The 72,089-nt window shown below is 33.7% G+C and overlaps 3 protein-coding genes across 11 annotated transcripts in view; 1 reads left to right on the forward strand and 2 right to left on the reverse strand.

The window, feature by feature from the left end:
* Positions 1–10,335: 10,335 nt before the first annotated feature.
* LOC126701038 (uncharacterized) lies at positions 10,336–12,046 on the reverse strand. The gene is made up of 4 exons (XM_050399184.1): positions 11,764–12,046; positions 11,598–11,683; positions 10,953–11,342; positions 10,336–10,821 (listed from the first exon to the last, which is right to left on the reverse strand). Exons 1-4 carry the CDS (start codon positions 12,044–12,046, stop codon positions 10,336–10,338), a joined length of 1,245 nt encoding a protein of 414 aa, XP_050255141.1.
* A 6,864-nt stretch (positions 12,047–18,910) lies between these two features.
* LOC126698338 (disease resistance protein RUN1-like) lies at positions 18,911–57,330 on the forward strand. Of its 6 annotated transcripts, none has more exons than XM_050395494.1 (6): positions 18,911–19,004; positions 51,445–51,827; positions 51,932–52,273; positions 52,359–53,438; positions 53,519–54,351; positions 55,084–56,168. In XM_050395494.1, exons 2-5 carry the CDS (start codon positions 51,624–51,626, stop codon positions 54,287–54,289), a joined length of 2,397 nt encoding a protein of 798 aa, XP_050251451.1. In that variant the 5' UTR covers positions 18,911–19,004; positions 51,445–51,623; the 3' UTR covers positions 54,290–54,351; positions 55,084–56,168. The 6 variants fall into 6 exon arrangements, with proteins under 6 accessions (XP_050251451.1, XP_050251445.1, XP_050251449.1 ...); XM_050395488.1 differs by lacking the exon at positions 18,911–19,004 and adding an exon at positions 56,927–57,330 and having other exon boundaries at positions 48,697–51,827; positions 55,084–55,954; XM_050395492.1 differs by lacking the exon at positions 18,911–19,004 and having other exon boundaries at positions 48,697–51,827; positions 55,084–55,954; positions 56,036–56,168.
* A 10,877-nt stretch (positions 57,331–68,207) lies between these two features.
* Positions 68,208–72,089, reverse strand: part of LOC126698339 (F-box/kelch-repeat protein At3g06240-like) — a 20,961-nt gene continuing 17,079 nt past the window's right edge. Inside the window, exons 2-5 of one of the 4 annotated variants that reach the window (XM_050395497.1) lie at positions 70,920–71,036; positions 69,063–69,218; positions 68,863–68,985; positions 68,208–68,794 (exon numbers count right to left, since the gene is read on the reverse strand). In XM_050395497.1, coding sequence (XP_050251454.1) covers positions 68,411–68,794; positions 68,863–68,985; positions 69,063–69,218; positions 70,920–71,036 — 780 coding nt within the window. In that variant the 3' untranslated portion in view covers positions 68,208–68,410. Of the gene's footprint in view, positions 68,795–68,862; positions 68,986–69,062; positions 69,219–70,919; positions 72,084–72,089 lie in introns of those variants that run through there. The other 3 variants (XM_050395499.1, XM_050395495.1, XM_050395496.1) reach the window with 3 other exon arrangements.

Below are 72,089 nucleotides of genomic sequence, written 5' to 3' on the forward strand. Positions count from 1 at the left end.
TGGAGAGGTTTTACATCGAGGGCTTCGGTTTCCCCTTCGATAACACATCGTGTGTTGTCCTTGTGTTTGCATCTCTCTTCCCTTTATCTTTGCCTTTTATTTTCTGCTGTGGATGTGATTTTAATTGGCATAGATTATTTACCAATTCTGTATTAAGCTTTTGTTCATGTCCCGCACATTAATTGTTTGATATAAAGCTTGAATTGATTATTTGTAAATTGGGGGTCTAAACGTTCAAGGGTGCTTTTACACTATTTGAACTTTCAAGTTAGGAATATAGCAACCAAGTCACGTAGACAATACATCATCTAGAAAGTAATAGAACAAGGGAGAAGGTCCAATTTACTTTGTGATACACTATACTATCCACAACATAATCTTGCTGGGAAAGAATTTCATAAAAATTTCATTTCTGTTTTTACTAGCTTTCAAACAGTAGTTCTAATACACATATATTAATTTATAATACCCAAAATTAGACTTTCTTAATTACCATAATTTATTCAATTGCATTATAAAATAACATGTTACATAAATATCGTTCTATTAATTATAGAAAATAAGTTACTCAAGAAATAAGAGCTGAAAAAAAGAAAAAAGAAAAAAAAAGAACATAAACACATATAAATCGTGAAGTTTGTTCAGGAGATATTACACTACAATCATCCGAGAATGCCAGTAGAGTCAAGGACACTTATTGTTCTATTTCTTAAAAAAAAAAAAAAATCTAAAAATATATATTTTGAATTTTATGAATTTTTTTAATGAATTAATTAAAAAAAAACTACATTGTTGTTGGGCACTAATTAACAGCAAAAAACATAACTTTTCTAGTGAAGATATCATTAGTAAATTTTGAATCTTGTAAAGTTAAGAATTAATGTATCATTTAAATTTTGTTTTTGACTATTTTTTATTTATTTATTTTATATTTAGTATTTTTTTTGTTCATTTATTTATTTTTTGCATGTGAAAAAAGACAGGTTGACCTGTAACCCATCAAGCCAACCTGTTTATTACATGTTTAAAATAACTCATTTTTAACATAAATCCTATTAGTCCACCCTAAACCCAACCCACCATGACTTGTTTTCTAGGTCTAAACACAAACTTAGTAATTCACATTCTGCAAGTGACTTGAGGATTTTACATAGCTTTGGTTTTTACAATCTCTACCCGTAATGTCTTCATTTGAATACTTGCCTCCTTTTTACGGTCTACGTTTCCTGTAGAATTGCCTTAATAAGCAGGTAAAAATGTCTAGGGATAATGGTTAGGAAAAAAAAGTAGAATTATGCAGTTTTTTTTTTTTTTTTTTTAATGAAATAAAATTGGGAAAATAGCAATCCAAGAAACACACAATAGAGGAATCTGTATATATAATAATAGGTAAAGTAGAGAGAAAATCCAATTAATTAAATTTCAAATTGGAATTCAATTAAAGTATAATTTTGCGCCCTGTGTCTCATCTAATCTAAATTTTAGAATTTTGTGCCAAGTGAGTTAATTTAGTGTAAAAATTTAATTTCAATTAGAGTTTAATTTTGTGCCACGTGTCTCATTTAATTTAAATTTTAAAATTTTTGTGCCAAATTAGTTAATTTAGTATAGAAAACGAGGGGTCCAATAGAATAAACCATAAAAAACATAATCATATAACTAAAAAAAAATACAAATATATAAGTCATCTACATATGTATAGGTAAAGCTTAGGGAAAATTAAATTAGAATTTGAAATTATAATCCAGTTTTGCGCCATGTGTCTAAATTTATGTGGGAATAATAGGTGAAACTGAGAAAAACTCAAATTAGAATTCCAATTTTGCGCCATGTGTTCTAAATTATTTATTCTTAAAAAATTTTATTTATTAATTTTAAAATCAAGTGTGGGATCACATCATAAATATTTATCAAAGTGAGTTATTAAGTATAAAAACCAAAAAATCTAGAATAAATAAATCGTAAAAAAAAGAGTGCTTCACAATAAATTTTTTTTTAAATGGACAATTTACATTTTTTACCTAATAATATCCTTATAATTTTTTTTAAAGAGTTAACGAAATTTAAATATGAATATCAATAGTGATAGGGAAGCAGAAATTAGTCCAACTCCAGTTCGTCCAAAGGTATCGTCCAGAGCCAATAGAGCAAGTTGGACCAAGAATCACCCCAGAAGAAGGAAAAATGTTCATGAACAATAATACTATTCTTGATCAGTGAGTCTCCCATGGACGATAAACTCGTCCATGAAGGTCGTCCATGGACGATCATCAGATGTCCATGGACGACCAAATCGTCATACACTAGACGGACGAATACGCAACACTTGGAAAACTTTCGACTCTCTGTAGCGGTTACTAAACCCGTAACTATTGCCATGAATCCATTAAATAAGTTAACTTCCGTTAGCGGTTACAATTTTAGTAGCCGTTGAGGAAGTTAACTCTGAACTCGTTGGCTTCCACGAATCTTGGGGAGGTTATTGGACAAATAACCGTCCCTAGGATCTCTATATAAAGGACCGGTCTGAACCCGAGAGAGGTAAGAACATTCTGAGACTTGACTCCCAAAAACTTGGAACTTCATTCCTGTGAGACTAACTTTGCCATCAGAGGGGGTTTGGCCGGTCTTCTCCGGTCCCCTTTTTTGACAGCGTTTGCTTTTTGTAGGCTTTCCACCGCTTTAGTAGCTCACCGAAACCAGAGCATCCACCTTACTAATTCGGAGCGATATTAGTTGGCGTCGTCTGTGGGAAGAGATTGTTTTGCAACTTTCTTTTCCGCGACAAAAGGTTAGGATGGTCAAGACCAGATCGAGGGCTACTAGCCCAGGCCGTCAGGGAAGCAGAGGCGCTTCAAGCGATCCCCAACGCAATCGCCAATCTGCACCAGTTATGTAGACATCGTCTGTTCAGCATGTGTAATCTATGGCGGCTGCAATGGCGAAGTTGACTCGCCAAAACCAAGAGTTAAGAATGGAGATCAATCAGAGAAGACAGACATGTGAGGAATGTGAAGGAGGAGGACAAACACAAGGTCATGGTGATAGAGAAAATACTGAGATTGGAAGTCAGTTAAGAGGCACCATTTCACGGACAGTACCACACTTGAAAGAAGAGATGGACCAAATGAAGAAAGTCATGGAGGAAATGAAAGAGAACATGAGGAGGACAAATCCTATCGAAGATTTGGTCCACAGAACTAACTCTCCCTTTACGGCTTCCATCAACGGTCATCCTCTACCATCAAAATTCAAACTGCCTTCCCTGGATTCGTATGATGGAACACGTGACCCTTTTGACCACATTGCTACTTTCAAGACATCGATGCACCTTCAAGGGGTCCCTGATGAAATCATGTGTAGAGCCTTCCCTACCACCCTTAAAGGCCCGGCACGAGTTTGGTTCAACAAAATGCCCCCAAGTTCTGTAGGTTCTTTCGAAGAGTTGAGCAAGTTGTTTGTTAACAATTTCATTGGGGGACAGAGACACAAGCGTTCTTCGTCCAACTTGTTGACCATAGAGCAAGGGGAGAATGAAAGCTTGCGGTCATTCATCACTCGCTTTAACAGAGAAGCCCTTAGTGTGGACGAGGTAGACGATAAGCTTCTATTGGCGGCCTTCCATAACGGGATTAATTCTGATCTATTTATCCACAAGCTATATGAGAAGGAGCCTTAAACCATGGCTGAGCTCGTCCATTCGGCTCAGAGCTTCATGAATGCAGAAGATGCAATCATAGCCAAAAAGAGGAAAAGAGCTGAAAGGATGGAAGCGCACTCAGCATGCCACTCAGAACAGGGCCCTCGTCCAAAGAAGGGACAGACGGAAGATAAGAAGAAACGAGATAATAGGAAGACGGGTCCTTTGGGAGGAAGCTAGAACTACACGCCCTTGAACGCTCCACTTGATCAGGTGCTCATGCAAATCAAAGACGACCCTTCTCTAAAATGGCCAGCGAAGATGAAGGGAGATCCCAATAAGCGCAATAAGAGTAAATATTGTCGCTTCCATAGGGACCATGGGCATGACACGAATGAATGTTATGACCTGAAGCAGCAAATTGAGAATCTTATTAGACAGGGAAAGCTGAGGCACTTCGTTGGAAGGGATCATAAAGATGAGAAGTTGAAAGGAAAAATGGAGGAATCGTCCCGACCCCCACTAGGAGAATTATGGATTATCATTGGAGGAAACTCAACGGGGCAATCTTCCAAGTCGAAGAAGACGTATCTCAAAGTGGTACAAAACGTCTAACTCTCTGGACAATCACCAAGGACGAGATTGATGGATGAGCCGGCCATTTCCTTCACCGACGAAGATGCTGAGAGGATCCATCATCCGCATAACGATGCAATTGTCATTGTAAGGTTGAATTTAATCAACCATGTGTTGGCTTTATTCCGTGAAAAACTTGCTTGTAATACAGCACTTAGAAACCCTGTATTTAGGTGTGAATCATATAAAGGTAGTGTGTGAGAGAGTGTGAAGAAATGCTCAAGACAGTGCAGTGAAGCAGAGACTCGCGGCTGGGACTCGCGGGAGGCTCGCGGCTTGCAAGCCGCCAAAAGTTGCACATACGCAGAGCATGTAGGGGAGCAGAAAAGTCATGCCAGCTGGATCACTACAAGACAAAAATCCAGACTGGCCACTCAATTAGCTCGCGACTTGAACTCACAACTCAGTCAAGTTGCGAGGTCAAGTCGCCAGCCAGCCCTGTTTTTGAAAAAACTGACTCTTCGCATTCCATTCTCACACTAGTATAAATACCCCTCATTTCCACAAAATATGGGAGGCTATTTAGAAAGAAAAACCCTAAGAGAGGTTTCTTCAAAACACCCACCTAATTAGAGAGAGCTACTCATTCTTAGAGAGAAATCTTTGTAGTCTCTTCTCATTCCCTCTCTCATTGTCAGACCTATTGAGAGGAGATTTCTATCCAAACACTACCCACACCCATTTAGAGTGTTGAGTGTTTTTGGAGATTTGGGAAGCATTGGAAGATGCCAAGGATGGCGGATGCTATGGTCAAGTAGCGGAATCCGGTAAGCTAGAAAAGAAAAAGGTTCGGCGCAACCTCGTTGGAGCAAGAAGCTTGGAGGGCTTAGGTACATCGGGTAGATTAGGCTTGGAGGGTCTATTGCTGTTCATGTATCCCAACTACATTTTCTAGTAGATTGTTTACCGCTTGGAGGGCGGCGGAGAGGTTTTACGCCGAGAACTTCGGTTTCCTCTTCGATAACACATCGCGTGTTGTCTTTGTGTTTGCATCTTCCTTCCCTTTTATCTTTGCCTTTTATTATCTGTTGTGGGTTGTGATTTTAATTTGGCTTAGATAGTTTTTCCAATTCCATATTATAGTTTATGTTAATTTTCCGCACACTAGTTGTTTGACATAATGCTTGAATTGGTTAAGTTGTAATTTGGGGGTCTAAACGTTCAAGGGTGTTTTTACACTATTTGAACTTTCAGTCATTACTCTGCTTATTGTAGATTATACAACCAGGAGAGTGTTAGTTGACAATGGAAGCTCAGTAGATATATTGTACTACCCTGCCTTCCAACAGATGAGGCTTGGGCGGGATCAACTTCATCCAGTATGTTCACCACTGATAGGGTTCGGAGGAATGAAGGTGCAGCCCATAGGCACCATTACATTACCAGTAGTGGTAGGGTTATACCCGCAGCAGATAACTAGAGAAGTTAATTTCCTCGTGGTGGACTGTTCGTCTTCATACCATGCCATTATTGGAAGACCAACTCTGAACAGTTGGAAGACGATAACATCTACCTACCATTTGTCAATTAAATTCCCTACAGAGTACGGGATAGGGCAAGCACAAGGAGACCAGTTGGCAACTAGAGAATGCTACTTAGCCATGATGGCTTTGGACGAACAGGTGCAAACAATGAGTATCGAGGAAAGAAGGGTTGTTGCAGAGCCCACAGAAGTATTGGAAGATGTTCTTTTGCAAGAAGAGGATCCCGAGAAATTCACCAGAATTGGAACAGGTATGAAGGAGAAGGCAAGAAAAGACCTCATCCAGTTCCTGAGAAAGAGTATCGATGTTTTTGCATGGAGTTATGACGATATGCTAGGAATCGATCCAAGTGTAATCACTCATCGGTTGAATATGTACCCCTTTTCTAAGCCTGTTCGTCAGAAGAAGAGGGTGTTCGCTCCTGAGCGGGATAAGGCAATCAAGGAAGAGGTTCAAAAACTGACCACGACACAGTTTATTAAGGAAGTCTATTATCCGGATTGGTTAGCCAATGTGGTGATGGTGAAGAAAGCAAATGGCAAGTGGAGAATATGCGTAGATTTCACTGACTTAAACAAGGCTTGTCCCAAGGATAGTTATCCTTTGCCACGCATTGATCAATTGGTGGACTCTACGGCTGGCCATCAGTTGCTAAGCTTCATGGACGCTTTCTCAGGATATAATCAGATAAAGATGGATGAAGTTGATCAGGAAAAGACCTCTTTCATTACCAGCCAAGGCTTGTTTTGCTACAAAGTGATTTCCTTTGGTTTGAAGAACGCAGGAGCAACTTATCAAAGGTTGGTAAATCACATGTTTCGTCCACAGATAGGACGGAATGTAGAGGTCTATGTCGACGACATGCTTATGAAGAGCATAGACGAGGGAAGCCATTTGGACGATCTACAGGAAACCTTTGAAACACTTAGGCGATATAAGATGAAATTGAACCTAAGTAAGTGTGCATTTGGAGTATCGTCGGGAAAGTTTCTGGGGTTCATGATTTTGCAAAGTGGAATCAAGGCGAATCCAGACAAGATCCAAGCCATATTGGACATGGAACCACCGAAGAATATCAAGGAAGTCCAATCCCTCACTAGACGAGTTGCTGCTTTGAACAGATTTGTTTCAAAAGTCACAGACAAATGTTTACCTTTCTTCAAAGTCCTCAGGAAGGCATTTGAATGGACAGACGAATGTCAAAAGGCCTTCCAAGACCTGAAGGACTATCTCACTACAACTCCATTATTAAGTCCGTCCGTGCAAGGAGAAGAACTGTACCTATACTTAGCGGTGTCCCCACATGCCGTAAGTTCAGCTCTAATCAGAGAGGAAGGGAAAGTACAAAAACTTGTGTACTACACTAGCCGAGCACTCAGAGGAGCAGAAGGAAGGTACCCACTTATAGAGAAATTGGCTTTTGCACTGATAACAGCCTCTAGGAAGTTAAGACATTACTTCCAAGTTCATGTCATCAATGTCATGACGGATCATCCGCTCAAGAAGACAATGAACAAGCAGGAAGCCGCAGGACGGCTGATTCAATGGGCGGTGGAACTTAGTGAATTCGACATTCGGTACCAACCGAGAAACGCAATAAAGGCTCAAGCCCTGACAGATTTCATTGCAGATTTCACTCCGAGTTATGAGGATCTTGGGGAAGGAGAGTACAATAAAAATGGGTCATCCATGTAGATGGATCGTCTACATTATATGCTGGAGGAATAGGAGTTGTTTTGCAGTTGCCAGAAGGAGATAAGTTAAAGTACAAAGCTCGTTTGCAATACCAGACTACTAATAATGAAGTGGAGTATGAAGCCCTTTTAAAGGGGTTGGAGTTGGCTAAGTCTGTAGAAGCAGACTCAATACTTGTCTTGGGAGACTCTCAGTTGATCATAGGCCAAGTAAATGGGACATGTGAAGCCAAGGAAGACAGAATGAAGAAATATCTGAAGAAGGTAGTGCGCCTTGTAAAGAAATTCAAAAAAGCTGATTTCATTCAAATCCCAAGGGAAGAGAATGTAGACGCAGATATTCTGGCAAAGGAAGCATTTGCGAATGAAGCAATGGACGAGTTGGATGCAGTACAATACATGACAAGTATAGACCTTCCAGAGATGCTACAGATAGAGGGTGATGAAAATTGGATGACCCCAATAGTGTCATACTTGAAGGACGGAAGGCTTCCAAAAGAGCAGGACGAAGCTAGGAAGCTCAGGATCAAATCAGCCAGATACATACTTATGGACGAAGTGTTATACAAAAGAGGTTTTTCCCAGCCTCTCCTAAGGTGTTTGGCTCCGGACGAGGCAAACTACATGTTGAGAGAGGTTCATGAAGGAGCATGTGGTAACCATTCGGGAGCCAGATCACTCGTCCATAAAGTCATCCGTAGCGGATTCTATTGGCCAACCATCCAAGCTGTTAAAGTATGTGATCAATGTCAGTGCTTCAGCAACATTCCTAGACAGCCAACAAAGTATCTCACGCCAATGATGGCCCCTTGGCCTTTCGCGCAATGGGGATTGGACATTTTGGGGCCTTTTCCAACTAGAACTCGGCAAATGAAGTTTCTGGTGGTAGGAATAGATTACTTCACAAAATGGGTGGAAGCCGAACCCTTAGCAAAAATTACACAACAGAATGTCAAGAACTTCGTCTGGAAGAACATTGTATGCAAATTCGGGGTACCTAGGGTACTAGTATCTGACAATGGACAACAATTTGACAACACACCTTTTAGGGAATTTTGTGAACAGCTTGGAATAAAGAACCATTACTCCTCACCCTCCCACCCACAGGCCAATGGCCAGGCAAAAGTAGCAAACCGATCCTTGTTGAAGATCATCAAGACTCGGCTCGAAGGGGCAAAGGGAGTATGGCCGGATGAGTTACTAGGTGTTTTATGGGCTTACAGAACGACAGTGAGAACTTCAACAGGGGAAACTCCTTTTAAACTAGCCTATGGAAGTGAAGCAGTTATACCGGTAGAAGTACACATGATGAGCCATAGGGTGAGGAAGTATCAAGCTGAAGAAAACGAAGAACAGCTTTGTCTTAACCTTGACCTTATGGACGAAGTCAGGATGGATGCAGAACAGAGAACAACGAGGTACAAAAATCTAATGGCAAGATAATATGATGCCATGGTGAAGCCTAGGTGCTTCAACATCGGGGATCTCGTCCTGAAGATGGTTACCTTGGCGACAAGAAACCCGGCCTACGGGAAACTAGGGCCAAATTGGGAAGGACCTTATAGGGTTATCAATTGCAAGAGGCAAGGATCCTACTATTTGGAAGCTCTGGATGGACGGAGGCTAGAACACCTTTGGAATGTTGAGCACCTAAGGAAATACCATCAATAAGTGCTGACTCTTGATGAAAGTGGCCTTGGACGAGATACCTGGACGAGCAGAAGTGTGTTTACTACTATTATGTGTTTTAAGTATTTTAAATAATCCCCTAGAAAGTACATTAGTGTTTTCACTTTTGTGCTATTCATGGACGAGTTGGTTTGTATTTTTAATTCCCTAAGGCACTAGCTCACGAGCATGTGCCATGCGTGTGGACAAATGTTTAGATAAGTTTGGATTTTCAAATATATATATATATATATATATGATGTATTTTCAAGTATATTGTATGGGAATCCTTTATTTTTGTATATTTATTCAGAATGATCCACAAAAAAGCAAATAAGCATGGACGATTGAAATCCTTGGACGCAAGGATGTATCGTCCATAAGCTTTCCTCAAATGGAAAAATGAAACAAGGTACATCCGTCCACAGCTTAAGACGAGATGAAACCTGAGTTAAAATAAAACAAGGTACATCCGTCCAAAGCTTAAGACGAGATGAGACCTGAGTTAAAATAAAACAAGGAGCATCCGTCCAAAGCTTAAGACGAGATGAAACCTGAGTTAAAGTTAAAATAGAAGGTATATCAGTCTAAAGCTCAAGACAAGATGAAATCCTAGAAATGGCCATCCAAAACATGGACGAACAAAGACTGCAAAAACCGGCGTAACAATCCATTGCATGGACGAGAAATTGCTGGGAAGTCTTATCAAGGATGGAAATATGGTCGTCCCTAAATTCGAATGATGAATAAAAGCTAATAAAAAAAGGAGTCATTCATAGACGAACTGTACATAAGCTAAAAGGATTCAATTTGCTCTATTTTGGTGATGTAATAAAAAATTCACCCCTATACTCTAGACGAGGCAAACTGAATTCCTGGGTGGACGAACCACATAGCCACAAATGATATGAATAATGAAAAGAAAATTTCATACATAAAGCTGGAAATGTATGTATTCAAACACAATGGAAGGTGAAAATAGAAAATGTTCATTTGTTCATGAAATTTAAAGAAGGGTGGACGACCCACGTCCAAAAACCCCTTAAGTTGTGAAAATAAAACTAATTGTATATAAGACTCATCCATAATCTTGGACGAGACAATTGTACTTGTATGAACTTGAATAAAAGAAGTAAAGAACAAAACCCAAAACAACGGGCACTTCCAGGAAAAGGTAAATAAAAGTAAAGTAAATTTTCTAAGGAAAATGCAATCACTTGGTAGTCTTAGGGCCGTCCTGGGCCACTTCGGTGTTAGCATCGTCCATTATGTTGACGTCCTCAGAACTCGTCTGCAACAAGGAACTTTCAGTAGCGAGGGGAAGCTTAAAAGAATTGAAGTCCAAGTTAGGATATGCCTCCTTAGCATCAGCACAAAAGTCCTCATAGCCAGCTGTGTAGTGGCAGTCTGGACGATTCTTGTACTCGTCAGACTTCTTAAAGGCTGCTATGGTTTCTTCACGTACTTTTTCTAAAGACGAGGCAAACTCAGAGACTTGTCCTTCGAGATGGATGATACGGGTATCCTTCTCCAAGTTATCAGCTTTAAGCTCTTCCACCTCGTTCTTCAGTTTCGTCTCACTTCCTTGTAGACGATTAAAATCCTCGGTCAACCTAAGGACCTCCCCCTTTTTTAGCAGAACTTCATTGTTCAGCTCCTTAGCTTTGTCCTTAGCTGTCTTAGCCTCTGTAGCAAGCTCCTTAGCTTGGCAGGTTGCTATATAAAATTTTGACATAGCTTGCATATGGACGAAAGGGAGTTAGACATCCTATTCAAATTAAAATTTTTAAATTTTTTTTTTTTACACACAAGGACGAGGGAAAGACTCACCTTAAAAAGGTCATGGATGCCAAAACGTTCAAACTCCTTCACTGACATGTTGTAGCACTCATTAACTTCACGATCAGTGACGATCCCTTTGAACGTCCTCCATGCATAACCCTCGTCCAGAACCAGATTGGAAGGACGATTAGAGGGCTCCGACGAGCTAGGCTTGCGAGAAGCTTTGGGTGGAGGGGGAGGATCGGTCTGGATGGGATGGATTGTTTGGACGGGCTCCACATCCACCAGAGGTTCGTCCAAGTTCACTGTCGGAGGTGCAAACTTGGGGACCTTGGGAAGGGAAGTCTTACCAGGCTTTTGCTGCTTAGGGCCTCGACGACTTGGAAGGTCGTCCAGGTCCACGGCACTGGATATTGACTTAGACTTCCTCTTCCCAGCCTAGACGGAAGTCACTTGGACAGTTGGGGGTGCAGCAACATCCTCGTTCCTGCTAGTTACTGTTTTTTCTTTGTTTTCCCTTATTGTAGTTATCCCTGTGACGAGAAAAATTAATTAAAAAAAAAGAAAAAAGAAAGAAAAAGAAATGAAATAAAGTGGACGACACTTACTTCGACTGGTAGTCTCCTCGTGACTGAGGTTCTCTGCAGTAGGCATTGGGCCAAGTCCCCAAGCTGCTAGATGATTGAGAGTTACCAAATCGTGGAAGGTTCTCCCAGGGAAGGTATGAACCACGTCTATCTGGTCCAAATAAAATTTGTCCAAGCGTGGACGAACAACAGCTGCATCACCAAGAGAGTTAGACGATTGAAAGATAAGAAAAATGTAAGGAGAAAAGAAATAAAATGGAAAGAAAACATACCCTCAGGACGAAGACGACCTAGAGGGCTGGTAAAAGGTGAGAAGGGGGGACTACCCACATCAGCTGGGTCCCCAGTCCAATTTCCAGAAATAACAAAAAATTCTTTTTTCCAAAGCCGGTCAGATGAGTTGCAACCCTTAATTAAACTGTAATAAGAGCCCCTGGACGAGAACTGGTAAAAACCAGTAGATTTCTTTATCTCCAAGGGCTTATAACAGTAAAGGAACTTGTCCACCGTAATTGGACAGTTCCCTTCCAGTGCCTCACGCCATAGCACTTGCATGGCGACTATCGTCCTCTAACCATTGGGGTTGAGCTGGTTAGGTCCAATACCCAACCTTTGGAAGAGGTCTCTACAGAAGGAATTTAGAGGAAACCTAAGACCAGTTAAAAGGTAAGAAGTGTATACCCCTAAACTAGAGGAAGGAGAACAACACCATTCTCCAACCTTGGGTAGACGAGGGTTAAGCTCTTTAGGAATTTGGTATCTATCTACAAGAGTTTTTAACTTGGAAGCGTCTAAGGTGGATGCTACCTCTGGGGCACAACTATAAATTACGTCTTCCTCATCCTCTTCCTCGTCTTGAGGAGGGATGGATGGCTGTTTGGACGAGCTAGCCCCAGATCTAGAAGCCATCCTACGTTGTAGTTCCTGAAATTCCTCTAAAGGAATGCTAGGAACCCCAGATGAGTAATGCTCGTCTGAGGAATCGCTACAGGACGAGCTATCTACACCACTCTCCTCACTACCCTCACTCCCAGAAGAACCATCCTGGTACTCGTCTATCTCCCTCTCTAAACTACTAGACAAAGACATGGTTGAAATGTAGAAAGATTTAAGATGAAAACCTAAAAAGAAAGAGGAAATACCTGATAAAACTAGGAGGAGAGTTAGACGAGGCTCTTGGACGAGATGGCAGAAGAGAAAATGAGAGGAAAGTAAGGGGCATGAATGAGAATGCGCTATTTATAGGCCCCAGCAACAGGGTCACTGAAATGACGTTCGCCACTCAAAAATTGACATGTGGCGATTCCTTTAGGAGATGGGTTTGACACGACTGGCCAACTAACAGCTTCGCGACACGTGGCTCACAAAAAAGTGAAATTTTATGAAAATCACAACAATATCCTGGACGACCCTTTGAACAAAGGGGCAACTGATAGGGAAGCAGAAAATTAGTCCAACTCTAGTTCGTCCAAAGGTATCGTCCAGAGCCAATAGTGCAAGTTGGACCAAGAATCACCCCAGCAGAAAAAATGTTCATGAACAATAATACTACTCTTGATCAGTGAAGTCTCCCATGGACGATAAACTCGTCCATGAAGGTCGTCCATGGACTATCATCAGATATCCATGGATGACCAAACCGTCATACACCAGACGGACGAATACACAACACTTGGAAAACTTTCGACTCTCTGTAGCGGTTACTAAACCCATAACTATCGCCATGAATCCATCAAATAAGTTAACTTCCGTTAGCGGTTACAATTTTAGTAGCCGTTGAGGAAGTTAACTCCGGACTCGTTGGCTTCCATGAATCTTGGGGAGGTTATTGGACAAATAACCATCCCTAGGATCTCTATATAAAGGACCGGTCTGAACCCAAGAGTGGTAAGAACATTCTGAGATTTGACTCCCAAAAACTTGGAACTTCATTCCTGTGAGACTAACTTTGCCATCAGAGGGGGTTTGGCCGGTCTTCTCCGGTCCCCTTTTTTGACAGCGTTTGCTTTTTGTAGGCCTTCCACCGTTTCAGTAGCCCACCGAATCCAGAGCATCCACCTTATTGATTCGGAGTGATATCAAATAGTATTTGAATTATATTATACACCTTATTATATATCTTTAAGTATATCCATGCATATGCATGGGTTACAAGCTAGTATATATATTAATAGACAAAACTAAGAGAAAATCCAATTAAATTCTAAATTGGAATCTAATTTTGTACCACGTGTCTTATCTAAATTTTAAATTTGTATGTCAAGTGAATTATTAGGTCCAAAAATCAAGGAGTCTAAATTCAATTAGATTCTAAATTGAATTTTATTGGAGTTCAATTTTGTGCCATATATCCCATCTAATTTTTTAATTTTTCTAGCAAGTAAATTATTGGGTACAAAAACCGAAGAGTCTAGATCCAATTAGATTCTAAATTATATATATATATATATATATATTTATATATAAATATATATGAGATGAGTTCAAGTTACACCTAGTATAACTCTACAAGAGTTATACTATTTTTAGACCGTAGATTTCTAATTGATCTAGTGGTTATAAAAATAGCATTAAATACTAATTGATTTACACCTTATTCACTTAATTAATAACAATTTTGTTTCTCTCTCCTTATTTATTATTTGAAACCTTTTACATACATTCCTTTTTTTCCCCAAATGACTTATCAAATCTACTTGCAATACGCTCTCTTTCTTTGTTTTCCTTTTTCTTTCTAAGTCTTTGTTCCTCCTCTTTATTCTCTTGCACCACTTTCAAATCAGAGCTATTATCTCCCCACCCTACTTCTTCTTTATTTTATTTTATTTTTATCTCTCTGTAGTTTCATTTGGAGCTTTTTTTTTCCCGCTAGATAATATTTGACGCCCATAACTCTTGAAACCCAAAGAAGAAAAAAATGGAAGAGAAAATTTGAAAACAATCTTTGAATCAGAAAAGTAATAGAAAATTAATCATAGTTGTGTTGTTGTTCTTGAGTTTCATTTTGTGAAGTAGATTAGTTTTAATGGGCAAATAGATCTAACGGCTAAAGAGATTACTGGTTCAAAGAGTCTTGGTGCCCCTCCAAAGCCATTGTTTGTGGTAGTTCTTAACTTTGTGAGACTAACTGTTCTTATTCAAGAAGAAAAAAAGAGATTAAAATTACAATCAAATTCATATCCTTTTCCCACCATCAATCCTCTTTCTTCGTAACTCAACATGCTTCCCTTTTCTACTTAATCAACCTCTTGCTCTTTTTTATTTCCTAACTCAAAACTGTATCACTTTATTCATCCTTTTTTTTACAAGTTAATATAAATATTAGTGTTATTCAAATAAAAAATATAACCATCGGGGGGTTTCTAATGTCCATTTCATTTAGGCTTCAATTTAAATCATTTGTTTTTAGAAACAATTTAAATCAGTTCTTAAAGAAAAGAAAGTACAGAATCCATTAGGCAAAATTGTTAACTGCCTTCTTGATGACTTTAAGAATGACTTGATGAAATTGTTATCCCCAGAAGGATCTCCATCAAAAGGAAAATCATCATCACCGAATTGATTTTAAATTAATGACATGGCAGTGATTGTCTGATGTTAATTGTAGCTCCTGGTGTTAATATTTTTGCTTGAACATTTTATATGAATGGACAAAGAAAGTGATAGATGAAAAATGAATTACAGTGAAATAAAGAGAGAGAAAAAAAGAGACAATAAGTATTTAATACGGAGAGAGATAATAAAGATGTTATTAATTAGGTAAGTATTTAATAATGATATGAAAAAATTGTGTTTTCTTTTTTATTGTTAGATCTTTTGGAAATCTACTGCTTAAAAAATGTGTAACTTGAATCTCTCTCTCTCTCTCTCTCTCTCTCTCTCTCTCTCTCTCTATATATATATATATATATATATATATAATTGTGATTGTTTTTAAATGTACCCGTGCATATGTACGGGGTTACACACTAGTCTATATATATATATATATATATATATTAATAGGTAAAACCGAGAGAAAATCCAATTAAATTTCAAATTGGAGTTCAATTAGAATCTAATTTTGCACTATGTGTCTCATCTAATCTAAGCTTTTAAATTTTTGTGCTAGGTGAGTTAATTTAATGTAAAAAACGAGGAGTCTAATATAAATAAACCTAGGTAATATATATATATATATATATATTAAACCAAAGCTTAAAGAAAATTTGATTAGAATTAAAATTAGATTTTGTCTTTGTTAGCTTTTCATACAAATTAAATTATTTTTATTTTTTTTATACTGTTTCTATTTACAAATTTTGTATGTAAAAATTTTGAACATAATAAACTGTAATTGAGCTAAACGAGCTCATACACCTATTCTCATTCAATTTAGGAGATACTATTGAATTAATTTATTCTTTTATTTTGTGTTGTATTTAGTAGAATTTCACAAACAGTTGTAGTGAATTGATATTGTATATATAGTGTCCAATAGTGACTTTCAAAATTATATATAAATAAAACAACATTGTAATGAAAAACTTGACATAACCAATATCATTAAATTGCAAGGGAAAATTATTTTAATATCTCCAAATGTCCTGGTTGAACTAATGTCTTATATATTTAATAACCTAAACTAACACCGATAGTACCATTATAATTTATCATTCCTATGCGTAAGCATGAGTAACATGCTAGTCTATATATATATATATATATATATATATAATAGGTAAAGCTGAGAGAAAATCAAATTAGATTTCAAATTAGAATTCAATTAGAGTGTAATTTTGCTCCATGTGTCCCATCTAATCTAAATTTTTAAATTTTTGTACCAAGTGAATTAATTTAATGTAAAAATTGGATTTCAATTAGAGTTTAATTTTGTGACATGTGTCTCATCTAATCTAAGTTTTTTAATTTTTGCACCAATGAATTAATTTAGTATAAAAAACGAGGAGTTCAATATAACCATAAATAACATAATTTTTTAATGATTTTATATTTATGAGCATTTTTTTTTGTAGAACTAAAAACAATTCAAGTTTATAAGTCATATATATATATATATATATATATTATTCCATCCGTTCTACTTTGTTTGTCCTGTTTGAAAAGTCAAACATTTTAGAGGAACATCATTTATTATCTTGTTTACATTTTAAAAATGTATAAGTTTTCAAAACTACCCTTATATAAAGTATCAAAAAATTGAATTAGTAAATTAATAGGGGTATAATAGGAACATTAGTAAAGTAATGACTTTTATTTTTAGAAACAGGACAATATTTTGGGACATTCCAAAATGGAATAGAGGACAAACAAAGTGGGACAGAGGGAGTAATATGTAAAACTAAGAGAAAATCTAATTAGATTTTAAATTGGAATTCAATTAAAGTCTAATTTTGTGCCACGTGTCCTATCTAATCAAAATTTTTAAAATTTTTGTGCCAAATAAGTTAATTTAGAGTAGAAAATGAGGAGTCCAATATAAATAAATCATAAAAAAAAAATCATATATCTAACACTATATATAAAATTAGAGGAAGAAAGAGTTTGAATGATTTTATCTTTATGAGCTTTTTTTTTTTTTAATAACTAAAAACAATTCAAATTTATAAGTCCTCTCTCTCTCTCTCTCTCTCTCTCTCTCTCTCTCTCTCTCTCTCTCTCTATATATATATATATATATAAAGTTTAGAGAAAATCTAATTAGATTTTACAATTTATGTCTAATTTTGTGCCATATGTCCTAAATTATTTATTTTTAGAGAGAGTTTTATTTCTTAATTTGGAATCAAATGTGAGACCATATCATAAATATCCATTCAAGTGAGTTATTGTGTACAAAAACCAAAGAGTCTAGAATTAATGCATATAAAAATATTTAAAAAATATACAATTTACATTTTCTACCTAATGACATTTTTACATGACTTTTTAAAGAGTTAAAAAAAAAAAATATAAGAATGACTATGAATAATATTTAAATTATATATATAAGAATTATATTATGCATCTTAATGTGTTTCTTTTAAGTATATTCATGTATATGCATAGGGTTACAAACTAATATATATTAATAGGTAAACCTTAGAGAAAGTTCAATTAGAACTTGAAATTAGAATCTAATTTTATGCCATGTGTCGAAATTTATGTGGGAATCACACCATAATTATCCACTTAAGTTATTTAATTTTTGTACCAAATGAGTTAATGAATGCAAAATATTAAGAATCTAATATTAATGAACTATAAAATTTAAATTAAAAAAATTATATATAGTAAATAAAAAATGAACATAAGTAGTATTAAATTTAGGTAAGAATTTTAATATGTGGCTAATTATGTTTACTTTTTTTAAAAAAAAAATATTGACTAATTATTTATATTTTTATGATAAAAATTTTGTTTAATTTTAAATATATCTATACGTGTTACATGCTATTTTTTTTTTAATAATTTGACTAATTATTTATATTTTTATAATAAAAATTATGTTTAATTTTAAATGTATCCATGTATTTGCCTGGATTACATTCTAGTAAATATAATCGGACACTCTCACTCATTAAACTCTTGTAGTGATAAAGAAACACATGGCTCTCAATTATAGACCATATAATGTGACAAAAAAAATCAAACCTCAGTTACAGTGCCATATTATCCACTTTTAAAATTCACTTTTTCTTACTGAACAAAGCTAATAATATTTACAAGCTGAATGCTTTGTTTTCCCCTCTCAATATGGCTAGCTTAGCCCTCATCTTTTAATATAATATAATATAACTTTTTTTTTTTGGGTGTGTTTATGGCTATTTTCTTTGTAGACTAGAATCAGTAGTTATCGAAGAAATCATTAAAAGGATATTTAGTGAGTTGAATTGTAAATCCTCAAGTGTTTATAAGGATCTTGTTGTAATGGACTCTTGTGTGGAGGAAATGTTGGATTCATACTTGGCAGAAGAGTTGGATGATATTTGTTTTGTTGGGATTTGTGGGATGGATGAAATGGGCAAAACAACTCTTGCATAAGAAATTTATAAAAGAGTTTCTGATAACTATGAAGCTATTAGCTTTTTTGCTAATGTTAGAGAAGAAAGTAAAAATCAAGGTCTAGTTTCTTTACAAAAAAAAACTTCTTTCCAAGATCCTCATGGAAAGTGAAATAAATATATGGGATATTCGTGAGGGAATCAATCTTTTGAGGAATACACTATGTAATTAAAAGGTTTTTATTGTTCTTGATGATGTGGATGTAGAAGAACAATTAGGAGCATTAGCAGGGAAGCATGATTGGCTTGGTCCAAGGAGTAGAATCATTGTAACAAGCAGAGATAGCCATTTATTGAAAAGATGTGGCGTGAATGATGTATATAGAGCTAAGGGGTTGGATTATGATGATGCTTTGCAGCTTTTTAGTTGAGAGCTTTCAATAAACCTTACCCAGAAGAAAATTATGTGAATTTTTCTAAGGGTTTTGTGAATTATGCTCAAGGCCTTCCTTTAGCTCTTAAAGTTTTAGGTTCTATGTCGTTTGCTAAAAGAATAGAAGAATAGAAAAGTGCCCTAGATAAACTCAAAGAAGAACCTAATAAATTTTTTTTGGATATACTTGAAATTAGTTTTGATGGGCTAACATATATGCAAAAATAATGGTTTTTAGATATTGCATGTTTTTTCAAAGGAGAAAACAAAGATTGCATAGGAGATAATCCTGACTACAATATTGGCGTTCATATGGAGAAATCTCTCATAACCATTAGTGACCATGGAACATTGTGGATGCATGATTTGCTACAAGAAAGGGGCCAGGAAATTATTCGTCGTGAATCTCCTAAAAAGCCCAATAGAAGGAGTAGGTTGTGGTTTGATGAGTTACGATTTTTAGAATAGCATGCATATCATTTAAAATCCATGCCAACTAATGTCCAACCAAACAAACTTGTTGAATTGAGAATGTGTTTTAGTGGCATTAGACAACTATGTAAAGGAATTATGGTAAGATTTTCACTTATACAAAATGTGTAATTTATTCATTTCATTTAGGCTTGACTTTCTCTAATTATTTATTGCTTTATAACATATTTTAAATAAGTTAAAATTTATTGACCTTAGTGCTTCTCAAAACTTGATTGAGACCCCAAACTTTAGTGGAGCCCCAAATTTGAAGAAGTTGATTCTTCGAGGTTGTACAAGACTATCTAATATTCATACATCTCTTGGAAATCTCAAACAACTTATTCGATTGGATTTAAATGGTTGCAAATCCCTCGGAAGCCTTCCTATCAAGATTGGCTTGGAAGCTCTTGAAATATTTGATCTTGGTGGTTGTTCAAGACTGGAGAAATTTCCGAAGATTGTGGGAAATGTGTCACGTTTGTCAAAACTTTATTTGAACGAGACTCCTATAAAATATCTACCATTAGTAGCGGAGCATGTAACTGGCCTTATTGAATTGGATCTAAGAGATTGCAAAAATCTTTCAAGTCTTCCAAATGCCTGTTTGATGTCTCTAAAAATTCTCACTTTATTTGCCTGCTCAAAAATTGATGAATTGCAAGAGAATTTGAGAAATCTCAAAGACTTGGAGGAACTAGACATGAGTGGAACTGCTATAAAACGGATACCTACATCTATCAAACTCTCAAAAAATCCCAAAATACTGTCTCTTCATGGATGTGAAGGGTTATCACCTAAATCATCGAATAAGCTCATCAACTTTCAACAAAGAAGAAGTCCATATCCCATGGTGATGTTAGAGCATTCTTTATCAGGTTTATGCTCTTTGACCAAACTGGATCTATGTTTTTGCAATCTTCAATCAATCCCAAATGACATTAGTTGTTTGTCGTCTTTATCATATTTAAATCTAGATGGAAAATTTTATTTGCCTTTCCTAAAAGTATGATTCAACTATCTAATCTAAAAGGTCTTGGGTTGAGTTTTTGCACTAGTCTTTAATCATTGCCAAAGCTTCCATTAAATATGAATTTTATTGGTGCAAGATGTTGTACCTCACTGAAAACATTATCAATAAGACCAGAAGACGAATTTGAGCCGGAACTTGATCTTATCAATTGCGTCAAATTGATTGAGAATCAAGACTATAGTGAAGTGTTATCTGGAATGCTAAGACGTTATATTATTAATTACTAGCTCTCTCTCTCTCTCTCTCTCTCTCTCTCTCTCTCTTGCATGTGATAGAGGTTCTAAGCATTATGATTTTTATGTTTCAGAGGCACGATAAGCAAGAACAACATTATGGTCTTGTGATTCCTGGAAGCAAAATTCCGAAATGGCTTAGCCACGAAAATGTGGGGATGTCAGTGAATCTGCAAGTGCCTTTAGATTTATTACGTAACAAATTCATGGGAATTGTTGTGTGTTGTTTTTGTACTCCGCTAGCATCATCCATTTGACCAACTTCATATTTATGAGTTCGGAGTTTCAAGATATACACATGAGCTTTTTTGTTCCTTGAACGCCAACAGATGTGAATTGGGAAGAAAGAGGCTTTTATTATCTGAGAAATTTGGTAAGATTGAATCGTATAAACTTTTGCTGTATTATTTACCCTATACGGACTTCATCTCCTCTGCGAACTGAAAAGAAAAATTGAATGGAGTCGATGCTAATGGACTCAGCCAGATTGAGGTTAAATTTGAAATCAAGCTAGGTCCAGGCTTGGAGGTTACAAAATGTGGGGCCAAATTGGTATTCGAACAAGACATTGAAGACCTCAAGCAAACTAAGGCTTGGTCTAGCAACTGCAGCATCACTCCTTATAAGGATGATTTAGATACCAAAATCAAGCAAAGTCGTGATGAGGCTAGACCTAGTGGAGAAGCTACGGGCTCTAATGACATAGACGCACCACACCCAAAGTGGATACAACTCCCTAATCTGATTCAAAGTCTTATGCTGTGTTTGGGAAACTGGCTTGGGAATTTATCTACACCAGGTCAAGTAACCTGATTCTGAGGAGAAGGAAGTGAAAGAGGAATTCCAGTGAAAGTGGTAGCTGTGATGAATCTGCAAGGCTGATAAACCTGTTTTTTTTTCGTGATTTTTGTGTAAGTTACCATCTATCTCTATCTCTCTCGCAGAATTTTTGTTGCTCTATTTATGGTATTTAGTATTTACTGGTACAAGTTTCCATAGGAGAATACAATAGACGCATCCCACTTATTAGGGCCCTTTTTTTCTTTCATTACATTAACCCTTTTGAAATTTGAAATGGAGCCAATGATTTTTTCAGTTGTATCATTGATGATCTCTGAGGCTTTGATGAATTTTTTTTAGTTTGTTGATTAGAATGCTGTGAAAATTTCGTCCTTTTCGTTATTGATGAATTTTGTTCAGTTCGTTGATTAGATGCATCCCACTTATTTTTATTATTGATCATCTTCTATCAATTGAATATCTTTAATTGTGTTATTGCTGATCAGAACTATTAAGGTACTCAGTACAAACCTCTAATGTACTCAGCATACAGAAACAATTCTTGACAATTCGAAATTAATTAGAAACTTCTCATCATCTTATTTGTCATTTAGAAACCAATATCAGATAAAGAGGCCATGCAACACCTCGGACGGCAGAGACATTGTCCTACTGCCAGTAGCATGGGTTTTGGTGCCACTACCACCACCCACTACACTGTCTTTTCTTATATTCTCATGTGGATTTTCCTTTCCTTTTCTAGAAACTTCATCCTTTTTTTTCTGTTACATTTGTTTTTCTTGTGTGTGACTATTTCTCTGTTTGTCTGCAAGAAAACTAGAGGAAAATTAACGTAGAAAGGGTACAAAGCTTTTGAATTCTATCTTGTTTTGATGTTTTAGTTTTAGGGAGTTGTAATGCTGAATACGGACTAAAATAGTGGTGCCAGACTTTGTTCTTGAGTTCTCCACTTTCTGGGTTCCCTTTGAAACATATATATTTTGTTATCTCATCCTATATTTTTCATAGAAATTGGACAAGTGACAAAAATGTTGGGGTTTATGCTTTCTTATGGTTTTATTTTCATAACATATAAGCACTTGTCAAGCAAACCAGTCGTGTTTGGCTTTGCTGGAAATTCTTTCCTTAACATAAAATGCATTTTTTTTACCAAGAAAATAGGAGTAGCTTATTGTGGATTATGTTGTCTTTGTATATATGTTTTCTGAAGGTACTAGTTGGTGCTATGACATAAAGCTTTGGAGGAGAATATAACTGTGTATTTGGGACAAGTTGTCAGAAGACCCACATTGCTGTACTGCTTGTTCACAAGCTGGGTCACTTGATTAGGAATCCCTAGAATAGCACGTTTCTCTTGGGATCTAATATACAAAGTAATAAAGGAAGATCAAGGATAATACTAAAGGCAAACATAGATAACTTGGAGGCACAAAATTGTTATCCTTAGACAATATTTACCCCCACACTCTTGTTGCTAAAGGGTTATCGCAAATTTGTCCACAGTAGACAACCAAACTGTTGGGTTCTATAGATAGCAATCCTGGAGAATAACCACAAGATTTCTTGTGTTTCTCTTCATAAGCCTCTATTTATACCCATAGGGTTATATTTCATCAAAAGATATGTATGGAGAGTTAAAATGTTTTATAAAACCATTCACAAAGCTTGAAACTTCTTCAAACTTTCTGAATAGTGACTTAAAAATTCTGCGGAAAATTCAATTTTTTAAGTTTCAATCAATCGAGAGTTCCTTTCAATCGATCAAACAAGAATCAAATAGTGATCGAATCATCCAAAGACTTCAGGATTATTCTCTCCATCATTTCAACTGATCGAGCAAAAGCTTCAACCAATCGAAAATACTGAATTTTGAATTTCACTTAGAAAATTCCAGAACTTGAATTTTCACTTTATGAAACAATATTCTCCAAACTCAAACATCATTATTACAACTATCCATATATATACATATATATACAACAGTTTCTTTTTTGCCCCTATGGTGGCTTTGGTTCAACAGGTAAACTACTATTCATGTTAATTATTGATGTTCGGCTTTGGGTTGTATTTAAGTTGGAGAAATTTTTTGTAGTTAAGCTGGTACATTGCACAATAATGAAGTGGTTTTTAGTGCTTATTTATGCAATTTCTTATCGTGATTTCAAGAAGGGGCTATTGGATTTTGTGTGCTTCAAGTTCACTTGGAAGGGAGTTTGGCATTTAATAAATAGAATCATGATTATACTACAAACTCATTATTTCTTGAAATAAATTAACAGAGTCAAAATAAGGCTTGACTACCAGATAGTACATAAGCGTCAATTTCGATTACTGAGGATTCAAATGCTAGCAATTGGCAAACCTTGATAGTGCAAGTGTGGGCTTAACTCTTCTAACAACATGGAAATATGTAGAGTTTTAGCAAACAGTAAGGCATTGCGTGGCCTCTTTATCTGGTAACTAGTATGTAACCTATGCTTATGCATAGGAATGATAAATTGAAGTGGTACTAGTGAAGTTAGCTTAAGTTATTAAACATATAGGACATTAGTTCGATCAGGATATGTAGAGGTACCAAAATTGTTTTTCCTTGCAATTTCCATGATATTAGTTATGCGAAACTTCTCGTTACATTGCTATTATGTATATAATTTTGAAAATCACAATTGAATACTACATATCTAGTATCAATTTACAATCATTGTACAGAAAATTCTACTAAATACAACACAAAATAAAAAGAATAGATTGGTCCAATAGTATCTCCTAAATTGAATGGGAATAGGTACACGAGATTATTCAGCTCAATTACAATTTTTTAGGTTCAAGATCTTCGCATACAAAAAATCTAAATAAAAACTGTATAGAAAATAAGCTCATTAGTTTAGAGAAAAAATAACAACAAAAATCTAAACTATTTAATTTTTATGTAAAGCTACAAAAGCAAAATCCAATTTTGATTCTAAATGAATTTTCTCTAAACTTTAGTTTATATATATATATATATATATATATATATTACCTAGTTGGTAATGGACCGTACATGGTCATGGTATATTACATAAATAACTTATAAATTTGAATTATTTTTAGTTACACAAAAAAAATGGCTCATAAATATAAAATCATTCAAGAACTTTTTTCCTCTAATCTATATATATAATAATAGGTGAAGTTAAGAGAAACTTAAATTAGAATTCCAAATTAGAATTTCTATTTTGTGCCATGTGTCCTAAATTATTTATTCTTAAAGAGTTTTATTTCTTAATTTTAGAATCAAATGTGGGACCATATCATAAATATTCATCTAAATGAGTTATTAAGTATAAAAACTAAAGAGTTTAGAATAAATAAATCGTAAAAAAAAAGTGCTTCACAATAATTTAAAAAAAAAATGTACAATTTACATTTTGTAGCTAATAATATCCTTACAGAATTTTTTAAAGAGTTAACAAAATATAAAAATGACTATTAATAGTATTTAAATTATATATATAAAAATTATATTATGCATCTTATTGTATATCTTTAACTGCATCCATGCATATGCATGCGGTTACAAGCTAGTTTTATATATAGAGTTAGATATATAATTAGGTTATTTATTTATTTATTTATGTTAGACTCCTTGTTTTCTACACTAAATTAACTCATTTGACACAATTTAAAAAAAAAAAAAAAAAAAAAAAAAAAAAAAAAAAAAAAACCTTAGATTAGATGGGACGCATGGCACAAAATTAAATTCTAATTGAAATCTAATTTTTATACTGAATTAACTCACTTGATACAAAAATTTTAAAAATTAGATTAGATGGGACATGTGGCGCAAAATTAGACTCTAATTGAATTTTAATTTGTAATCTAATTGGATTTTCTCTTAGTTTTGGCTATTAATATATATTAGTCGCTAACCCGTGCAATGCATGGGAAAATTATTGACTATGAAAAAAACTAACAATGAATGAAGAATTTAAATTATCACTTATGCAATGTTGTTGATAGTTCTAAACAGCCTTAAAAATCTGAGACAAACCCATGGAATGGATTTGAAATTTGTTCACAAAGAAAGAAAGCCTTACATGAAAAAATATATTAGATTAGTATAAATAAAAAAAATTAACTAAGATAGTCCAATTTAAAAGGTTTCAAAATAATAATAGTCCAATTCTTTTTTTTTTTTTTTTGCAAACTATAATAGTCCAATTCAAAAAATATATAAATATGTTAAATTAGTGTACAAATAGAAAAATTAATTAAAATAGACCAATTTAATATAGAGACATATATTTCTTTATATATTATTGGTCAAAATTCATATAATTTTTTTAAGATGTTTTAACTAATATATCAATACCAGACCCAAATCTTTACCCAATAATAATAATAACAACTACATTTTCTAGAATATTACAATTATAATATGAACTTAAAAATAATGAAAAAAAAAATGAAAAAGAAGAAGAATAGGTTGACAAAAAGAAGAAGAGAGAAACATGACATACATAATGGTAGAATGGAGGATCTCAAAATTGAAATAAAATGTGGTTTGGTGTTCAGACCTGATAAAGAAAAAGGTTCAACATTTTGAGTTGATCTAATAGACCAAAAGTCAAGCTTAAACCCAAACCCAACTAAAAGTTAAGCTTAAGTCCAAATCCAAAACAAAATTTTTCCTGCCAATTTCATCCTATATTCCATCCCCTGTACTTGCCAATTGTCACATCAACTTCTTATCAAAGCCAAACAATCTTTATTTTATTTACATTTTCTTCTCTCTCTCCAAACTCCCACTGCACATTCATTTGCTCTTTATTTTTACTTCTTCCTTTTGTTTGTTTCCCTTTTCCTTCTACAGCACCGTAACTCTTCTCAAGCCCGCGTTTCCTGTTGCAGATCCAGGTTCATAGTTTCCTTTTTAGCAATTTTTTCTTTTATTTTTTTCTCCCATCTCCCTTCTTCCCCAAGATTTCACTCTCAAGGTATGAAAAATTTTCAGTATTCACATTTCGGCCCAGTCGGAACGGAACTATATTCAGAACATTGGTCCACGCCGTGTCGGAGAAGTGAAAAAAAGAAAGAAAGAAAAGACACCGCTCGGACACATCGACCTCTGTTCTGAGGAATCATTCTTCTTCCTTTACTTCTTCAGGACATCGACCTCTGTTCTGAGGAAGAAGATGTCTGTTGGTTTGTGGGTATGGTGGGTATGGTGGGTTTTGATTGAGGAATCTGTAGGTATGGTGTCTTTAGATGCTTTGCTGTTGGTTTACCGTGGTTTAATCGTTGGGGGAGCTGGTAGGGAGGAGCATAGAGGAGCGTTGGGTTTGGGGAGCTGGTAGAAGGAGATAAGGCAGGGCGTGAATTTTTGAGAAAGAGAAGGCAGAGCAATGAGAGCATCGGGGTCGAGTTTTAGAATAGTTTTATTATTTTTATTATTTTTTATTTTTTTAATATGGTGCTGATGTGGAAAATTGTGGGAGCTTCAAAGGTTTCCGTTTTATATGTATATATAGATTAGTGTGTAATCCCATGCATATGCAATTAGGCATGGATACACTTAAAGATATACAATAAGATACATAATATAATTCCTATATATATAATTGAAATACTATTGATAGTCATTTTTATATTTTGTTAATTCTTTAAAAAAAATTGTAAGGATATTATTAAGTATAAAATGTAAATTTTCCATTTTTTTTTAAATTATTGTGAAGCACTTTTTATTTTTTTATTTTTTTACGATTCATTTATTTTAGACTCTTTGGTTTTTGTACTTAATAACTCATTTAGATGAATATTTATGATGTGGTCCCATTTTTTATTCTAAAATTAAGAAATAAAAATCTTTGAGAATAAATAATTTAGGATATATGGCGTAAAATTAGAACTCTAATTTAGAATTCAAATTTAAATTTCTCTCAGCTTCACCTATTATCATATATATAGACTAGTTTGTAACCCTATGCATATGCATGGATATACTTAAAAGATACACATTAAAATGCATAATATAATTCTTACATATATAATTTAATTATTATTGATAGTCATTCTTATTTAACTCTTTAAAAAGTCTTGTAAGAATATTATTAGGTAAAAAATGTAAATTGTCTATTTTTTAAATATTCTTTTGTTCATTAATTCTAAACTCTTTGGTATTAAATTGATAAGAACAGAACTACCTTTGGAAACACTATAGATCGGTTGGAAGCAAAACAAGGAGAGCTGACTGCATTGAAGGAGGCAGGTTATGGTATGAATGTGGAGAGAATACAAGAAGTGAAGAGGGAGATAAATGAACACCTACACCATGAGGAAGTATTTCAGAGGCAAAGATAGAGATCTATATGGCTGCCGGCAGGAGATAAAAATACAAAATTCTTCCACCTAAGAGCGAGCCAAAGACAGAAGAAGAATAATATTGGAGGATTGTATGATAGGGAAGGGGAATGACACACATATGAGGAAAAGATAGCCACCATAGCTAAGGAGTACTACAAAGAACTTTTCACTGCTTCCAATTCACTAGACATGGAAGAGGTGATTAATTCAGTGGACAAGGTAGTGACGGAGGACATGGTCCAAGATTTGCTTCGCCTTTACATAGCGGACGAAGTAAAAACAACACTCTTCCAAATGCACCCATCCAAAGCATCGAGTCCCGATGGTATGTTACATATCTTTTTTCAAAAATTCTAGAATATTGTAGGGCATGATGTAACTACTGCTATATTATCTGTTTTACACTTAGGAAGATATCTAAGAAAAATGAACTATACACATATTGTATTCATCCAAAAAAAAAAAAAAGCCAGAATACATTACAGAATTCCGTCCCATTAGCTTGGGTTATGTTTTGTATCATGGATTATATCTAAGGTGTTGGCCAATCGCCTTAAACCAATACTACCCAATGTAATTTTTGACTCACAATGTGCTTTTGTGCCTGGTAGAATCATTACAGATAATACTACAGTTGCTTTTGAAATGCTCCACCGTATGAAAAATAGGGCCAAAGGAACAAAGGGACACATGGCGGTGAAACTTGACATCAGTAAGGCATATGACAGAATGGAGTGAGAGTTCCTCCAAAGGATGATGAAAAAGATTGGCCTACCTGACCAATGGGCTAACCTTGCTACGGAGACTGTGCGCACTGCATCATACTCAACCCTCATAAATGGTGAACCAAGAGGCCTCATCATACCAACTCGTGGAATCAAGCAAGGGGACCCCTTGTCTCCTTATCTATTCCTGATATGCGCAGAAGGGATCTCCTTTCTTATATGCCGAGCCGTTGATCTCTCTTGAAAGGAGTGATGTCATGCAATGGAGGGGTAAGGGTTTCACACTTACTGTTTGCCAATGACAACCTATTATTTTGTGAGGCAACAACCGAGGAATGCCAAAACCTGATGCATATACTAGCAATGTATGAGAGAGCATTGGGTCAAGCTATCAATAGGCAAAAAACAACACTTTTTTTTAACCCAAACACAAAGCAACCGGTGAAGCTATCTATTCAGAACATGCTAGGTGCTCAAATCATGACAAGTTGTGAGAAGTATCTTGGATTACCAATGGTGGGAGGCAAGTCCAAGGTGAGCACTTTTAGGGAAGTATGGGAGCAAGTAACAAAAAAAGTGATGGGATGGAAGGAAAAAAATATCTCCAAGGCAAGGAGGGAGGTTCTAATCAATACGGTAGCACAAGCTATCCCAACATACTCCATGAGCATGTTTAAAATCCCAAAAAGGGTTTGTGATGATATTAATTTAGCTCTAGCAAAATATTGGTGGGGCCAAACTTGAGATGAGAAAAAAATTCACTGGATCAAATGGAGTAAATTATGCAATCCGAAAGGTAGAGGTGGGATGGGGTTTAGAGATATTCACACCTTCAATCTTGCTGTGCTAGCCAAACAAGCATGGCAGTTGATCCAAGGAAGCCACTCACTATTCTTCAGAGTATACAAAGCTCGTTATTTTCTTACATGCTCATTCATGGAAGCTGGTTTGGGCTCCAACCCATCTTTTGTATGGCGCAGTTTGCTAGAAGCCAGGGAGTTGATTAGAGCAGCTATAGTTTGGAAGGTGGATGATGGGAGAAGCATAAATCTGGATGACCACAGATGGCTACCCCACCCCCCTAAATTCCAAGCAAATGAAAACATGAACTTGAGAGTGAGTGACCTCTTTGACCCAAGCACAAAGCAGTGGCACACTCAGATCCTCCACACGACCTTCATGCACTCTACTGTGGAGGATATTCAATGGATCAACCTCAGGGACATACACACACAAAGGATAAGCTCATCTGGAAGGAGAACAAAAAAGGCATATTCTCGGTTAAAACAGCTTACCAAATCGCGGTCTGTCAGCAACAACAGGAACAAGGGGAGCATTCATTAACTTGGAGTGATAGGAAATTCTAGAACCGTATATGGCAGCTGTACATACCTCCCAAGGTCCAGAACTTTGATTGGAGGGCATGCTCTGATATACTCCCTACCCGCGTAAACCTCTGCCGAAGAAAGGTGCCAGTGGACCCAGCTTGTGGAATATGCCAGCAACATGAGGAGGTGGTGGCCCATGTACTTTGGAGCTGTCTTATGGCGGGGAATGTGTGGGCGCTAGTGCCAGGCAAACTGCAGAAACGTAGCTCAGGGGTGGAGGATCTTTATGTGTTGGTGCGAGAATTAATGGCTGTGCTCTCGACCAAAGAACTGGAGGCTTGGGCTATGGTATCACTGTCCATTTGGAATGCAAGAAACAGGTGGCCCTTTGACAGAAAACAAACTCAACCTTGCGACATCTTGAGAGGAGCGATGAACCTGTTACAAGATTACCAGAGACTTTACCAATGACTAGACTGAACTGAAAAATATAGCCAAAAAAAAAGTGCTGAAGTCCGAGATTCGTATTGTAAGGCTAAAGTGCTTTTCTCTAAAGGCTGCACATGACTATGTTTTGTATTTGTTTGGACGGGTGACTTGCAGCTACATGCAAAGGCCCACGTACCTCCCACTAGCATGTCCCGGTGGATGTTTTGTAACAACTATACAAATAGCTTTTGAATAAAAATTCTATCTTTTATCTTAAAAAAATAAATAAAAATTCTAGACTCTTTGATTTTTGTATACAATAATTCACTTGAATGGATATTTATGATATGATCCTACATTTAATTCTAAAATTAAGAAATAAAATTTTCTCTAAAAATAAATAATTTAGGACACATGGTGCAAAATTGGACTTTAATTGTAGAATCTAATTGGATTTTCTCTAAACTTTACCTTTTAATATATATATATATATATATATATATGACTTATAAATTTGAATTGTTTTTAGTTATACAAAAAAAAAAAAAAAAGGCTCATAAATATAAAATCATTCAAACTCTCTCTTCCTCTAATTTTATATATAGTGCTAGATATATGATTATGTTTTTTATGATTTATTTATATTGGATTCCTCATTTTCTACACTAAATTAACTAATTTGGCATAGAAATTAAATTTTTTTGATTAGATGGGACACATACACACACACACACATAGATGACTTATAAACTTGAATTGTTTTTAGTTCTATAAGAAAAGGCTTATAAATATAAAATCATTCAAAAATTATGTTTTTTATGGTTTACTTATATTGGACTCATCTTTTTTTACATTAAATTAACTCATTTGGCACAAAAATTAAAAAAAAAAACTTAGATTAAATGGGACACATATCACAAAAATAAACTCTAATTGAAATCTAATTTTTATATTGAATTAACGCACTTGGCACAAAAATTTAAAAACTTATATTAGATGGGACACGTGATGCAAAATTAGTCTCTAATTGAATTCCAATTTGAAATCTAATTAGATTTTCTCTTAGTTTTACCTATTATTATATATATAGACTGGTGTTTAACCCGCGCAATGTGCGGGGTCATTTTACATATTAATGAACTTTCGATCTAACATAAACTTAGTTATCATAATTCTACTACATATATTCAAACTTTAATAATGTAGTATATTTAAGCATATAGTGTCCAATATTGCCTAAAAGTTTTAAAAATTAGTTTCTTCAAATCACTTCTTGTGTGTACTTGTTATGAGAGACTAAAAAAAAAAAAATATGACTTTAAGCAATTAAAACTTACATGACAATTTCAGATAGCAAATCTACTATTTTGTTTATTCTTGTAAGATTTAATTGTGTATAGTATTGATGCCATAGCTAGATGATGTAGAGGGTAATCTGAGAATGCTTTAGTCAAATGAGTTCCATAGCAGCAAATTGTTAGCATCATAACTGATTTAGTTCATAAATACAATAATAGAATACAAACAGAATAAATTGCTAACATCATAACTCAACTAAATGGTATAATCATATAATAAATCAATTGATGAACTTAATAAAAATATGAGGCAATAAAATCCATTGAGGAAAAAAAGTACTCACATTTAATATAAGCATATGCACCATAGAACTATGTTAACCACAATATCAAATTACAATAGTTACAAGACAACTTAAGAGATGAATGCAACAAAAAGTAAAGTACACCAAATCAAGTTTAAAGCATAATTTTAACAATTATAGCAGAAATATTAGCTACAAATCAAGATGGTAATCAAGAATACATATGTACATCTCAAAGTGGCTAGGATCAAAACATGTGCATATCTCTAATTTAAGCTTCTATTAAGATTATCTATAAGAATTGGTAACACCGTGAAATATAATATACAGTGTCTTCCAAACTTAAGACTATAACCATTCCCATCTCTTAAGAAAAAGAAAAAAAAAAGACCTAATTGTATTTCTTTTTATCTATTTTAAAAACATCATTGACAAATACCCAAAACCAATTAATCCAAACCAAGTCTAATAGAACTTGGGTAATTACTATATATTTGATTTAACCAATGTTTGTATTAGAATAGGTATCTTAAAACATGTAAATTTGATAATTATAAGTAAGTTGTCTACAAAGTACAATAAAAGTGTTAAAATTCTAAGTTGTCTAAATTATATGTTATACTTTGATTACAACATCCTTAGTTTAACTGAACTAAAAACAGTCAAAACTCAAAAATTCTACAAATTTAAAGTATATGCACCTTAAAAAATTAGATAGCAAGCAATCAACACCAATCCAATCAAATATGGTGATGGAAAGTTCTGTTTAAGCATTTCTTTAAACACGTTCAAGAGAGTTGAGAAATTAAAGGGAAAAAAAGTTTCTAAGAAATGAGAAACCAACTAATATAATAAAAAAGAAAATTGTACTAGAGAAAAGAAAAGAAGTTACACAACAATGTGCAAAAATACTAAATAGACTTCTTCATGTTATTATCTTAAACATTAACAAAGAAATTTTTATCTTCACTTATCCTATGCTTATCCACTTAAAGTTTTTTTTTTTTTTTTTTCTCCCCTTCTAGTAGCAAATCTAAGTCAATAAATTGCTCCAAATGAGATTTAGGAAGCATGAAGAATTCCACCAAAAAAAAAAAAAGGAGAGCCATTAAGGCATATTGCAAGAGGAGAGTTTAAATTGGTAAGCATTATGTTGTAATGCAACTCATATCCCAACAACCCACTCAACCAAACTTTAAATCAAATAAAAAAGAAAATATTTGATTATAGAATTTTGAACTAGAAAGTTGAGGAAAATAAAAGTAAAGAAGTTGGACAGGGGCTACACTGCATATTTAAATTTATAAAAAGAAAATAAAAATGAGACCAACTAACTTAGGAACAAAAAAATAGAATCAAGCTGGTTACACACATACTAAAGTTTATAACAATAAAACAACTGTCAAAAGTACACTACTGATGATGTCGAAAAATCAACAGTAAATCACATGGTCCTCACATGCTTGAAACAGCATCTGCACAACAAAAAGAGAAGACCTTACAAAGAGCACAGGTGTGGTGCCGGCCAAGTACCATCCGAAGGTCAAGTTAGAATTTCTCACAACTCTAGAGTGTTAGAGCTGGGTAAATTATGCATATCTTGGTTAGTGAGGGTTTTGGGGCTTTTATAGTAGTAGAAGGTTGACATCTCTGCCTTGGTTTGAAAGTCTTTTCTTTATAGGAGTCCTCATAAGCGTATTTTACGGAATCTTTTCCTTGTAGGAGACTAACACTTGCCATGAGGCACAAGATGTTTCTTTATACATGCGTACGTGGAGGTCAAGCCAGGATTATACCAGAGCCGTCAATCTTATGTATCCCCTTCAACTTAGTGTCGTCAGCTTTCCGTCTTCACCAACTAACCTCGTCAGCTTAAAGCCGTAGACTCCCTGCTGTTTGACAGTGGGCACAAAACAAACTGTCGGGTTTGATTGGAACGTCACCCTGCATCCATCCCATAAATGAGTATATTTGCAATTTTATCCTTATCAACTATGATTGGAATCCCTAAATATATTATAAAAAGAAATAGTTGAAGAAGCAGATTAAAGAACCAAACAGATATGAAGAATGCAATTGCAAGAAAATGCTCCCTTCACATAAACCATGCATTTCACTTAAAGGAATTGTCTCATAAATGTGCTCATTAGCTAACTCTTCATGAAAACAAAAAAATAACCTTGAGCAAATATTCATAATCCCACAATTTCACTCCCTGTTACAAATATCTTAACAGGTAAGAGGGGGAAAAAAACCCAAAAATTATAATGAAATTATTAAGTTTAAAAGATAACCAACCATTAAAATTTAGGTAGGATTTCAGCTTGTAAGAAGGTCTATGTCAATAATGTATCGATTTGTTGTAACTTGTAAGCATTCCCTAGCAGGTTATTCTTGCATTTCATTATAGTATTTGGAAATCATTAGCTCATAAAATAGTGGCATTTGGAATTCTAGAAATTGTATTACAAAAAGTTGCCAAGGTCAGGGCATGCAGCAGCCAAGACTATGTGACCCCTTCTTTTGATTCAAATTGTTGTATTGCTAAAGCACATCCCTAAGAATTCCATTACTCATCTATAGAAAATCATCCCACTAGTCTAAATAGTGAAACCTCACAAACACAAATAAGTCAAATTGATTAGAAAGCATAAAGAACAAAAATTTGAGGAGAATTCCAACCTTCTATAAGGCTGCTAGAAATAGGGTAAAAAAAGAATTAAAGCAGTTCCTAATTTCTAACACTTTATGCTTGAGACCACAAACTAAATATACAAAACTAGCTTGAAATTGAAATTAGCAATTATAGAACCCTCACTATTACAAACTAAAATCTCTCAAAAACCAACAAAATGTCGTCACTAAGCTAGTCTGAATAGTAAAACCTCACAAACACAAATAAGTCAAATTGATTACAAAACATAGTAACAAAAACTTGAGGGAAAAAAAATTAAAGCAATTCCTAATTTCTAACAATTTTACTAATTAATCTATAAAAATAAATGATACAACATAAATTAAGCCAAAAGGTGCAAAACGATGAAAATATATATCAATAGAGACATATATCAATAGAGAAATAATAATAAAATTAAATATTAAGAAGAAAAACAACAAAGGTGATTGTATTGTCCAAACATACAAATTTTAAATCATCCATGTTACAAATATGACTATTGAAATCAACGTTTTTGTTTTTTTGTTTTTCCTTTTGGGAATGATTCAATAAAACATAGATTTGCACAAAGCATAAATCAATTCAAATTTTAGGAGCAAACCAAGAAAAAGCACAAACCTAACAAAAATCTGCCAAACAAAAGCAAAATTTAACCAATACAACAATCAAAGAAAACAGAACTCAATAAATTGAGCAAAATAAATGGAAAATTAGGTTTACAGGTAGCCAAACCTTAAATTTTGATTGAGAGATTCTTTTTGTGGAAGACCCAATGGGCAGAGAATTAGTAATCTGCAATTGGAGAAAAAGATGGAAGAGAAAAAGGGAATTAGTTGAGAAGATGGAATATGGTTGTATAAACTACTAAACCCATATATTTTTCAATAGGGATAAAAGAAGCACCCTAGAAAATTACATTCAGCAAAGGGAAAAACAATCTGCGAATAGTTTTATACAATTTGAAATGGTAATTAAATAGGGGGGAAAAAAAACATGCCTACCTTTTGAATTGTCTGTTGTTGCAGAGAAGAAACAAAAGTTAGCATGAGTCTAAACTTTTGATTGGGAATACAGCATTTGGATTTTTGGTTTTTTTTTTTTTTAATTTCTTTTTTTGGCGAAACTACAATATTGGTCCCTCAAGTTTACCTTGTGTGTACAATTGGTCCCTCAAGTTTTCAAAATGAGTAATATAAGTCCTTTTACTAATTGCCATTAACAGTGTTACTTATATGGCTAACAGAATAATGACTTGGCATTTTATTTTAATGATGTGGCATATTTATAATTAAAAAATTATAAAACTAAAATTATGCGTGAGAAACGTTATTTACCAAATTAAAAAAATATTTTCTACCAATTGTAAACACCTAGCCACAGCTTAAAAAAAAAAAAAAAAAACACCCAGCCACGAGATAGAGAAGGGGAGAGAGGGAACAACAAGCCCTAGCCACCACAACGCTACCATACTGCAACACTATTATGTCACCCTTTCCAAAACTGCAATGCTACCATACACCCAATGATTTAAATCATGTCTAGTGGAGAGAAGGCCTATCTTGAGATCCGGATTAAGCAAGTGTCTAGTTAGGTAGACATTCTGATGAAGTGGGAAAGTCACATAGTGATCTTTATAGAACAATTATATAGAAATTTCTCTATCTACAACAACATGGGAAACAAGAAAAGCGAGAAAACCATTTGATCCTAGCAAGCTTTGAGGACATTTGTGGTTTTAGAGGCTGCAATTTCGTAGCGGCTGCTTCTGGGGTTACTGGAGATCCAATTCCAATATCCTGGGGCTATTTACGCACTATCACCTACATAACTGGAAAAAACTAATCTATCATTGCGGTTGCTAGGGTTCTTGTCCTTCCCTCTCTCCCCTTCTTTGTCTCGTGGCTGGGTGTGTTTTTTTTTTTTTTTTTTTTTTAAGCCGTAGCTGGGTGTTTACAATTGGTAGAAAATATATATATATATATATATTTAATTTGGTAAATAATGTTTCTCACATGTAATTTTAGTTTGTAATTTTTTAATAAAAAATATGCCACATCTTTAAAACAAAATGCCAAGTCGTTGTTCCATTAGCCACATAAGTAACATCGTTAATGGTAGTTAGTAAAAGGACTTATATTGCTCATTTTGAAAACTTAAGAAACCAATTGCGCATGCTTCAAACTTGAGGGATCAATTGCGCACACAGGATAAACTTGGGACCAATATTGTAGTTTTGTCTTTTATTTATTTATTATTATTATAAGTGGGTTTGTGTTTTTAAGTGGATAAAAAGACTCTCCAATGCAACGTACTATTTTTTTAAAGTTATACCTGGTTGTTTTTAAAGTGGCCTTTTTTCCTAATGTGGCAACACCTCTTTAATTACAAAAATTATACTTTAATTTCCAAAACATTATATCATTACAATTCTAAAATAGCCAATATGATCAACTTAGCATAAAAATTATATCATAAAAAATCAAGAGACATATACAAATGTTACAGTGAATAATAGAATCAATTTAGAAAGTAAGATAAATATATGTGGTACAAATAAATAAATGTAAGGTTTGTCAAGCAAGATGAGGTTTGGCAAAACAAAAGAAGTTTATCTTCATCTTGTGATAATGACGAAGACACAATAGCTATTGATGAGGGTAATCTCTATCTTCACCTTGTGATCATGATGAAGATGCAACAACCAACCACCTATTATGATATAGCACATCAAGGGAAAGAATCAATAAATCAACCAAAGAATTAAACATACTAAGGACACAAACAAAAGAATCCTCACTAAAGTGTTTGACTTCCTTAAAAAATGTGGCTCAAGCCACAACAAACCTTGAAATATAATTTGATAGGAATAAAAACCCAGACACTATGACACTTTACAACAAAGATTGAATAATTTAAAAATGAAAAATAAATTGAATATAAATTAAGTTAAATCAATGTCAAGACCATGTAAGAAAACATTTTTTTCACATTAAATTCAGTAAAGAAAATTGAGTATAGCACATACATAGCAAACTAAATTAGTGAAAAAACCTTCAATTGATCAAAGTTCAATCAAACATAAACTCTACCAATATATATAAAATAAAAATCATACATAGTAACTTCACTTTTTTCATTAGCATCAAGACAGAACAATTTACTATTAAATTCCCACGTTACTATCATAGTATCATCATAAGACAATCAGACCAAATCATGAATAAGACCTAGTGTGCTGAAGGAATTGAGTTTTATAAAGAAACAATCAACATACTAATTGTCGGGCCATTAAAAAAATTATGAAAAAAATTTGGTTACAAAACTATGAAGATTGCCTGCGCCAATTATAGATCAACAAATTTGGCCTTAGTATAATATAAATTAAGTGCCAACACATATTTCAATGGGTTATTCATTTTCAATGAGTCTTATGTAATTTAGGTTTTACACAGGTAATCTATGTTTAAAGTTGATGACCATCATAGATAGGTTTATTTTATAAGGAACCTATGAATAATAGCTCATAGGATAATTTGATGAGATCATCTATGATATCTAAATGGGTGGCCATTAGATGAATAATGAGTAATTATAATTAACAAATACTGCCTGTAATTCATGATGATGAACAAACTTGGCTAATAAATGAACAGAAATTAGTATAAGACCTGATGGGTTAACATATTGAACAAAGAGTGGTATTCTCTTAATATTAGGAAATTAGGCGATTGATAATTTGGTGATATAATGGTAATTTGCCAATGAGTAATAATTTCCAATTTGTCACTGTTTCCAGTTTATAATCATAAAGTCATTATAACGGGAAATCTATTGATTTCTATACCCACCAATAGAAATTGGGAGTTCATAATTGCATCAACTCACTCAAACATTTGTAGGATAAACTCACATCAATTTCAATATGGGCCTAGTGGTTTTCAAGATGTCTATTGTAGATGATCATTCATCAAATTTGAGAAACAATTACCAATATTTCGCCATGCATACCATTATTAATGATTATAATAAATCAATATTAAAATTTTTTTTTGAAAGGAAAATCAATATTAAATTTTTTAAAATAGGAGATTAGTTACATCAATAATCGTGTAGAAGAAATTGTCTAAATAATGTAACTATGCAATTAAATCACCAAGCAAGCACAAATAAGAAAACTTTGTATCCGTATAAAAGAACGGATAAATAAACCCATCAAACAACCTCACCCACATCTATGGTATCAACCTTCCCCAAAATGGCCCATTCATTCTTCCATCACTGCAAAGAGGAAATCATCTATACATAAAATATATCCATAACAAAACAAACAATATCAGAACTAAAAAAAAAAACTTAAAAAAAAAAAAAAAAAAAAAAAACCATATCAGAACTAAATCTCCACAAACCATAACAGAACAAATAACCTAAAACAAAATTGGAAACAAAAAATATATAACAGCAAAACGTTCAATCCTATTCTAATAGAATCCCAAAAATATCTTCAAGATTAGTTACATATATAAATGTTTAAATTCCGTTTCTTTATAGTGAATAACCAAAACCACTTTCTTTCGTTGTTGTAATTTTTGTAACTATAATAAGAAATAACAAAAGAAAATATAATTGAAAAGGTTTATTGGCAAAAAAATCAAAATAAAACTAAATGCAATCCAAATACCTTAATATAAACCAATCCAACCAAAATATCTCAAAACTAAGTCATATTTCATACCCAGATCTAAGAACACAATCATTCCGATTCTAAAATCTAGAATGTGAACGATTGAGGGAGAAATACATTGAAATCGGAACATTCAAAGTAGAGTACTAACACCACCAATAAACAAAAGCAATATATTCATCCAAAAAGTAGATGATAAACCGTTGATCTGATAAAAAAAAAAATCAAAGTAGATCCGAGCGATCTGGAATCTGATCGATTCAAAATTGGTATCTGATTGAACTTGAGGGCGTGTTGTATTGTCGACGGTGGTAGAAGCCTGGATTGTCTTACATCTTGACACAATTGACATACAAATTTCTCAGTTTTTTGCTTTCTCCATCTTCCGCGCCTTCTCTGTTTAACGGATTGTCTAGGTATGGGTTTGCAAAACGTTTTTGAACTTTTTATATCTTGTCTTTAGTGAAACAATAGTATAGATTAAAGGATACTGAACCGGTGTAGTTAGGAATTGCAACAGGTCAGGTTTGGGCCAGGATTTTTGATACCCGAACCTGACTTGTGGGGCCTCCCCTATTACCCAGACTCGGCCCGTTTAATAAACGGGTCTTTTTTTTAGCCCCAAACTAGGCCCATCGGATCTCCACGGGCCCCATCCAGCCACTTCTGGGCCTATTCCATGGCCGCCCAATCCAACCCAATCTTATTTTATATATATATATATATATATATTTAAAAAAAAAAAAAAAAAAAAAAAAACCCAAACACAAACACAAATCAATCAACATTGTTATCAGTTAAATCCTCAAACTCCATTTATCATTTATGGAAGAAACAAAACTCCGATTTTACATTTATGGACAGATTTTTACATCAACACAACATTCACTCCGATTTTTACATATTGAATCCTTAAACAAATACCCAAAAACAAAAACTACTGAGAGAGGAACAAAACTCCATTTATCATTTATGGACAGATTTTTACATATTAAATCCTCAAACAAATACCCAAAAACAAAAATTATTGAAAGAGGAAATGAACCCAAAAAAAAAAAAAAAAAGAACTCAGACTACTAAATCTCTCTTCGATCTAACAATCACGGGCTCCTCTGCGACAAAAACGGCAATCACCACAAGATTTGTGCTCCTCCACGAGGGTGAGGGTGGGTTGGTGAGTGAATGAGAGTGAGGTTGAGGATGAGATGTGAGTGTCTGAACCTGATTTGTGACTTTGAGAGTCTTGGTGGAGCCGATTAAGGAGAGTGAGAGTGAGAGTCAGTGAGGGAGGTGGCTGAGTTGAGAGAAAAAGGAGAGAAATGAGTTTTAGGTTAGGGCTTGTGATATATATTTATATATATATATATATAGGTCTTTTTTGTAATTTTATATTTAAGCTAACTAGGTCGGGTTGAGTCCGGGTTCGGGCTGGGTTTTTGCCAAAACCTAGACCTGTTTCGGGTATTTTTTTTAAAAACCAAAACCCGACTCTATTCTTTATCGGACCAGGTAAAACCCGACCCATTAGGGTTGGCCATAAATTGCCACCCTAGGTGTAGTATTTGGGTTTAAGATATACGGTGTTTTAGTGAGATTGTAATTCAATACTCAAACATTATAACGATCACTTTTGTAACTTTTTTACTGTCAACGTGTCAAAGTTTTAAGTGGGCACTTTTCCTACATGTCACAACCACCTTAATTGTAAGAAAAGACTTCTGCTATTATATATGGTATATGATATGATATAGACTAGCATGTAATCAATGCAAATGCATGGATGCATTTAAAATTAAAAACAATTTTTATTATAAAAATATAAATAATTAGTGAAATTATTAAAAAAAAAATAGCATGTAACACATGCATACATATATATACCTTTAAAATTAAACATGATTTTTATCATAAAAATATAAATAATTAGTCAATTTTTTTTTAAAGTAAACGTAATTAGTCACATTTTAAAATTCTTACCTAAATTTAATGCTATTTATGGCCCTTCTTTTCTTTTTTTCTAATTTTTAATAAGATAGAATGTGTGGTGATTTTTATTGAGTATATGTAATTATTTTTTTTTTAATTTTTTAAAGTTTATTAATATTAGATTATTAGTATTTTGCACTCATTAACTCACTTGGTACAAAAATTTAAAAACTTAAGTGGACACATGACACAAATTTAAGTGGATAATTCTAGTGTGGTTACCACATAAATTTAAACACATGGCGCAAAATTAGATTCTATTTATAAATTCTGATTAAACTTTCTCTAGGCTTTCCCTATATATATATATATATATATATATCATATCAAATCATATTATATATAATAAAAGTTGAGTTTAGACGCCGTAGTTGCGCCAAGTGGCTTCATCAAATTGCAGAAATTTTATTAAAGTTTTAGAATTTTAAAGAACTAAAAAGGAATAGTATACTAGCAAGACTCTAATTCATTCTTATCATTAAGTAGTTTATCTCAAAAAAAAAAAAAAAAAAACTATCATTAAGTAGTTTATCTAAGAAAAAAAGAAAAAAGAAAACTGCTTCTTCTTTTTTGTATTAACTTTAACGTAAACAAATAAAAAATAAAAAATCTAATAACAATCTAGCTAATAACGTTAACTATTTTTTTGGGATAAAATATACCTAAACTTCTTGATTAGGTAAAGTAAGTGTATATCTATAAATAAATAAATAAATAAATAAAAACTGGAAAAAAAAAAAATCTAATAACAATCTAGCTTACGCTACTTATGTACTTGAAGTTTGGATCAGTGAGAATTACAGTGTGTGTGGGATGGATATGCAATACATGGGCGTGTGCAATTCAACTTTGTGCAACAATAGCTAAAGTTATAAAAGCACACATTTCCAGTTTCGGCACAAAAGCAAAGTGCCAAACCTCAAAACATTCAAATAGCGTTTTCATAATCTTATTCTAATACTGTGAACTCTTCGACTTCCTCTCTCTCTCTACCACGAACAATAACAAGAGGAAGAACAGAAGATAAATTACAGGGCGAAAATCTAAAGAAAGCTGTAAGCAAGGTTTTTGTGTATTCTTTGGCTGCTTTTGGATTCTTCAATAATATGTTAGGTCTTTATTACTATTCTGGTTTTTCGTTTTCAGTTTTGAAAACACTTCCCTTAAAAGTTTAAAATAGCTAAGGTTGTTTTTTGGTGGTTTAGAAAAATGGAGGAGAATATTGGTCACAAACAAACTATCAAAACCGAACCCACCACACCATTGAACAATGATTGGAGAGCTCAACTTACACCTACTATTAGACACAAAATTGTCAATAAATTGTAATTTTCTTCCTTCACACTAAATTTCTTATTTTTATTTTCATATTTAATTTCTTAATCTTTATTCTTAGTCTTTTTTTTAATCCAAAAAAGAGAAAAAAAAAAGTGACTGATGAATGTTTATTTATTTGTCGTTCTGTCAAAATTCAAATATATTGCATTCAATAAGAGTGTGATTGCCTAGGCTTCATTTATTTATTTATTTTCTTTATACTTTTAAAAGAATCTTTTTTATTTAGGCCAAAAATGATTTTAGTACTTCACTAAAGTTTAAAGCTATTGTTTTTAGTTCCCAAAAAAATTAAAAAGTGATTGATATTAATTACGATTTATTTTTAGTCTCTACGGAGCATTTTTAGTTTGACCATGTCATTTGAGGGCTTAAACATTATTCACTCTAAACTTTACCGACTAATCATGCATTTAAGCCATTAATTGATAAACATGTGTGTGTTTAAGAATTGATGTATAGTTGTGTCTGTGTCATATTTGTATGGTTCATGATATAGGTCTCATTGTGTGGGGTCTTACTAATAGCAACACTCTTTATAGATTTTATGGAATCACTTCCATTTCGTCCATAATTTTTTGTATTTCATTTAGTTATTAATAATCTACATTATTAATAAATTTTATTACTCATGAAAAAAAATGATGTTTTAGGTATAATTTAAGACTTAAAATAGTAACATACTCTTAATTAATACTTTTAAAAGAACAAATTTGGATGAGTGAATCATTTGTTTACTCTAATTTTTTTTTCCATCAAATTGAATAGGTTTTGTGTATTTTTTGTCTTTTGTTTAACCTAATTTTCTTAAGTTTTATCCAATTTATATGGTTGTAATTTGAGAATCAATCATTAAATATGCTTAGACATGATTTTGTGTGTGTGTGTGTTATGACACGGGTTCAATGGTGAAATGTTACTTTCATCCTCACAATTTTGATTTAGAGAACAATCTTCTGTTTAGCTTATTATTAAGCATATATTAATATAAATTTGATGATAAATTGTTCATTAAATTTGATGACTTTTATCAATCATTAAATTTTCTATTATTTTGTATATCATTAAATTTTAATAATAGTACTTTTTTTTTTTAGCTTTGAGAACTGTTACAGATTGTATACTTACATTACAGGTACTCAATGTTTTATGATCGAAGTTCCATTGGATGCACCTTACCCTAAAGATATGTGCTACCCCTTCCCCCAAATCTCAAGAAATTAGCATTTAGCTATCAATATTTTTTTTTTAAAAAAAAACACTTCCTATATATGAAAATATATATATTCTATAAGTCTATGATAAAACCATGTAACGCACGGGTCTTTAACTAAATTTTTAGATTTTTAAAGAATTAAATTAATATTATTTTATCAGAATATCAAGCTACAAAACTTGATTATTGAGGGATAAGCACAATCCAAATTCTTCAAGAGGTGATTAATATAAATCTATCCTAAGAAACAGTATATATTTCCAATAATTTGATAATCTTTATCTATTCCAAAAAATAATATATATCTCCATTAATTTGATAATTTCTAAGTTAATGACATTTAAAATATATAAATAAATAAATATATATTTATTTATTTATATATCAAAATTCCTTATTGCTATCAACCACGTTCTCTCTCTCTCTCTTTTTATAATTTTTTTAAATTTAATTTTTTATATGTTACGTTATGTTGAATCAACTCTTTTTTCTTTTTCTTAGAAGCAAATGTTTGACTATATTCATCTACCCAAATTAATTTCAACTTTACCTTTTTTTCTTTCTAATTTCAAGTCATTTTTAAAATTGAATATTAAAATTTTTCATCTTCCTATAAAAATAAATAAATAACTCTTCTTCTCTCCAACCTTTCCCCTCCCTCTTTACCACTTTATCTCCCTACTAATCTTTACTTTACCGTTAAACTTCCCTCATTATTTCTCTTTTTTATATTTTGACTCTTCTTCTCCCCATCTTATTTTATATAAATTTGATATCATTTATTCCATTCAATCCATATTTTTTCCACACAAAAACTGTGAGTACTCTCTCTCTCTCTCTCTCTCGATTTTTATTCTTTCTTATAACTCTAATTTAGGTTGGTGGTTTTTTTATTAAATTTTTAAAATTTCCCATCACAAATCGCTCTTATAGCTTTGGTTGAATTTTAGTTTGGGTTAATACGTAGTTTTTTCTTTTAAAATAGAAATTTTAGTTTATATCAAAACAAAAAAATACAAGCTACAAATTTGAATGTGCCTACCAATGGACTTCCATTGAATAGAGATGAATTCACAATGTTTTTAGCTTCATATACTTCTTTGGTAATGTGAATTTAAGAAAGAGAAAAAGTTAGGGAAAGGATAGAGGGTCTTTCATAATTCTCTATGTCTTGAAGAAAGTGGAGGGCCTATTGGTCTCCTACTGGAATTTTGTATAGAAAGCCTTTCGCTATAATTTCCTTAACTTTTTGTTATTCTATAATGAAATGGAACTGAAAGTTTTCCTTTGCCTGACTTAACAGCTAGAGACAGATATACAAATACTTTTGGAGAAGGTTGATATGGCTCTTAAAAAGCACAAAATGCATATGGTTGTGGCAAATGAGCTTTTAACTTGAAAAGACAAGGTTGTAGTTGTTACAAGCAATGAAAAGATATCAATTTGTCGTTTACAAGACTCAAGTTGGTAATGTTGTGCAGAATCCCTTGATTAGACTTATTGTCGAGAGATATTCAGCTTATGTTGAGAATACGGACCTATGATATCTAAGCCTAAAATATCATCAAATGTTTAATATAACAGATGTATGGACCATAATCAAAGGCCCAGCCCAAGCTCTTGGCCTGCTCCCTTAAATCGACTTGGCCCATCTCGACACTAAACCAAACACTGCCGAGAGCATCGAGCCAATTACCCATTTAGGCATGGATGAAAGGTAATGCCTTGGGGTAATCCGCCTACCAAGCCTGTCTTGGCGTCTAATGCAAGTTCCAAAGGATGTCATCTCAAGAGTGTGCAGTGGGTCACATCTAGTCAGGAATATGAAGTAGAGAGGGACCCACCTACTTGGGGAAGGCCACCCCTCATGATAGCAAACCCACTAAAGGAAGGCTATAAATAGGGAAGAAGGGTATGAGAAAGGGGGTCAAAATTATTAGGAGAGAAACATGAGAGTAGCGAGGAAAGACACATTTGGAGATTCAGAAATCCTGTTCGAATTCTAGAAAAAGGGGGTCGGCCATACAGTCATCATCTTGACAAGGCCAAGGTAAAAAGAGTCAAGGGCTCAAACCTCTCATGGATTCCATCAAAAACCTATAACACCATTTCTTGGGCCTTCCACTGTGGGATAAACACAACCTAGAATACAAGTAAATTAGGGCCCTCAACCCAACACCCTCGTATTGTTGGGCTGAGCCACCACAACAAACATTTACCAAAAATTGCTCTATGGTAGCAGGTCTTTGTGATAATCATTTGGATTATTTGGTAGGCTGGCTTTCCTTTGGGAAAAAAATAAATAAGAAATAAAAAACATAATTTGATTTCAATCAAAGTGCTTATAAAATAACCTCTAAGGGGAAGGGGATTATAATAAACATTATAATCGCTCTATAATCTACAAAAAGTGAATAAAGTTTTTTTTTTCTTATTTGTAGAGTATCGAAAAAGTCAAAAAAATATTCAGTGTAGTAATTTTTTATTGTTGCATTCTGTGTTTGGTGAAATTTCTTTTAGAAATCTTATGTGTTTTTCTCAAATCTATTTGTTATTTTTATTTTGGTCATTTCATTACAAATAATTAGCATCTCCACCATCAAATTTTTAGTTAATTTGAACTTTCTTGATAAGTTTTTACTTTGCTTAGTTGATCATCTTTACTGAAAATGCCAAAAAAAAGAATAAGATAAAATATAATTTACTCTAGAGCATCATTATGCTAATGTTTTTATGTACAGATACTTAAGAAACTTTTTCTTTTTGCTTTTTATTTTATTTTATATTTCCACTTTATGATATATGATTTATTGATAACGATCTATTGCATAGTTATCATTATTTTCTTTTTCACTTAGTTTCAATTGTGAGGAAGAAAGAGATGTGGATCTATGTTTTGGAGAAAAATATATGTATAAGAGTTGAATTGCATACATCTGTATAGTAATAAACAAAGTATATGTAGTTACAACTTGGTTTAATAGTTCTCACACTATTAATTTTTTTTTTTATAAAATTATTGCATTCTATTTTTATACATATCTCACTATATATAACACCTGACTACAAAATATATTTTGTTACGCTACAAAAAAAATTCTAATTTTAAACATAATTTCAAGTAACACATATTGAATTTTTAAAATATTAATTCAATAATTATCTAATAAAAAATAATCATATCAAATTCTCTCGCATGTGGCGTGGTTCTATGACTAGTTGTTATAAAATTCAAGGTCACAACTGAAATTAAGGCTAGGTTCATTACAGCTTCCATAGATTCCCTCCCGACTCACAATAGAATCAGTCTTCTTACAATTAATACTTGGGTACCCAATAAGTATAAATTTATAATCAGTCCTTATTCACAAACTTCCATTCAAAGATACCTGGTTTGAACAAGAAGATACCTAGTATAAATTTATAATAAATAAAGTGAAATCTATTCATTTAGTCCCACAACAAAAAGAGTCGTGCACGAACCCGCACCTCCTTTTTGTCCTCATCTTCTAACCCTCACAAAGACGCAAACCCTTACATGCAATGCACAGCCTTCCACATGCCTGCTCCCATTAACAACCAATTGAAGTAGTTGTTGATGCCTCGAATAGGAGGAGGCTTCTTGCGCACTGACTCTAATAGAAAATGAATTGTTTGACCCATGATTGCCGGTCCCTCTGTCTCACTCACACTTTGCACCACTGCCTAACGTTATTTTAAGGAGTCTAAATCTTCTATCTCACTCTTCCTGTTCCACCATATACTCCACAAATAAAAACATGCCACATATCCATCTATTTTATTAAATGCTAAATTTATGACTTCTATTATTTCAATTACCTAAATACAATGGGTTATTTATTTATTTATTTTAGGACATTGAAATAATAGACGGCATAAATTTAGCATTTAATAAAATAGATGGACATGTGACATGTTTTTATTTGTGGAGTATATAGTGGAGCAGGAAGAGTGAGACAGAAGAATAAAATAACACTGGGCAGTAAGTGTGAGTGAGACATGGGGACCGGCAATCATGGGTCAAAAAATTCATTTTCTATTAGAGTTGGTGCGCAAGTAGCCCTGCAAATTTTCAGTCACACCTGCAATTTCCTAAAGTTGTAAAATAAATTCAGCTCATTGCACATCCATTTCCTTCATGGCTTTTATTCAATCATCATAATCGTCTTCTTCTTCTTCACGTAGATGCAAATATGATGTCTTTCTTAGTTTTAGAGGTGAAGACACCCGAACAAAAATTTACAGACCATCTATATGCTAGTTTGAAACGAAAAGGCATATCTGTTTTTAGGGACAATGAAAAACTCAAGCGGGAACATTCATTGCCCCAGAGCTCTTGAAAGCAATAGAAGAGTCGAGATTTGCTGTCGTTATTCTCTCAAGAGACTACGCTTCTTCAAGGTGGTGCTTGATTGAACTAACAAAGATTGTTGAGTGCATGCAAAAGACGCAATTGGTTGTTCTGCCTGTTTTCCACTATGTGGATCCTAGTGATGTGCGGAATCAAAGGGGGACTTTTGCAGAAGCCTTTGCATTGCATGAAGAGCGTCTCAAGGATTGCATAGGGAATGTTCAAACGTGGAAAATTGCTTTGACAAGAGTTGCTAATCTCGCTGGATGGGATTTAAAGGATAGGTAAGAACTTGGCAAAAATACAAATTACATCCATTAAATTTAGTCACTTGTCATTTTGATTTTTTAAGTTTCATTTTCGTCAGTTTGGTTTTGTAAGTTCATACTTTATGTCACCGTTAGTCTATCCATAACTCTTGTTAACAAATAAAAAAAAATTTTCAAACCAAAAAAAAATTAAAATTTCTTTAATTTTTTTAAAAAAATACAAACTAGATCAGATATGTTTGGTCAATTGTCATTTTGGTCATAAAAGTATCATTTTTTTTTTTTTTATCATTTTAGTCATGTAAATTCACATTTATTGTCACCATTAGTCATTCTTAACTTTACGAAAAGGAGGAAAGACTAATGGTGACAACAATTGTGAATTTATAGGACCAAAATGACCAAAAAAAAAAAAACTTATAGGACTAAAATGACAATTGATCAAATTTAAGGAGAAAATTTACATTTTTGCCAAAGAATTTCTTTGGAATAATACTATTTATTGTCAACTTTCTTTCTTTTTTTTCTAAATTTATTTCTCGTTACTTTCTTAGTTGGCCAAATGATCAAAGAGCATTATAAGTTTAACCTTATTCTAATCCTAGTAAGACTAGATTCTTGTCAAGCAAGTACATGCACACATAGACTTGGGCCTTACAACAGGTTTGACCCTAATGTCTCTAACATTGCCCCCATCTAACAATGACTCTCTTTGTCCCATATATATTACAAACTTTGAAATTTATAATCTCAAATTGGATTTTGGTTCAAGAACCTTTGCATGGTTTGGCATGGTAGACTGGTAGTCCCTAAATTATTCAACACGTGCAAACAAAGATAGACTAGCCAAAAGTGGGCCCGACATGTTAATTCGACCCAAAATTGAATCCGACTTTCTTTTTTTTCTTTTTTCTAGGTCATGTATGGGTCAACCCGTTTGACCTGTGACTAAAGATTTTTTTAAAATAAAAATTAGACTAGATAAGTTAGGAAATCACTCCAAATGCTAAACCATGTAAAAAAAACAAAACATCAACCATCTAAAGGTAATGATTACGTTGAATCAAATAACAGTTGCTAAAAACTTTATTTTCTTATTTGACCACAAGGCAACAAGATTTAGAAAAATGGAGCTTATAATATAAATTTTGAGACCATCAAGTAGCTCAAATTGAAATAAAATCTCTGCATCATTTGGTGTGATAAAGCTCAAAGTATTTTTCTAAACCTCAAAGTTTTGCAATAAAACTCATAATATCCTTGCCAATGTCAGTATCATCCGTGGCAAGTGAAACTACATCTCTTTCACTATCTCCAAGTGAAACAAAGTCTTTATTTGAGAGAACGAGGGTCAAAGGGATGCACCGCTATTAACCGGGAATGCAACTAGAGTTATGGATGCTTATTGTTCTATTTCTTAAATTATAAATTAAAAAAAAAATTTCTAAAAACATTTTGTGTAATTTGTGGAATTTTTTTTATTGAAATAATTTTTTTAAAAGAGAAAAATTACATTGTTTCGGGGCTCTTAATGGCAAAGAACCCAACTTTTATAGTGATGATGATATCATTAGTTTGAACTTTGAATTTTGTAAACTTAAGAATCTAAATATTATTTAACTTTTGTTCTTGACTATTTTGCTATTTTCGACATTTAGTAAATTTTTGTTCATATATTTATTTATTTTTTACATGTGAAAAAATACGGGTTGACCCGGACCTAATCAACCCAACCTGTTTATAACTTTTTTAGAATGACCAATTTTAACCTTAATCCGATTGACTCATCTTGAACCTAACCCAACACAGCCTGCTTGCTAGGTCAAAAAAAAACTTAGTAATCCACATTCTACAAGTCACTTGAGGAGTTTACATAACTTTGGTTTTTACAATCTACCCGTAATGTCTTCATTTGAATGCTTGCCTCCTTTTTATAGTTTACGTTTCTTGCAGAATTGCCTTGATAAGCTGGTAAAAATGTCTAGGGCAAATGGTTAGGCAAAAAGTAGAATTATGCAGATTTTTTTTATGAAATAAAATTTGGAAAATAGCAATCCAAGAAACATACAATAGAGGAATTAATATAATTAGGCACTTTCAACTCATTAAACTCTTATAGTCATAAAGACACACATGGCTCTCAATTAACGACCATATGATGTGACCAAAAAAAAAAAAAAAAATTCAAACCTCAGTTACAGTGCCATATTATACTGAACAAAGCTAAGATTTTGCTTAAGCTGAGTGCATTTTTTTTCCCCTCTCAATATGGCTAGCATTGCCTCATCTTTTTTTTTTTTTTTTGGGTATGTGTGTGGCTATTTTCTTTGCAGACTTGAATCAACAGTTATCGAAGAAATCATTAAAAGAATATTTAGTGAGTTGAATTGTAAATTCTCAAGTGTTTATGAGGACCTTGTTGGAATGGACTCTTGTGTAGAGGAAATGTTGGATTCATACTTGGCTGAAGGGTTGGATGGTGTTCGTTTTAAATTGTTGGGATTTGTGGGATGGGTGGAATAGGCAAAACAACTCTTGCGCAAGAAATTTATAAAAGAATTTCTAATAACTATGAAGCTACCAGCTTTATTGCTAATATTAGAGAAGAAACTAAAAATCGAGGTCTAGATTCTTTACAGAAACAACTTCTTTCCAAGATTCTCATGGAAAGTGAAATAAATATATGGAATATTCCTGAGGGAATCAATCTTCTGAGGAATACACTATGTAATAAAAAGGTTTTTATTGTTCTTGATGATGTGGATGAAGATGAACAATTAAGAGCATTAGCAGGGAAGCAAGATTGGTTTGGTCCAAGGAGTAGAATCATTGTAACAAGCAGAGATAGTCATTTATTGAAAAGATGTGGTGTGAATGATATATATAGTGCTAAGGGGTTGAGTAATGATGATGCTTTGCAGCCTTTTAGTTGGAGAGCTTTCAATAAACCATACCCTGAACAAAATTATGTGGATTTTTCTAAGGGTTTTGTGAATTATGCTCAAGGCCTTCCTTTAGCTCTTAAAGTTCTAGGTTCTTTGTTGTTTGCTAAAAGAACGGAAGAATGGAAAAGTGCCCTAGATAAACTAAAAGAAGAACCTAACAAAATTTTTTTGGATATACTTCAAATTAGTTTTGATGGGCTAACATATGCACAAAAAGAATTGTTTTTAGATATTGCATGTTTTTTCAAAGGAGAGAACAAAGATTGCATGGGAGATAGTCTAGACTACAATCTTGGTGTTCTTATGGAAAAATCTCTCATAACCATTAGTGACCATGGAACATTGTGGATGCATGATTTGCTACAAGAAATGAGTCAAGAAATTATTCGTTGTAAATCCCCTAAAGAGCCTGGTAGACGAAGTAGGTTGTGTTCTTATGAGGATGCCCTTCATGTATTGAAGAATAATACTGTAAGTTGACTAATCTAGATCTAAACTTGAAGGAATAAATATATTATTACAAAAACTTCTAATCATTTGCCAGTTATTCTAACTTCATTGTCATTTGTTATTAGGGAACTGAGGAAGTTGAAAGCATAATGCTAATTGCACCTATTCAAAAAGTGGAAACCTTGAGTGCAAAAGCCTTCTTAAATATGAAAAAACTAAGATTGTTAAAAATTGGTAATGTGCAGCATCCAAAAGACTTCATTAAAGGTAATGTGCAACCTTCAAAAGACCTCTTTAGAGGTAATGTGCAACTTTTACAAGGCCTCACTTATCTTTCTAATGAGTTGCGAGTTTTAGAATGGCATGGATATCATTTAAAATCCATGCCAACCAATTTCCAACCAAGCAAACTTGTTGAATTGAGAATGTGTTTTAGTGGCATCAAACAACTATGGAAAGGAATTATGGTAAGATTTTCACTTATACAAATGTGTAATTTATTCCATTTTATATAGGCTTGACTTTATCTAATTATTTATTGTTTCATAACAGATTTTAGATGAATTAAAAGTTATTGACCTAAGTTACTCTCCAAACTTGATCGAGACTCCAAACTTCAGTAGAGCCCCAAATTTGAAGAAGTTGATTCTTCAAGGTTGTACAAGACTATCTAAGATTCATGCATCTCTTGGAAATCTCAAATGGCTTATTCAACTAGATCTTAATGATTGCAAATGCCTCAAAAGTCTTCCTAACAAGATCAGCTTGGAAGCTCTTGAAATATTTGATCTTGGTGGTTGTTCAAGACTGGAGAAGTTTCCGGAGATTGTGGAAAATATACCACGTTTGTCTAAACTTTATTTGAATGAAACTCCTATAAAAGATCTACCATTATTAATGGAGCATGTAACTGGCCTTATTGAATTGGATCCAAGAGATTGCAAAAAAATTTCAAGTCTTTCAAATGCTTGTTGTAGTTTGATGTCTCTAAAAATTCTCACTTTATCTGGGTGCTCAAAAATTGATGAATTTCCAAAGAATTTGGGGAATCTCAAAAGCTTGGAGAAGCTAAATATGAGTGGAACTGCTATAAAAGCACTACCTACATCTATCAAACTCTTAAAAAATCTCAAAGTACTGTCTCTTCATGGATGTGAAGGGTTATCACCTAAATCATCGAATAAGCTCATCAGCTTTCAACGAAGAAGAAGTCTAGATCCCATGGTAATGTTAGAGCAATCTTTATCAGATTTTTGCTCTTTGACTAAATTGGTTCTAAGTTTTTGTAATCTTCAGACAATCCCAGATGATATTGGCTATTTGTCGTCTTTATTAGAATTAAATCTAGCAGGAAATAATTTTGTTTGCCTTCCTAAAAGTATGATTCAACTATCAAATCTAGCAATTCTTATGTTGAATTTTTGCACTAGTCTTCGATCATTGCCAAAGCTTCCATTAAAAATTGAGGTTATTGGTGCAAGATGTTGTACCTCACTGGAAACATTATCAATAAGACCAGAAGAAGAATTTGTGCCGGGGCTTGATCTTACCAATTGCGTCAAATTGATTGCGAATCAAGAAAATAGTGATGTGTTGTCTAGAATGCTAAGACGTTATATCATTAATTACCAGGTCTCTCTCTCCCTCTCTCTCACTCTCTCTCTCTCTTGCATGTGACAGAGGTACTAAACATTATGATTTTTCTGTTTCAGAGACATGTTAAGCTAAAAGTACGGCACTACGGTCTTTTGATTCCTGGAAGCGAAATTCCGAAATGGCTTAGCCACAAAAATGTAGGGACATCAGTGAATCTGCAAGTGCCTTCTTCAGATTTATTATGTAACAAATTGATGGGAATTGTTCTGTGTCTTATTTTTGTATTCCGCCAGCATCATCCAGTTGACCAACTTCAAATTGAGAATTGTTCTATGGGGTTTTTTGGTACCTTCACGCATGAGCTTCGTTGTTCCATAAACGCCGAGGGATGTGAAATTGACACAAGGAGGCTTTCATTATCCGAGGAATTTGGTAAGATTGAATTGTATCATCTTTTGCTGTTTCATTTACCCTCTAGAGACTTCATCTCCTTTGGGAACTGGAAAGAAAAATTGATACCAGTGGATGCCAGTGGACTCACCCAGATTGAGGTTAAATTTGAAACCAAAGGTCCAGGCTTAGAGGTTACAAAATGCGGGGCCAACTTGGTATTCGGACAAGACATTGAAGATGTCAAGCAAACTAAGGCTTGGTCTAGCAACCACAGCATCACTCCTTATGAGGATGATTTAGATACCAAAATTAAGCAAAGTCGTGATGAGGCTGGACCTAGTGGAGAAGCACCACACCCAAAGTGGATACAACTCCCTAATCTAATTCAAAGTCTTGTGCTGTGTTTGGGAAACTGGCCTGGGAATTTATGTACACCAGGTCAAGGTAACCCTGATTCTGAGGAGGAGGAGGAGGAAGTGGAAGAGGAATTCTAGTGAAAGTGGTAGCTGTGATGAATCTGTGAGGCTGATAAACCTGTTTTTTTCGTGATTTTTGTGTGAGTTACCCTCTCTCTCGCTACGAACTTTTTCGTAGCTGTATATTTCTTTTTTCTCTTTAAGTTTTTTATTTTTTTTTAGAATCTTTTTCTTTCTAAATTCATTGGCATATGCTTGCATTTAAAAAAAAAAAAAAAAATTTATGTCAAGGGCCATTTTACTTCAGTAATTCACTAATTTGTGATTTTGTTTCTGACTATGACGTTATTGAACTTTGTTGACTGATTGTGTGTTCATCATTTTTGTTTAATTATGTTAGAGGGTAAAATCAGCACTTTTGTTGCTCTATTTATGGTATTTACTAGTACAAGTTTCCATGAGAGAATACAATAGATGCATCCCACTTATTTGGGCTCTTTTTTTCTTTCACTACATTAACCCTTTTGAAATCTGAAATGGAGCCAATGATTTTTTTCAGTTGTATTATTGATGATCTCTGAGGCTATGATGAATTTTGTTAAGTTAGTTGATTAGTATGCTGCGGAAATTTTGCCTTTTCGTTTTCAAATTTCAATGGACTATCTTCTATCAATTGAAAATCTTTAATTGTGTTATTAACTTATTGTTGATCAGAATCATCATTATTAATGTACTCAGCACAAACTTCTATTTTATTGATTTAGTTTTACCTGTTGTCTATGCACTTCTTTTTCAGTCTATGAGCATACAGATACGATTCTTGACAATTCGGAATTAATTAGAAACTTCTCGTCACCTTATTTGTCATTCAGAAACCAATATCAGATAAAGAAGCCATGCAACGCTGGACGGCAGAGACATTGTCCTACTGCCAGTAGCATGGGCTTTGGTGCCACTACCACCACCCACTACACTGTCTTTTTGTATCTGGGGCTGATGCTGAAGATGGTTGAAAAAGATCCCAGAAAGATTTCCAGTAAGTATCTTTTTTCATCTCTCTACTTTTTTTCTCATGTGGGTTTAATTTCCTTTTATTTCCCAGAAGCTTTATCCTTTTTTCCTTTTACATTTGTCTCTTGTGTGTGACTATTTCTCTGTTTGGCAGCAAGAAAACTTGAGGAAAATTAGCATAGAAAGGGTACAAATCTTTTGAAATTCTATCTTGTTTTGATGTTTTAGTTTCGGGAGTTGTAATGCAGAATTTGGGTCGAAATAGTGGTGCCAGGCTTAGTTCTTGAGTTCTCCACTTGCTGGGTTCCCTTTGGAACATATATATTTTGTTATCTTATCCTACATTTTTCATAGAAATTGGACTAGTGGCAAAATGCTGGGGTTTATGCTCCGTTATGTTTTTTGTTTTCATAACATATAAGGACTGCTCAAGCAAGCCAGTCTGTTTGGCTTTGCTGGCAATTTCTTTCCTTGACATAAAATGATTTTTTTTTTTACCAAGAAAATAGGAGGAGCTTATTGTGAATTATGTTGTCTTGTATATATGTTTTCTGAAGATACCAGTTGGAGCTATGACAAAAAGCTTTGGAGGAGAATTTAACTGTATATTTAGGACAGGTTGTCAGAATGCCCACATTGCTGTACTGCTTATCCACAAGCTGGGTCACATGATAAGGAAGTCCCAGAATAGCACACGTCTTTCTCGCCCCTATGGTGGCTCTGGTTCAGCAGGTAAACTACCATTTATAATGTTGGTTTTGTAAAATGATGTTCCGCTTTGGGTTGTATTTAAGTTTAAGACAATTTTTGTAGTTGAAGCTGATACATTACACAATAATGAAGTGGTGTGCTCCTTGGCTTGGCTGAGGTGGGAGGTGTGCAGGCCATGAGAAGGGGGTTAGGCTGTTGGTTTTTAGTGCTTATTTATGCAATTTCTCATCGTGATTTTAAGAAGGGGCTTTTAGATTCTTCGTGCCTCAAGTTCACCTTGGAAGGGAGTTTGGCATTTAATAAATAGAATCAAACTCATTACTCCTCGAAATATATTAACAAAACCAAAATAAGGCTTGACCAGCAATAAAATACATAAGCATCAATTTCAAGTATTGAAGATTCAAATGCTAGTAATTGGCCAACCTTGATGGTGCAAGTGTGGGCCTAACTCTTCTAACAGCATGGTAATATGTAGAGTTTTAGCAAACAGTAAGGTATTGCGTGGCCTCTTTATCTGGTAATAAGTGTCACAGGTAATGATTTTCACAGCTATCAAATTATCTCTTCATCGCATTCACCACCTCTTGTTGTTGCTGTTAGTAAGATCTATCAAATCTAAATGTTTTAACGGCTGCATGCATAACTAATTAATGCTGTAGGATTGTAAAATAATTAAAATTTGATGGATTGTTGATGATGTTTGCAGTTGCTTTATTAATGCTTGCATACCTAAGGTATACACTATTCTCTTCAAGTTCAAGAGAAATTTGACCTTGGCCAAGTTTAACAGAGTTGAGTGTTTTTGGTGTTTTGACATTTCTTTTTCAAGTTAAATAAGTACTTACACTATATTATAATGATGTGCAGTTACTTGTAATCTAATTTGTTAATTTGTATGAGTTTCTTGCTTGTATATTTCTCTACATTGAACTGCATTCTCATTTTCTTTTTACATCAAAATGTTGAAATTTGAAGTTGCTTGCATTTCAGGATCTAGTGACAAAACAAACATTGGAAATGGTGTTGTAATGTATGAAAATGCAGGAAGGGAAGCTCGATTCTTAAAGTTTTTGTATTCTAGTTTTATTCAAGTGAATTTGTATGATACATATAGTGTTTTAATATAATGAAGAGACTCTATAATGTAAAAATGGTGTTTGAGGTGTCATTTGGAAGATTGACAATTACGGAACTTCATCATTTGTTGTATTCTGTATTGTATGTGTCCGCACACGAATTGGTTTTCCGTTTAACCTCATAGTATGCCTGGCCTGTTTTCAGCTTCAGTAGATCGGCTTATGTCTAAAATGCATGAACTTAAAGGTTCTATGTTTGCAGCTGACTCAACCACTCCAGAGGAGTGCTATAATTTAATCTGCTTCTTGAATTAAAAATTGAATCTAGTCTCTATTAGGGTGATGGTAGACCTGCATGTTTCACTTGCCATAATTAGTTTATGCATATATTGGCAATAGGCTAATATATAGGAGTAATGCTTAGTTAGCATTTCCAAAACTAATTTCTTCTCCAGCTGAAAAGGCAAAACAAAGTAAAGAGATAAAAATGTGCTGTCTGGTGATGAATTAAACTGGTTTTAAGAAGTTGTTTGGATGCATAAGAGGCTAAGGGCTTGTAATTTCGGTAGAAGCAAAATGTAATTTGTTTTGCAATTCATTGACCATTGATTTTACTTTGAATACTATGACATCTTTTCCAACCTATGTTATCATACAATATCAACAAGCAACAAGGCAAGTCCTGAAAATGTTGGACCTGGACATGGCATGATGCCCAATTTTGGTTTAGAAATAGTGTCCCAATAAATGTTCACATGATCACCAGCTATATAATTTTTACCCCTTGCATTTGTTTTCCTTATAGTCTGAAATGTTACAACACTAAAATCAATGGTTGCCCCAGCTAATGCTTATTGAATTATGAGCTCGCGGATCATTTTTCTCATAGTAAATAAATATGCTTGATATTGTGGAAGACGTCCTCACAAAGCCTTTGCTTATATGATTTCGGATGTAAGAAAGTCCACCTCATAGATGAACTTATGAATCTATTGCTCAATTGTCAAGATAGCAAAATAGATTCTTTGTGAGTTTACTGACTGATATGAGATTAAAACTAAAAGAGGGAACACATAAGACATCAGTGAGTATTAAAGTAGTAGAAATTTGCACAGTGCCAATATGTGTTACTAAGGCTTCTTCCCCATTTGGCAAATGAACAAAGGAATGAACAACTGAAGTAATAGTGGTAAGTTGAGTCACTGAATGAACCATATGATCTGTTGCACCAGTATCAATGATCCAATCATTGGACTTAAATGCTTTCCTATCAACTATATGAGTAGAAAAAATTGAGTGTGACAAGTTTGGAGGAATCTAGTAAGGATTACCTAAGAAGTTTGACTGAAAAGAAGGTGATGATGAAGAAGTAGGAGCAGAAGTAGTTGGATTAGATGAAACAGAAGCCATAACAGAAGTTGCCTGATGAGTTGGTGGAGTGCCAAAGCTTGATCCTAATGCCTTAAGATCCTTCAAAAGGTTAATAAGCTGCTCACATTAAAGTTGGCTTATAGGACACTAGGGCAAAGAAACTTGTAAAGAAGCTTGTGACATTGAACCAAAAGAGTTCTATGGTGTATATGCCATATCAGGCTGGCTACCAGCATTAGGAAAACCACCACTATTCTGGAAGAACTGTGAGGTAGCATGACCATCTACACCTCCAGGATAACCATTACCAATGAGCAAGATTGCTAAAACCTGATTAGCCAAGGGTTTATTACTCCCTTTAGGCTTATACCCTGGGGGATAGCCATACAATTTGTAGCATTTGTCAGTGATAGGCCATAAACTAAATAACCCCTTGTGATAGAAATTAATTAATTAATTAGCCAAGTTATTAATTAATCAATTTATCATGCAAAAACATGGTAGCACAAACAAATCACCAATAAACTAATTATGCAGCGGAAAATAAATAACATGGTGATTTATTTATGAATGGGGAAAACCTAACGGCAAAAACCCCACCGAGTGATTTTCAGGTCACCACTACCGAAACTCCACTATTATCACAACAAGCGGTTACAAGTAAAGGAATCCCAAGTACCTTACCAACCTACAGTTGAACCCTTACCCCAATACCCAATTGGACTTGTTTTGTAGTGACAGTTCCCTTTTCTGATGCACGACTCCCAAGTACATGACTAACCAATTGCGCAGATCCCAGTACGCGACTTCAATCACCAACTAAGAAGATTATTGGTTGCAAAATTCTTTAGTTCATCCACACGATGAAGATCAAGAAGATGCTTGGTCACAAAACCCTACAGTGCACATACACAGCAACTTCTTCAAGAGAAAGAGATGAACTAGGGTAAGAATTTCGTCTCTGGTCACAATTTACTTGAACAAAGTTTGCTCAATGCTTGTGCAACTTGTGAACTGTTTGACGGCCCTTAAAACAATCATTTTATATGTCTAGGGTTAGGAGAAAAGAAAGCCCAAAGACATATTCACGAATCCCAAAAAAATCATAATTGAATTTGGAAAATCTTAAATCTCGACAGATAGGAGGTGTCAAGCAGCTGTCGAGCACACCGGGCTTTGAATAGCTTTCTTAAGCTTGATAAATGCAGCTGTCGAGCTTTAATGAATTCGCACTATCAACTTGTTTTTCTTGGACAGACTTGAAGGCTTCAACACTTGATCTTGAAACATGATTTCTTGAAGTATTTAAACACATCCTAAATCTACCCAAATACAAGTAAAGTGGATTTTGTCAAAGGATAAGTCAATTATATAAAATCATGACATATGTTCTTAACATGTGAAACACATATATCCTAACAGTCAGCTATGTGACCAACAAGTCCACAATAGGTACAAGTTGGCCTTTCCTTCTTAGAATTTCCTTTCTTTCCACCATGAAAGCCTTGGTTATGACCTTGAAAATTTCCTTGAAAATTTTGGTTATTATTGGCATACATGACAGTAGCCTCAATAGGATAAACCATATTACCACCATGACCTATGCTTCTTCTCTTCTCTTCTTGCAAAATCAAACAACAAACTTTGCTAACAAAGGGAAAAGGTTCAATTAACATAATTATACCAATAATGTTCCCATAACTGTCATTCAATCCCATCAAAAATCAAAAAACATGTTCTTTATGTTGAGCATCCAATTGAGAGGACTTAGATCCATATGTACAAGCACAGGTACATGCAGTAAAAGGCTAATAATTGATGAATTCATCCTTAAGTGTCTTGAATTTGGTAAAATAGGAACTCACCAAGAGCGATCCCTGTGAAAGATGAGAGATCTCCTTCTGAAGCTCAAACAATCTCGGAGTATTTCCTTGTGAAAGCCTATCCCTGAGATCATTCCATAAATCCTTGGCAGTGTTGATATACATGACACTTGCCTTGAGCTCCAAACTCAAAGAATTGGTCAGCCATGAGAGAACTGTGGTGTTACATCTGCTCCAAGTGATGAACAATGGAGAAAATGGATTTGTCTCTGGAATTGAATCATTCACAAAGCCAAACTTGTTTCTGGCACTCAAAGCCAAGAACACTAACCTTGCCCAACTCATGTAGTTCTCAGGTCCAGTTAATGGCTGTGATGTGAGGATGATTCCAGGATTCTCTGTCATTGGCAAGAAGTAAGGATTGCTCGCAGACTCATCAGCCATTGAAGCACTGGAAGAAGGAACAGACTAAGTTGAATTGGAAGTAGAATTGTTAACAGCGGAATCAAACACCATGGATGAGCAAATCAAGCTTTCATACCATCTAAAGAAAAGGAGTTTCTTGAAACTACCAGAACTTCAAAGAAACTTGGGGAGAAAGAGAGAAAACTCTTATTGAAAGATTCTAATTGATTGATTATAAGAAAGATACAAAATACATAAATATCTACTTGCTTTATATACACAAAACAAAGTAAGCAAAGAAGCAGGAAATTAGGGATTTCCCTAACTAACTTCTAACTAATTACACTGTGTAACAATCCACCAATCAGTGAGTGACAGCTAGCTCTCTTATCAACTTAATCCACCTTCGCCTTTGCTTCTCACGTGTGAGCTTTGTTGTCTGCGTGTGTTCATTAATCCAAACGCTGCCATTTTCTTTATTGCCTTATGTCTAACTACAAAACCTTTGGATGTTGTTTTGTCATTATTTTGTTCAGTCTCTTTATCGTTTAAGCCTTGAATGTCCTATTGCTATGATACTTCAACATGGAACATCCTCCATCCACACTAAAAACTGCTAACATGTCTAGCATATCTAGCCAAATTGTGAGCTAGCTTAAATTGATTTTTGATTAATGGGAGTGGGACTCGCCAAATTTGTCATTGTTTAGAGCATTCACATCAGCCTCTTCAAATGTTTTTAGCTAAACTAACCTTGAAAACTCCACTTATTTTAGTTTAGCTATCATTTGTTTTTATACACATACATTAATCTCAACAATATATCACTCTTTTATTTAAATATGATTTCAACCACAAGCACAGCTTGTTGTATATATAGTATATACATGGATAGGTTGTAATAATGTTCAAGTTCTGAAATTTTCTAAGTGAAAATTCTAATTCAAGATTTCCTATAATGAGAAAAATAATCTTGGAGTTTCTGCCTGATTTGATTGGTGTTCAATTCCTGTTCGATCGATCAAAAAGAGCCTTCGATTAATGCTCAATTCCTCTTAATCGATCGAGACTCATAAAATTGAATTTCTGTAGAATTTTCTGATAACTATTCTTAATTTTGAAAATGTTTCATGCCTTGTAAACGGTTTTATGAAACATTTTAACTCTCCATACATGTCTTTGAAGGAATATAACCTTATGGGTATAAATAGTGGTTGATGTTCACTTGATATTATTATCTTTTCTCTCCCAAAAGTTAGTTAAAGAAAGAAACACAAGAAATCTTGTGGGTATTCTCCAGAACTATTTGTAAAACCTAACAACTTGGTTATATCCTAGGGACAAGATTGTGATAACCATTTAGCAACAATAGTATGGGGCAAATATTGTCTAAATATAACAATTTTGTACCTTCAAGTTATCTAATTTTCTATTTATCTTTTTTTTTCACTTTGTTCTTTCTTGATTATTTTGTCTATTATCCCCAACACAACCCATAACCAGGGCCGAAACCACTCCCAAGCATGGTTGTCAAAATCACAATCTAGATCGTAGGATTGCACGATTTTACGATCCCATCTCACCACAACGTTTAAAATCAAACTAGGATCATAAAAATGGTAGGATCGTACGTAGGATCGTGTAGGTGATGGAAATATGAATGTACGTAGCGGAAAATTAATGGATCTACCTCATTCGCAATTGATAACATGTGCTATGTAAGTTTCATAATATAAGAATAAGAGAGTGTACCTTGATGCAGTGAAATTCAAAACCAAAAATGAAAAGTACTTGGGAACACTTTTAATCTTCATTCCAATTCCACTTGATGCCCAAGAAGTGTGATCTCTCAATCAGTTTTATGTGTATGTTCTAGAGAGAATGAAAGAGTGTCCAACAGTCACATACATACCATTTCATATACTTTGTTGTTGTTACAAAATTCTGTATGTTTTCTTTTTATAACTAATTATCTAATTAAGCTAGCCTTTTGGGCCTTTCCAATTGGACTTTAGTATGTGGCTTGGAGTGGGACCAAAAAGGAACAAATAAGACACTAGCTCCAATGGGTCTTGGGCTTTTTTGTCAACTCTTAACAAGTCCAAAATTACTATATTTAATACCACTATATAAATATAATTGCATTCTAGGCTTTATTAATAAATTATATCACAATACTTTATTGCACATGCAACCCCTTCATAAAATTTTCATAGTAATACAAAGTCATGAATGTAGACTGCCACTTTGTAAATTACTACATCCTAATTCTTGAGTACCTGGTTTAATCCTTTAAATTATTCATCATATATTTATGAAATCCAATTTCATAAATATATACTTTAGTAACTATTTACTAAAGTAGTTAGGCCTAACGTTCTAAATAACAAACCCATTAAATCTATCTTAAGGGAATATTTTGTATCTCCGTTAAGAGACTATAAATTCCATTTTGAGAATAACAAACCCAACATACTGAGGTTTTAACTGTTACTTTAGATCTTACTCCTGATATATCAAAGTAACATACACTTCATGATCAGGTCCATTATTCTCTCAAGATTAACAGTTCATGTAAATAGAAGTCATGAAATTTATTATTCATTTGACAATCGTTAGGAGAATAATAAATTTCACAGCGATCCAGTTCAATATGTCTTAACTCTTAAAACATATCAATATACCAACTAGAAGTCTCCATTTCCATGATCAAGACAAATCATCTTAGTTGATATGTTATAGTCTTCGCAGATGAAATGCCCAATTTCATCACCGACTACGAACTAAAATTCTGAGTTTACAAAGAACCTGTGATTTATATTTTCTGTGACTTTTCACATAAATCACATACTATGCATCTCATGGGCTATATGATAATGTCTGAATATTCATGTTACTATTATTTAGATAATAATAAAACAATTTTATCTATCACAATATTAAGTCATACATAATGACATACATAGTATCATACAATAGGATTTAAGGGCACTAATCCTAACAATAGGATCGTAGGATCGTAGGATCGTATGGGATCCTACCAATCCTACCAAAAACAAAAATTTGGGGTTTTTTTTTATAGAATAAATTTTTTGTTTTGACGAAACTTTAAGGGTTTTTTACTTTTTCATGTTATGATGGTATGGCTTTTTATTTTATTTTTATAAAATTATATTAACCTAAGCAAATGTTTTCTAGTTTCTAGTTCATTTGTAATCAAAATAAATGAATGCTTCTTCATTTCTAAATGAAGAATCTGATGTTGGCTTTGCTGCCTTTTAAGCTATAATGTTGTTAAATTTATTTGATCAATTTACTAATTTGTGTTCTAATATTACTAAAATATTTTTTTTATATATAATTTTATTAGTTATGCTTGTATTTGTATATTAATTGATTGATTTTTTTAAGCATGCTCTTTAATTGTTGTTGAGTGGTATAACTTGAATAGTTGAACGTGAAATTGTATCTTAATGTCTTTTGCAACTCTAGTATACAAATATATGATGTCTACATAGATGATGAAATGAATGATAATGATTAGGAAGTGAGGACGGTGGTTATAATAACCTTAGAATGAAAATAATTAAATGTTCACTTCACCTTAATATTCATTTTACTTTTGGATTTCATATTGTAGTTTGCTAGTTTCCATTTGCTAACTTATTTTGGATTTCAAACTTGGAACTTAGAACTTGGAAAATATTTTCCATATGTTTTGATAAATATTTTGGTATTTGGTTGCTAATTAAACATATATTGAACTTTTTAGATACATTGGGTCAAAACTTAAATATATTTGTTTCGTTAGTAGACTTAACGATGTATGACATGCAAATTACATCATATTATGGAAAATTTAGTTTTTTATGGATGAATTTATAATTAATGTGATTATTCAACATACAAAGTTATTATCAATGTGTTTTTTGCTTTAAATCTGAAAATATGTAGGATCTTATAATTCACAATATCCGATCCTATGATCTACGATCTCACCTACCTTCAACGATTCTACGTAGGATCCCTATTTTGACAACATTGCTCCTAAGTGTGGGGTGGACATGACCCCAAAAAAAATTTTGAAAAATCCTTCTATAGTATGTAAAAATATTGAGCATTTTGAAGATTTAGCATATAAAAAATGGAGTTGTCCCACCCTTAAATATTTGAGTTAGTGCAATGTTACTTTTATAAAATATGTTTTGTGCCTAAGAGGTGTAACAAATTGAACCAAATAATTTCATAACTAATAAATTAAACAAAGTATACCCTATAATTTCAAAAGCAAGAAATTAAAAGTTGAGATTTCAAAAAAATATATATTAAACTTCAATCTTCAACCCATTGTGTTTGAGGTTTAATTTACTACTTTCTGGAATCCTAATTTTCTTTCAGGTAATGACCAAATTGATCTTTTTTGGGCTCTTTGACCATAGGAGTGTTTGTCTTGTTAGAGCATCTCCAGCAAATTCTCCAAATTTTTGTACTGTTTAAAGAATGAACAGTGACTTTTACCTTTTAGCTACCAACTTTTTCAAATACACTTTCCAACAAATTCTCTATCCCATTCTCTATCTCATTTAAATATTATTTCTTCATTCATTATTTATTCTTTTTTTTATCATCATTTATTCTTCTTATATTCATTCTTAACAATTATATTTTTCCAATAAAAAGTGTTATATCCACAACATTTTTCGCAATACTTTCACAAGAATCACATCAAAATCTTATTTGGAAAGTTGTTACTAGTTCTAATTTGAACCCACCGCTAAAATTTTTTTTTTTCTCACCAATATTAACTAGTAACAATCTATTAATTAAGATTTATTGTGGTAACATTTCTTAATTGTTATTTCTTATTTTTTATATTATTTTTCCCTTCACACCATCTGTCATCCATACATTTCTTCTTCTTTTTTTCTTTTTCTTTTTCTTTTTCTTTTTCTTTTTTTCTCTTGGTTTTTTCTCCACCACACACGTATCCCACTCCTTTCCTCTATCTACCTTCTTTTTCTTTTTCTTGTTCATCCTAGATCATTTCTTCAACTATCTCTCTCTCTCTCTTTCTCTAGCTCTCTCTTTTTTTACTTTTTCTATTTCTGCTTGATTCTAGAACACTCTCTCCCTCTATCTCACACAAACAAATTCTCTCTCATACACACAATATTCACCGGCAGAGAAGTGGAGATCAATCTACATGTTTTTTTTTTTTTTTTTGGTTCTGGTTTAATTAGTTTTTTTTATTGTTCAGATTTCATTAGGCTAATGAGAAAGATTGTTTTTGTGTTTCAAATCTTTTGATTGGGTTTTGTGTTTTTGTTTTGATTGTGGTATATTACCATTGAGATAGAGAAGCACAAGAGAGCAAGAATTATTTTTTTATTCAACCGGGTATTATTTTAAGGGAGAATATTGTTTAGAGGTGCTACAGTGTTCTCTACTTGTAGAGAAGCATTGTAGCAACTCTAATCTAAAAAATGGAGATGGAGAAGCTGCTATAGTGAGTTTTTAGGGAGGACAGTGGGTTTTTCTCTCCAAAAAATAGATATAGAGCATCTGCTGGAAGATGCTCTTAGTACTTTATAGGAATGACCTAGTATGTCTATCTTGTCATTGTTACAAAGTTCAAGTTGTGGCCCAATTAATTTAAATTTTCATTAAAAAATTAAACCTCAAATGAATAGATAGTAAGTTTTTCAACTACAATATCTCATACTAGTTTAATTGATGAGTTTAGAATGAAATATTGAATCAATTGCGGTCGATATATTTTGAAAGAGTGAGAAAAATGAGATGCAAAGTGATAAAACATTCATGATCTTAACCTCAGGGCTGTGAAAAATTGAAAATCATATTGTTCATGCAAGAGGTTAGTTCCATTGATGAGTCTTGTATGATATGAAGCTTTAGCATTACACCTAGTCAAATTACAACAAGTGATCTCTTCATTTGTTTAGTAGATACATTGCCAGTAAACAAGAAAATAAAGATAATGTAAAAGTTACCATTATTGTTTCTCTTTTTATGTTTAGTGATAAGAGTTTTTTTTTTTTTTTTAAATGTAAAATTGTTTTATATATATAGTATTCATGTTACATAGTTCATGTCTAATTTGGTGGGGCCAATTAATCTTTAGATAGATGCAATTACTAACAGAGACTATTCTCCTGCTAAAAAGAAGAAGGAGAAATAAAGCTATCCACGAACTCATTTTTTGCACACCTTGGCGAGATAATCATGTCTTCAGAGGTAACATTAAAATTAAGTTTTACCAAGATCATCTTTGATCAATTTGAAATATGATTTCATTAGTGCTCATGGCTTATTTTGTTTAGGTGTAACCGATTTGATCTGTCAATTGTTCTGTTTTTTAATACCAGATTTGATCAATCAATACAATACCATTACATATAAAATAAAATAATTTGCAACAGATTGATCCATTGCAAAAAAAAGCCTTATTTGTGAACGAATGAGCGATTCTCACAACAATGAATGCTTTTACAATTGTACACTTACCATTCTGAATTAACCCAAATTACATCCACTACATGCTACCTCAGGAGTAAGTCATTTAACCCTTTTCTTCCATCAAGAAAAAGAACTAATTGAATAATTAATAGAGAGTCTAATAGAAGTGAAAATCAAAAATTGAAGTACAATGCAAAATTCCCAAGCCCGAGATCAATCAAACAAAGTCCAAATTGGTAAAGACCTCAACTAGTCAATAGATCTAAGAACATCCTCTAATGTACGACTGTTTCGTTCCTTTCACGCTAACCACATCAGGCATGCTGGCACCGTATTCCATACATCCAAGAAAAAGAACTAACTGTATAGGAAGAATGACATTGAAGCATTCAATAGTTATTAATTTCTTGTGCATCTTGACACCAATTTCCTAACCAAGAAACTATAATGGTAGGACCAATGAGTCAACCTTATGCATCTTATACAAATAGCTAATATCCATGCTTCTCTTGACGGCTAATGGCTGAGAACATAGCCAGATCTTGCTGATTAACATTTCTGCCACTAGGACAAAAATTAAATAAGATTATGTTTGCTATACAGTAGGAACTATGCTTGACAATTTGACAAGTCAAATAATGTTCATTACACTCCTGAGACAATAGCCATAAGTTTAAATAAATATAATAGCCATAAACTTTAGAGGATCCCTCTCTCTCTTGGCTGGATAAATTTCAGTCTTCCACATCACAACAATGCTTTAAGAGGACAATTATCTCTTTTACAAGAACCCCCATCAAGGATAAGGTAAAGCAAAAAACGAATCTAGATTCACAAGACTTGCAAAAATGAAGGTTTTTTTTTTTTTTTTTTTTGTGTGTGTGTGTGTGTGTGTGTTTTTAAGGAACTTGTACTCACAAGACTCAAAAAATCAAGGACCACAAAGTGCCCATTAGCACATTGTATCTTGATTAGCACTCTGCCGCAGGGGTCACTCCTAGCCTCTTTTGCCTATTTTCTTGCACTTAAAACCTTTCCAAACTAAATTTCAATGATTCAATTATCAACCATCATCAATATCAAGGCAACAATCATAAAAAATCTAAGACTCAATGCGAATCAAAACAGAAAAATCAAGATACATCTCAAAATTAAGTTGAATCCATCCAGGTGCAAAAGAAACCCCTCTAAACTAGGGCATTGAGCTAATGTCATTTACCTAAAGGATTGATTTCCATTTACTTGGATCTGAAAAGTTATCTACACGTTAATAGAACTGTACCAATTAAAAAGAAAAAAGACAGATGCTCTGCTGCAGGTGCTCACAGATGACCTCTCTTTCCATGATGCTGTGCCAAAGGTTTTGTGTGCTGCTCCTTGTCTTCCTCATCATCATCATCAAGGCTAATCTGTTGACCAGAAGGAAGACGTCCAGATTTGGATCTAAATGTGGCCAAAGTTGTACTCTCATGAACCTGGCAGTGAAAAGGATCTTGAGGAGCAAGACGCTTTATGTGTTGAGAGAAATCCACTTTGGCTTGCACTGTAGTGTTCATGGGATCACCTTCATCAGCACGAGAAAGAGTTATACCACCAACTGAATCAGTAACGGGATCACTTGATCCTCCAACATCACGAGGTCCCAAACTACACAGACATCTCTCAAGAGTCTTTATGGTACTTGCTTGACTTTCCACCTTGTTCCGCTGCAAGAAAATTGGAGATTGATTAGTCAATATTCAAGCAAAAACAATATTACAAAAGGAATGCATACCAAGAGGCCATTTTCATGAGAAAGTTCATTTTGACGGACAAAAGATAATTGGGAACTAGACGAAATCCAGTTCTTCATGGACTCAATAAGGGAATAACACTCCTCAACAAAATCCGCTTCAGCCTACAAAGTAAAAAACAAGTGGGTTAGCACAGAAAAGAAAAGGCAAAACAGAGGCATGCACATCCCAAGAAGATTACCGGGCCTCCCGTCCATGGCACATAAGGAACATGCTTTGAGCGTGGAACAAGCATGGTTTCAAATTCTCCAGAGTCATTCATCACTTGCACTTCCCACGAAGGTAAAGATGGGTACTTCAAATCAGCTTCAGTTTCCCTATTCGTTTCATTTTCCCCCTGAAGCATAAGCTAATCTCGCTGATTAACATGTTTGTCATTAGGACTACAGCAAAATAACATTATACTTGATAAGCAGGAAGAACTCGACAATGTCATTGTCATGTCAACTAATGTTCACAACAATCCTAAAACAATAGTCGTAAGTTAAATAAATAATATGCATAAGAGTAATGCTACAAATGTTTCAACTATTATAACATAAAAAAAAAATAAAATAAAATAAAATAAAAAATTAATAAAAAATAAATAAATAAATAAATAAATAAACCAAAAAAATAAAAAGAATCAAGAAATTTATTTATAATGATGTTGATGTAGTACCAATCACATTAATTACCACCTCTATTTGCGAACTTCTTTTGGCAAAATTGGTATTACCTTTACCAATTTCTACACTTTAACGTCTTAAATGGTAGTAAAGGATTATATGCTACAACTTGCAGTTGCAGACAATGACAATTCTCCCGCAGCTTTCATATGAGACCATAAAAGACCATCACAAAAAAGGTTCATTAGTTAGTATAAGCAGCCATGTAATATTTCATTTATATCAAATGCATAGTAATTATTCTTGAGTGTGAGGTGAAAAAGGTCTATCTAAATTCTTAGGCCAATAGTAATAGATTAAGCAAACTAAATTACCAAATCATTCAATCTGGAAAATATGTTAAAAAGGAGAGAATGCATCATTATTAGTATCTTAACCAATGAAACAGAGGCAGAAAACATTGACTCAATCACTTACATTTGCAAATATCATATGCATTAATGGATCAAAAATTAGAATTGTTAATCAAACAACTAATGAGTTCTAAATAGATATTTGAATTGCTGCACGTTTTCTCTAAGCCACAAACCAATAACAATCGTTGGGTAGAGAAAAACTAAAAAAGCATATAATTTATAAGATTAAAAGATGTAATAATGTAAAAAGCATGAAAAAGTATTTAAGCATTTAGAAATGGTAGTATTCAAGGTGAAAATTTGACATGAACTTCTGCTGTATAGAAAATTAAAGCAGATTCAAGCATATATGTTGTCTACGTCATTAAGCCCACCTATCGACTCTCTCACCACCTCAACTGGCTTATATCAAACAAGATACAATATCAATAATTTCATGATTTACAGAAAATCCTAACATTTTCCAGCAGTTTAACAAATATAAAAAATGCATAAGCAATTACACATGTGAGCAAAAATCAAAATCCTGCTATTAGGATATTGAAATATACAATTTGACTTATTGTTGAGGACCAATAAATTAGCTATATGCATCCCATACAGATTGCTGAAATCATTCCCATTTTTATTTAGACCAAGCCTGAGAGACTAAGCTCACCAACTAGTTCATGCTGTCTCTAAGGCATAAAAATAAATAAGATTATGTTGGCTAAGCATATACTGCACCATGAAATTGTCATTTTTGAGGAAGTGCACAACGTTCTTGACTCAAAAATCAGTTGGCATATAATAGCCACAATCTCCAAGGTTATTCTATTTTGTTTTAAAAAATCAATGCGTCTGAAAAGGCAACATAATAAAAGTATCATTTAATATGCAAAGTGCATATATGATGCCATGCCACAAAATGCTTGTCAATATAAACATCGCAAAGATTGTCATTTTGCTAAAAATATTCAAGAAGTCTAACATTTGATACAAACTAATCTTCAAAATTTCAGATGACATTTTTACCTGACCAAGTAAAACCAAGCTCTCCATGGGATCAGTTGTGTAACGCAACCAACTATCACGTCCAACAGTAATTCCAAGGCAGTTCGCGTTTGGACTCTCAGGGTCATATGAAATGACCTCTGAATCATTCCAAAATAGAAGTTCACCATTGTCAACGCAGCAAAAGAATTCCTCAACCTCGTCAAATTCTACAGTTATTTTCGTCCAAGAATCAACCACACCATACTCTCTCATCACCCATATGTAGCATATGGGTGATATGGGTGATGAGAGATACATAGCATCAAAACCAATCATAGCCAACGATCCCTTGAACACTGCAAGGGAAAACTGACCTCCGACAAAGAAAACATCCTCCGGGATTGTTATCTTTTGGAATGTCTCATCATTGACATCAAAACACAAACTGTAACTGTGGTCCTCATTAAACACTAAAGCGTGCAGAGCTCCATTAAAAAACAAACATGGGATTCGATATCTAGCATCCATAGACCCAAAACCGTGGTCGGAGCCAAGCGATATTACAAAGCTTTTCCATGAATCCGTACTCAATGTGTAGACCTGAGCCTCAGCCGACTGTGCTGATCCTTCACAGTGAGTATGAGGAACAATTCTGAGAATCTTGTAGTCATTGTTTTGGGAATGGTACGCAAACCCAAGAATCCGGTCATAGTCGTACATTTCAGGAGGAGAGAGACTCTTAAACGTTTTGATGCTTGGGTTCCACAAATACATTACAGAGTCAATATAACCATCAAGGCAGAACATGCCATTACAGAAGCCAACAACGTCGACAGCGGGAAAGGGAATTTGAAACCTGGAAATCTCGGTAAATGTGCAGTCGCTATTGCGAACAGCCGTACCCAGATCTTTCCATTTTGGACCATCCTCTTCGTAATCAGAATATAGCAGAAAACCATTGTTGTTAGATAATGATTTGGCTTTGTTGAGGTTGAGGTGTTTGGTAATGAAAATGGGGTCTGTGATGATGGAGTTCCAAGACTTGGAAACGCACCTGAATCTCATCAGGGATTTCACTGCCAGGCGACTCAGTATGTCGAATACGACGTCGTGTGGGAGACGCTCCGATGACAAATTCGGATCTCTCCTGAGTTTAGACATCGGAAATCGGTTTAAGGAAACGAAATGCGCAGCTGGTCTTGTCCTTTC

This window comes from Quercus robur, chromosome 9 (genome assembly GCF_932294415.1).
Source record: "Quercus robur chromosome 9, dhQueRobu3.1, whole genome shotgun sequence".
NCBI lineage: Eukaryota > Viridiplantae > Streptophyta > Magnoliopsida > Fagales > Fagaceae > Quercus > Quercus robur.

Coding starts and splice junctions, on each gene's coding strand:
- LOC126701038 (XM_050399184.1), bottom strand. CDS start 12,046: ATGCAAGTGCTATGGCGTGAGGCACTGGAAGGGAACTGTCCAATTACG. Junction 11,343..11,597: donor GGAGAACCTTCCACGATTTG/GTAACTCTCAAT, acceptor ACTTCCGTCTAG/GCTGGGAAGAGGAAGTCTAA. Junction 10,822..10,952: donor GCATCCATGACCTTTTTAAG/GTGAGTCTTTCC, acceptor TGCCAAGCTAAG/GAGCTTGCTACAGAGGCTAA.
- LOC126698338 (XM_050395488.1), top strand. CDS start 50,922: ATGGGTGGAATAGGCAAAACAACTCTTGCGCAAGAAATTTATAAAAGA. Junction 52,274..52,358: donor AACTATGGAAAGGAATTATG/GTAAGATTTTCA, acceptor GTTTCATAACAG/ATTTTAGATGAATTAAAAGT. Junction 53,439..53,518: donor GTTATATCATTAATTACCAG/GTCTCTCTCTCC, acceptor TTTCTGTTTCAG/AGACATGTTAAGCTAAAAGT.